This window comes from Dendropsophus ebraccatus, chromosome 1, assembly GCF_027789765.1.
Source record: "Dendropsophus ebraccatus isolate aDenEbr1 chromosome 1, aDenEbr1.pat, whole genome shotgun sequence".
NCBI lineage: Eukaryota > Metazoa > Chordata > Amphibia > Anura > Hylidae > Dendropsophus > Dendropsophus ebraccatus.
In genome coordinates, this window is record NC_091454.1 from 206,393,975 (window position 1) to 206,466,063 (window position 72,089).

The 72,089-nt window shown below is 44.0% G+C and overlaps 2 protein-coding genes across 5 annotated transcripts; both read left to right on the forward strand.

The window, feature by feature from the left end:
* The first annotated feature begins 898 nt into the window (after nucleotides 1-898).
* Nucleotides 899-17,069, forward strand: LOC138791473 (CD209 antigen-like protein A). 3 transcript variants are annotated; one of them, XM_069969205.1, is made up of 7 exons: nucleotides 899-1,074; nucleotides 4,118-4,198; nucleotides 6,297-6,338; nucleotides 8,222-8,254; nucleotides 13,057-13,208; nucleotides 13,945-14,057; nucleotides 16,491-17,069. In XM_069969205.1, exons 1-7 carry the CDS (start codon nucleotides 1,026-1,028, stop codon nucleotides 16,609-16,611), a joined length of 591 nt encoding a protein of 196 aa, XP_069825306.1. In that variant the 5' UTR covers nucleotides 899-1,025; the 3' UTR covers nucleotides 16,612-17,069. The 3 variants fall into 3 exon arrangements, with proteins under 3 accessions (XP_069825306.1, XP_069825317.1, XP_069825328.1); XM_069969216.1 differs by having other exon boundaries at nucleotides 13,969-14,057; XM_069969227.1 differs by lacking the exons at nucleotides 899-1,074; nucleotides 4,118-4,198 and adding an exon at nucleotides 6,136-6,189.
* Nucleotides 17,070-20,992: 3,923 nt separating this feature from the next.
* Nucleotides 20,993-38,664, forward strand: LOC138791826 (CD209 antigen-like protein C). 2 transcript variants are annotated; one of them, XM_069969252.1, is made up of 8 exons: nucleotides 20,993-21,218; nucleotides 22,986-23,084; nucleotides 24,190-24,276; nucleotides 25,229-25,270; nucleotides 27,542-27,693; nucleotides 28,894-29,006; nucleotides 36,766-36,872; nucleotides 38,212-38,294. In XM_069969252.1, exons 1-7 carry the CDS (start codon nucleotides 21,170-21,172, stop codon nucleotides 36,842-36,844), a joined length of 621 nt encoding a protein of 206 aa, XP_069825353.1. In that variant the 5' UTR covers nucleotides 20,993-21,169; the 3' UTR covers nucleotides 36,845-36,872; nucleotides 38,212-38,294. The 2 variants fall into 2 exon arrangements, with proteins under 2 accessions (XP_069825353.1, XP_069825343.1); XM_069969242.1 differs by lacking the exon at nucleotides 36,766-36,872 and having other exon boundaries at nucleotides 38,212-38,664.
* The last annotated feature ends 33,425 nt before the right edge of the window (nucleotides 38,665-72,089 follow it).

Here is a 72,089-nt window from a genome sequence, read left to right on the forward strand (position 1 = left end):
TGACTTCAGTCTCAGAGCTCACACATATGCATAGTACCCACATTTACGTGCTAGAAAGAACAGTGCACCCCGCTCTGGGACACTGTATTATTTTAGTGCCAGTAGCTCCCAAAGTGGGGATTTTTATTTGGGTGCGTAAATATATATATATACAGTGGTGCCTTGGATTACGAGCATAATTCGTTCTGGGACCTTGCTTGTAATCCAAATCCACTCTTAAACCAAAGCAAATTTCCCCATAACAAATCATAGAAATGCAGACAATTGGTTCCACACCCCAAAAATAATGATTTATTATTCTGAATAACATGTAATACAAATGAAACAAACATTCAGAAACAGCAGAATATGTGATATTATAAGCTACTGTACAGTAATGGAGAGGATGTGAAACACAAGGGCCGACAGAGACTGCAGGGAGGAATGAGCAGGGCAGATGTGGGCACATACATGCAGCGCTCTCTGTCCGGGGAGAGAGGGGTTACAGCTATGAAGAGATTACCTCCACAGTCCTGTCCCCTGATGCAAGCCCCAGCCTGAAGTGGATCTGCTATGATTTGGAAGGTGAGGGAGACACCCTGGGTCAGAGTACAGTGCTTTAGACCCCGCTATGCAGACCATGCCCCTCCCCCACTCCCGCTCCCACCCAGTACTGGGAGCTCTTAAACCAAAGCAATGCTCTTAAACCAAGTCACAATTTTGAAAAATTGTGAGCTCTTAAACCAAAACGCTCTTAAACCAAGTTACTCTTAAACCAAGGTACCACTGTATATAGTGATTGTGAATCCCCTGATTGCGGTTTTTGTTCTGTTTTTAAGATTTTTTAAGAAGTTACTTAAATAACATCTGCCGCCTCGTAGGCACTCACTTCTCTTTTCTCTGAGGTCTTCCATGTTTCTAGGAACTATAAACCTATATATGTATATTCATATGCCAGGGTGCCAAGAGACACCCATTCCTGACCAGAAGGTTAAGTACTCTAACTAAAGGATACAGCACAGGACTCCACATCTTACAACCTGACAATGAGAAATAGAGATAAGAGGAATATGCAAGATGATACAGGAAGGAAAGGTAAGTTATGGCAAGATCCTAGTCGCACCGTTCCATAAGATGGGTCCTCACCTTAGTACGAGGGTTCACATAAGAAAATATAGAACGCCCTCTGACTTATTTCTTAACCCCGTAAATCAGCCTGTATTCACTATTGTGTAATCTTAGATCCTTGTATATTTATAGAAAAATGTTGAGTTGCTTTGTAAATATATTGCATTATCCTGAGCTACAGAGCTGTATTCATAATTCTGCTAGTGGAGAACAATTGAATTATTAACCCGGATGTATTAATCTGAAACAATTGGTTGAATTTTTGTCCCAGACAGATAGCAACCAATCACATCTCATGATGAGAAACGAAAGCTGATTGGTTGCCACTTGTCTTAATGTTTTTTGGAGTTTTTTTTTTCTTCCTATATCAGATTACTATAGAGTGTCTGGTGGAAACAATACAGTTTGTACAATGTAGATGGCAGGTGTTATACAGCTTCAGAGAAATTAAGGAATGATGAGAGACTTAAAGGAGTACTCCACTGAGAATCTTTTTCTTTCAAATCAACTGGTTTCAAAAAGTTATATAGTTCTGTAAATTAAAAATCTCCAGTTTTAAATCTATTTAAAAAAAATTCCTGTCTTCCAGTACTTATCAGCTGCTGTTTGTCCTGCATGTCATGGTGTATTCTTTTCAGTCTGACACAGTGCTCTCTGCTGACATCTCTGTCCCAAACAGGAACTGTTTAGATCAATAGCTAATCCCTATAGAAAATCTCTACTGCTCTGGGCAGTTCCTAAAAATGGACAGAGGTGGCAGCAGAGAGCATTGTGTCAGACTGGAAAGAATACTTCCTGCAGGACATACAGCAGCTAATAAGTATGGGAAGATTTGAGATTTTCTATATAACTTTCTGAAGCCAGTTGATTTAAAAAAAATATATATATATATTTCGCTGGAGCACCACTTTGAACTTCAATACAGAGTATACCACAGGATCAGTACAGGATAGTTTATGTGTGTGTGTGTGTGTGTGTGTGTATATATATATATATATATATATATATATATATATATATATATATATATGTATGTCAAAAGAATATATTACTTTAGATCGGTGAGTAATGTATGTACATAGTGACTGTAAAGCATTTAAACAACTTTCACTCCACCCCCTGGCAAAGAGAGGCAACCACTACAGAGCTTCAAAAGGGGTTATTCAGGATTTAGAAAAATATAGCTGCTTTCTTCCAAAAACAGCACCACCAATGTCTTCAGGTTGTATGTGGCAATGCAACTTTGCTTCATTAAATTCAATGTAGCTGAGCTGCAATACCAGATACCAACTGAGGACAAGTGTGGAGCTGTTTCTGGAAGAAAGCGGATACGTTTATGTTCTCCTGGGTAACACATAAAGTTCTTTCGAAGACCCAGATACTTTAATAATAATCTTTACTTTTTGGTAACAGGAATAGATTCAGCCACTTTTTAGCATGATCTTCTTTCACCAACTTGCTGGCGTTATTATGTCAAATAGTCAAAAGGTAACATGTAGCCGACACTAGATGGACTTCAGGACTTTGCTGCATAAGTCCATCAGATGTACTTATTGCTCTCTCGGTATTGGAGCAGGTAGCAGCAGGTAGGGGAAACGAGTTACAGTACGCACAGCATAGTGAGTGAACAGGGGATCAGAAACCTTGGGGGGCAGCTCACTCATTCTGAAGAAAGAAAGGAGACCACAAAAAAGGAAGTTTAAGGGTGCCTTCACACTTACCGTATTATAGCAGATTTGACACTGTTCCAAATGGTGACATTCTCGTAGTGGAATAAAAAATTGCTGCGAGTATATAAGTCATAGAAAATGACAGGACAAAGTATAACAGCGGATTTGCTGCAAAACTTGTAGCATTAAATCCTCTGTGATGCGGTACATGTGAAGGCACTCTTAAAGGGAAAATCTCTTGGGTCATAAAACATCAATATTCTGTTGAAACGTAAACAAACAAAAAAAAATTACTCTCCCCCCCCCCCATGCCAATCTTCTGCTGGAATTTAAAGGGGTTTTCCAGTTAGGTAGAATATATGTTGGATTATTCCCCCTTCTGGAGACTATCAAATTAATTCCATACATGTCTTTACCTTTTCTGTCTTCTTCCCTCAGTTTTGAGCATGCTGCTTTCTGCTGAAGACACAGAAAACTGTGAAAGAGCTGTCCAATCCATCTCTGCTGTCAACCCCCTCCTCCCCCTTGCTTCCCAGACAGCTGATGTTAACAAGTCACTATCTGCAACTCTGTAATGCTGAGAGGATTAATCAGTGGGGAACAGTTACAATAGACTATGCTTGCCGTATCTACCACGCCTTATTTATCATTATTTACGCCTGCTCGCATCAGGTGTAGATTTGGTATGCCGGGCTAAGGTTTGGGCACCCAGCCGGACTCACTAAGAGGTGTGTGCCTCTTAGTGAATCTGGCCGGGGGGGAAGGGGGTGGGGCCTAATTTAAGACCAGCGTACGAGTACACCGGTCTTGATAAATCCCGCCCATTGAGTTCATCAGCAACTTGACCTCAGATTAACCCTTCCAGCATTCCAAAGAAGCTACAAAGTTGAAGATAGGGACTTGTTTACATCAGCTGTCTGGGAAAATGGGTGAAGAGGGGGAGATGGAGAAAAAAAGCTCAAATACAGTTTTCTGTGACCTCAGCAGAAAGCATCAGGCTCTCAGAACTAGGATAAGGAGACTGAAAAGGAAATGGCATGAAATGTATTGTTAGTCTCCAGGAGGGGGGGGTGATTCAACACATATTTTAATTAACCGGATAACCCTTTTAAACTCAGGATCTGTTAGAGAGGTTTTTCCCTCTAGTAGAAGAGTAGAAGCTTCAAAACTGTTATGCCTAGAATAATACATTGATCATGTTATTTATAATGACTTGTAAAGGCTGTATAAAGAATATTAGGCTGTAAGAAAAGTTACACTATTGTATAATGCTTGTATCATGTGATATTATTCTCGGTTCTCAGTTATTATTGTGCTGATCTTCTTCTCGTGTATTTCAGATCGGGTGATTATAGCAGCTCTCATCCTTCTTATATTAGTTCTCATTTTGGCTGGTGTCAAAATTTTCCTCCTAAAATGCTGTGAGTGTTGGTTACTATTTGCTGTTTTAGGGGCTGTATAAACAACGACCACTCCGTGAGGAGTTGTATGTTAACACACTGTTTTTGCTAAACTAACGTCAATTTTATTGAAAGTAACGGCCATTGTTTTCAATCTTTTATGATTCCCATTGAAGTAAATGCAAAGAACGGTCATCAGTTTACACAACGTATAGAATAACGTGTGACATTAATGTTTATAATATCAACATAATTTCCCACATAGTATTTAGTTATGGACATCATTTTTTAATCATCAATTCTATTTAAGTTTTTAATGGCCAACTTGGAATCTGAACCTAAATATTGAACCTACGGCTGTTACAGTGATACCAGCCACCAAAGTATGGTAAATGGCCAGTGTTTTAGAGACAAAACAATGTATGGAAAAACCGCTGTGTGAACATAGCCATAGGGCCTGTTCACACTGAAAAAAAGCGGCGGAATTCCATGGTGGGAATTCCCACCTCCCTCAATGTCACACAGTGTCTCTATGGGATGGCTTGCACACCTCCACTTCCGTAACTCTGTCATGTAATGTCTTTGAGTGGAGAGCGGCGGGAGCGGAGGCGCGCGAGCCATCCCATAGAGAAACTGAGGTGCGCGATAATACAGATCGGGAGAAAAAGGAGCGTTGCACCTCACACCTATGGCTGACACTAATGCCACTTGGCTACATTTAAAAAACAACGGCAGGATGTTGGTATATAATTTGATCAAACCATATTGCCCCATGTACCACGTGCAGGTCCCCTGATTCACATGGGTCCCTGCACTAAGTCACCACCGTGTCGATCAGCGACCAACCACCCCGCAAAGCGTGCACAAACAGGGAAGGGAGGCCATAGAATGGCCCTGCAACCCCACTGTCACAGGACCAATACCTAAGGACCCCCCCCCCCCCATAACCCAGCAGGCGCCGCTGGCGGAGAAGGCTGCCGCCAAACAACACAAGTGTGAACTGAGGCGCGCGAGCTTCCGCTGATTTTACCCTTAAAGAATAAACACTCTAGTTAATAAAGTCCTGTGATTACAGCAGCCTTGGCAAAGTGAGACGGTCTGTGGGAGTGTAGGAGGGAAAGTAAAACAGCAAGCTTGTTGATCCAAGAAACTAAAGGAAATACTATGTGTGAACATAGCCTACCTGTAGCATGTCAGACAATGACAACAACTTTCTGTTAGTCAATAAATTATAATAGTATCGTGTTGGCTTGTTTGTTGTCAACCAGGAGTAATAAGCATTGAGATAATCAACCACAAAAACTAATCCACCCAGCATGTAGGGCAAGATTTATCAAACCATGTGCACAGGAACAGTGGAACAGTCGCCCATAGCAACCAATCAGATTCCAGCTTTAATTTTTCAGAGGTCTTTTTAAACATGAAAGAAGCAATCTGATTGGCTGTAATCTCATTGCTATGGGCAACTGCTTCACTATTTCTTTACACCAGGTTGTATTATTAACGGTTAATAAGGGGGTTGTAACGGGGGGTCGGGAGCCTGTCACCCCGGCATGGGGGGGTGACAGGCTCCCGACCCCCCGTTACAACCCCCTATACTCACCTCATCCCGCCTGGTCCCGTTTCCTGATCCGGTCGGGTCACGGAGATATGAGCGCCCGAAGCCCGGCGCGCGCGCTCACAGGAGAGTCCGATGCCCATAGAGAATGACGGAGCATCGGACTCCCCATTCATTCTCTATGAGCGTCGGACTCTCCTGTCAGCGCGCGCGCCGGGCTTCGGGCTCTCATATCTCCGTGACCTGACAGCATCAGGAAGCGGGACCCGGCGGAATCAGATGAGTATAGGGGGCTGTAACAGGGGGTCGGGAGCCTGTCACCCCGGCACGGGGGGTGACAGGTCTCCTTTTAAGACTTTAGGTGGATTGTTTTTGTTTTTTTGTCTTTGATTTATCTGTTGGTGAATGAAGAAGGCAAAGAAGAATTAACATGTAAAAACTATGGGTCTGAGAGGTCGGATGGACAGAGTCCTATCTACATTACGGCCAACGATAAACTGTACATTGAATGGCAAAATAGTCGGAAATTGTCTTCTCACAGCTCTGCTATTTACTCCACAGATTTGGAAACGAGTGAAGGGATGTCACATCTAAAGAATCATAGTAAGTGTCCTCCACATCATACACTGTGGGGGAGATTTATCAAACATGGTGTAAAGTGAAACTGGCTCAGTTGCCCCTAGCAACCAATCAGATTCCACCTTTCATTTTCCAAAGAGTGTGTGAGGAATGAAAGGTGGAATCTGATTGGTTGCTAGGGGCAACTGAGCCAGTTTACACCATGTTTGATAAATCTCGCCCTATGTTCCTTGGTGTATTCCTCAGTAGCACCTGTATATAGTACTGGCAGGAAGGTTACAATTTTCTCCTGTCAGTTCTATCTAATTCAGGGAAATAACTTCCAGTGATGTCATGCATTGGCCGTATTTTGGGGCGTCACTAGAGATGGCCGGGCCCCATAGCAAACTTTTGTAGCACCTCAAAGGCCCTCTCGGCCACCGTGTGCTGCAGTGCTTTGTGTGGGAGAGCACCTCCGGTAGCTACGGTCCTAATCTGTGCAGGATATACCGGTATATGACGTATGGGAGTGCCGAGGTTTTCTACCTCTGTGTGCATAGTGATATTCCACTTTTGTCTGTTTTGTCTGTTTTACACCTTTATGGTACTCGTGTTATTGAAATATATTTCTATTAAAGACTATGCCTATTTTATGTATCTTCTGACATCTTCACCTCAGCCAATTGGTGATATTCTGACCTGTAAATACAGCTTATGCGGCTTTGACAGCCACTCCCTGTATACAGAACATCATACCAGTGACGATCCATGTGCAGGGCGTATATCAAGGACTAAGCATAGCAATTATCTGCATGCTCATCTAATGTTCCAGCTGAGGGAAGATGCATTTGTAGTGTGGCTGGGCCATATGGTGCCAAGAACTTATTACAGTATGATAAAGCTCAAAGGTTTCATAGGGCAATTCTATACTTCTTAGACTGGCATCACTGATGAGGGAGCTGCACAGATGGTAAGGCCTTGTAGGCTGGTCCTGGGCATAAATAATGTGTGTGTTATATTTCCTGCTGGTATATAATTATGTATGTGTTATATTTATATATTCAGTACACAGTATATTGCAGTATATACGCTGCTAGTATATATGTATGTATGTATGTGTTCTATTTACATATGCAGTATATACATTGCTGGTATATATTTATGTATGTGTTCTATTTACATATGCAGTATATACATTGCTGGTAAATATTTATGTATGTGTTCTATTTATATATCTAGTATATACATTGCTGGTATATATTTATGTATGTGTTCTATTTACATATGCAGTATATACACTGCGTGTGTGTGTCTGTGTGTGTGTATATATATATATATATATATATATATATATATATATATTGATGTGTGCAGTGATCTCACTTCTGTTATATATTTATACCTCACACAGCAACGAATCACAGCTCAGCTTTCATTTTACTAGAGTGGAAAACTGCGTTTTTGTTGCTATGGGCAGTTTACTATTCCAGTTTCTATTTTACACACATTAATAAATCAAGGCCAATGGCTTTGTACCAGGACCACAGGGGCAACAAATTGCAGACTTTCTTTTCTACATAATTTGAGAATAATTTGACTAATTCGTGTTCTGGGCCATGGTTAGGTGCTTTGGTAATGATTCCCAATTAAGTTAGCAGAACACTTATCAGATCATATAAATGGTATAAACTCCCAGAAAGAAAAAACAAATCACCAGAGGAAATTTAAAGCTTATTCACCTTTGAGAAAAAACAACCTCATATGATTTCTTTTTGAATAATGGCTAGAACCATAATGTAATTGTGCTAAGCTTTCCATGAAGTAGAAACGCACCAGTGTTATACACTTTACAGTGCTATATACAGTAGTTTATCCATATACTCTACCTTTCTTAGTGAAGTAATATGAATATCTGAATTTATTTTCAGCGAATGACCAATGGATTGACCAAGTGGATTTAGGTGAGTCTTTCAGACGATTCTCATCAAGTCTCAGAAATCCCTTTTGCATAATTTTCTAAAATACTAGTTAAGGGGGTTCACTGGTTTGGCCAATCCCTACTTCTTAGACGGGTCTAATGACAATAAGCTGGTTACAAAGACCGTCCCTGCTGGGATCTCCAATAATTATCTGTAACCTGTGGGGAAATCTGGTAAAAAAGTATTCTATTTCCCACCAGCGCTACCTTAGGGGAAATTAAGCATTGCATGGTGTCCCCTCAATCAATCAATTATTTGTATAATGCAGGACAAGAGAGGTCCTCCAAAGCAAGAGATGCTCTTTGTAATTCCTAGCCAAGAGTTAAGGATCCTGAACAAAACACCCTCTCGCTCTATTAACTTAAATGCTCTAATAGAAATTTTTCTTTTTCAAATTTATATATTATTTTAACCCATGTAAAGTCTAGTTCCTGTAAATTTATGTGTGAATGCTCTATACCCAACTACCGCCATGTTTTATCCCTCATATGTATATATGAAACTAAGATATTGGGATTAGAGATGATTGAACAGCGCCGATGTTCAGGTTTCGTACGAACTCGAACCATCGGCATTTGACTCCCGCTGCCTTCCCGTCCCGTGGGGAAGGTGGAGACAGCCCGAGTCCCATCTGGAAAACAGAATACAACCTATGACCCAGGCTGTATACCTGTTTTCCAGGCAGAATTCAGGTTGTCTCCACCCTCCCCACGGAACGGGAAGGCGGCGGGAGTCAAATGCCGATGGTTCGAGTTCGTACGAACATCGGCGCTGTTCGATCATCTCTAATTGGGATACTTTTGGCAGGGTTCTCCCACTAGATGTCTGGGGAAATAATAAGAGTCTGTTCACATTTGTTTCCATCTTCCATACTGACCTCAAAACATGAAAATATATATATGTCAGTCTCTTCAATGGATTTTGTCTAACGCATTTGTGGTTACCTTCCTTGGTGAACACTTTGAGTGATGGATAGGAAAAGGTTGCCTATAGCATAGCTTCCAGCTAGGATATCAAATAGTTTTCTGGATCTCAACTTCCTGTCCTCCTATTAGTGTGGCAAAAGAGGAAACATACTACTGGGTTAAAGCGGTAACCTAGCACTTAAAAAACTTTTTGTATGTTGCTGCCTTTATATAAAACATAATAAACATCTTATTCTTACCTGTGTCTCTGGGTACTGTACTGATCGCAGCAGTCACTACTGCAGGCAAACCCATCTCGGTAGCAATAGCCCTCTCAGCTGATCACTGGCCGGGCCGGGGAGCTGTCCTGTATCAGTCAGTGATTGACTGAGCTGGCTGTCACTTCCGGGAATAGTTAGTCTGTGAAAGTGGCGGTGGCTGCGGTCAGTGGGGGAAACACTTGGTGGAGCGAGGGTAGTGTAGGGGCCGTGTATGGGACCTTGTCTAAATAGTGTGGTACTCTGCTGGGATTGTAGTGTGGATACTTGAAAGAAAAACGTATTGTACTTACGAATATATAGGGTCCTAAAATATCCTGGGCATGGGCCCTCTGAGTGCCATCATAAGCGGATAGTAATATTGCCTCCTGCTGTGCTCCCATATAGTAATAATGCCCCTTGCGGTTCCCCCTTATAGTAATAATCAGAGCCGTTTTAATACATTGGTGGGCCCAGTGCACAGCCCTCAAGAGTGGGCCCCCCCCTTCCCTTTCGGCACATTGTATAATGTACTGAATTTGCCCCCACACTGTATCAAGAGCCCCAATACATACAGTAGTTACCTTATAACACTATTTCCACCATACAGTGATTACATATTACATAAAAACTGCACTGAACAAAACAGAAAGATATCACCAATGATACCATTACATAATACTGCCACATCATGACCCCTAACACTACAACCCTATAACAGAGTGCAGTTACATCCAGTGACTCACCGGGGGCGTCTTCTCCGATCAGAGTCTGTCACCTTTTCTTTTTCTCTCCATCCAGCCTGGGCCACCTTGAAGTCTTCTCCTGGCTGTGAATCTTCTCTCCAGAATCTGCCAGACAAATATTTTAGGCTCCAACACATACAGTAGTTAGGTCCCTTGTACCCCTATACAGTAGTTACACCCCTCTGTACCCCTACATAGTTACACCCCTCTGTGCCTCCATAGTTTTAAGGTGTCCCTGTAGTATATAGCCCCTCATGTGCTCCTCCAGTTATATACAGCCCTCCTGTGCGCTCCCCCATTAGTATATAGCCCCCCTGTGCACTCTCCCCAGTAGTATATAGCCCCCCCCGTGCTCTCCCACAATAGTATATAGCCCCCCTGTGCTCTCCCACAATAGTATATAGCCCCCCTGTGTTCTCCCCCAATAGTATATAGCCCCCCTGTGCTCTCCAATAGTATATAGACCCCTATGCTCTCCCACAATAGTATATAGCCCCCCTGTGCTCTCCCCCAATAGTATATAGCCCCCCTGTGCTCCCCCAATAGTATATAGCCCCCTTTGCTCTCCCCAATAGTATATAGCCCCCCTGTGCTCTCCATAATATATAGCCCCCCTGTGCTCTCCCCCATAGTAAATAGACCCCTGTGCTCTCCCACAATAGTATATAGCCCCCTGTGCTCTCCCACAATAGTATATAGACCCCTGTGCTCTCCCCCAATAGTATATAGCCCCCATGTGCTCTCCAATAGTATATAGACCCCTATGCTCTCCCACAATAGTATATAGCCCCCCTGTGCTCTCCCCCAATAGTATATAGCCCCCCTGTGCTCCCCCAATAGTATATAGCCCCCTGTGCTCTCCCCAATAGTATATAGCCCCCCTGTGCTCTCCATAATATATAGCCCCCCTGTGCTCTCCCCCATAGTATATAGACCCCTGTGCTCCTAAATAGTATATAGCTCCCTGTGCTCCCCAATAGTATATAGCTCCCCTGTGCTCCCCAATAGTATATAGCTCCCCTGTGCTCCCCAATAGTATATAGCTCCCCTGTGCTCCCCCATAGTATATAGCCCCCTGTGCTCCCCCATAGTATATAGCCCCCTGTGCTCCCCAGTAGTATATAGCTCCCCTGTGCTCCCCAGTAGTATATAGCTCCCCTGTGCTCCCCAGTAGTATATAGCTCCCCTGTGCTCCCCCATAGTATATAGCTTCCCTGTGCTCCCCAAAGTATATAGACCCCTGTGCTCCCCAGTAGTATATAGTCCCCTGTGCTCCCCCATAGTATATAGCTCTCCTGTGCTCCCCCATAGTATATAGCTCCCCTGTGCTCCCCATAGTATATAGCTCCCCTGTGCTCCCCATAGTATATAGACCCCTGTGCTCCCCATAGTATATAGACCCCTGTGCTCCCCAGTAGTATATAGTCCCCTGTGCTCCCCCATAGTATATAGCTCCCCTGTGCTCCCCCATAGTATATAGCCCCCTGTGCTCCCCCATAGTATATAACTCCCCTGTGCTCCCCCATAGTATATAGCTCCCCTGTGCTCCCCCATAGTATATAGCTCCCCTGTGCTCCCCCATAGTATATAGCCCCCTGTGCTCCCCCATAGTATATAGCCCCCTGTGCTCCCCCATAGTATATAGCCCCCTAAGCTCCCCCATTGTATATAGCTCCCTGTGCTCCCCAGTAGTATATAGCCCCCTGTGCTCCCCAGTAGTATATAGCCCCCTGTGCTCCCCCATAGTATATAGCCCCCTGTGCTCCCCCATAGTATATAGCCCCCTGTGCTCCCCCATAGTATATAGCTCCCCTGTGCTCCCCAGTACTATATAGCCCCCTGTGCTCCCCAGTAGTATATAGCCCCCTGTGCTCCCCCATAGTATATAGCCCCTTGTGCTCCCCCATAGTATATAGCTCCCCTGTGCTCCCCAGTAGTATATAGCCCCCTGTGCTCCCCCATAGTATATAGCCCCCCAACCCATAGTATATAGCCCCCTGTGCTCCCCCATAGTATATAGCCCCCTGTGCTCCCCCATAGTATATAGCTCCCCTGTGCTCCCCAATAGTATATGCGCTCCCCCTCCCATATAACATTGAAAAAAAAAAAAACACTTTTACTCACCTAGGTCCACGCGCTCCTCTTCTCTTCCCTCTTGAGGCCGCACTTCCTGCAGTCACAAGAGGCTGCACTCCCCTTACCCTCGCGCCGACGCTCCAGAGTGCGGCCTCTTGTGACCGCAGGAAGTGCGGCCACAAGAGTGACTGACAGGGAGGGAGCCAATGGCTCTCTCTCTGTCAGTGTCGCTGCTGCTGCAGCGCGCGAGGGCAGCGGCGGACATGGCGCTCCCCCCTGACAGGCTGGTGGCCTGAGCCCTGTGCGACCGCATTGGTCGCACATAGCAACGGCCGGCCTGCTCGGGGGGCCCCTTTAACCAGTGGGCCCGGTGCACGTGCACCATGTGCCCTCTGGTTAAAGCGGCCCTGGTAATAATAGCTCCTGCTGTCCCTTCCGTGTAGTAATAATGCCCCCGGTGTGCCTCCCATGTAGTAATAATGACCCCTCTGCTGTGCCTCCTGCCTGCAATTAACCCGACTGCCATCCCCACACACACTACCCTAACTGACCCTCCACACACACACTACCCCCACCAGCGGCGATCTGAGAGCCAGATGCGGCCATCAAAAGAGCCACATCTGGCTTTCAAAACCGGGGCAGCAGGCATTTTATCCAGGGCATGATACAGTATATATATATATTTTATATATTTTGCATATATCTTCGCCTTCTGCCCCACCATTTTGGACACCGCCAGGTAGGGTAGTCCTAGGTCTCTTTTTTACTAAGCAACTGCAGTATTCTCAATTCTCTTCTAGAATCTAACTGTATGCCGTGTCCTGCTGGCTGGAAAATGAGTAGATGTTCCTGTTACTATGTCTCTGAGGAAGAAATAACCTGGGAGGAGGCTCGAGATGAATGCTACAAAAACAACTCTGTTCTCGTAATGATAAAGGATAAAGCTGAATGGGTAAGGGCTGTATACAGAAAACAACCAACACCGAGTAACAAGTACTTGTGAAGTGTAAAGAAAATGATCCCCCTAAACAAAGTCCAGTGAGACCAAACTGGACAACAGAAGTCTCTTCATTATCAAATAGAGTCACATTTGTGAGTGGGCTGTGCGAAAATTATGGCACAACTGCAAACCAACAAAGCAGGAGTGTTGCTAGGGTCCTATAACATCCGGGACATGAGCCCTCCGAGTTGCATCGGCACGGAGAGCAGGCGGGCAGAGCGGGCGGGTGGGTGGGACACACTCAGGGCCAGCCTCAGGGTAGATGTCAACCAAATAAACCCCCACATGAGATGCAGCTTCAGTCTGTCTCCTTATAAACAGAAAAGCATCATATAGGACACACTAGAGAGTCTACTGATCTCAGAAGGTTATACAATGACTTCAATTCAAAAATCTTAAGTCTTCCAGGACTAATCACCTGCTGTATCTTATGCAGAAAGTGGTATATTATTTCCAGTCTATGTTTGAATAGAAGTAATTTACAAATATAAATATATAACTTTCTGACACCAATTAATTTAAAAACTCAGACTCACACTATCTATGTACCTTGCATGCCTGTTCCATACTGACTTGATGGTTATCTATCTATCTATCTATCTATCTATCTATCTCCTATCTATCTATCTATCTATCTATCTATCTATCTATCTATCTATCTATCTATCATTGCGGCTAATGTTTCTAGGATACCTTGAATAAATTTTTTAAGAATAGAAGAAGATATTGGATTGGACTCCTACGAGACCCAGAAGCAACTAATGTCTGGAAGTGGCTGGATGGGACACAAGCCACCTTTACGTAAGTGCTGGGTAATAGGCTTTTGTAAGACAGTCTAATAGAATAATTTAATAGAGTTCAATAGATTAAAAATTATACTTACTCTTCTTGATGCACTGGTGGGCAGTAAGTAGGGTCAGCATAGTTTCTTTTTTCTATATAAATGTCGGTATCAGCACATGTACCTTCCCTTTAAAGCGACTCTGTATCCACCAACCTACCTCACCAACCACTAGTACCATCCATTTGATGAGAGTAAATCCCTACCGGTTGTGCCTTGAGAATACGTCCGGTGCCTTAGTTAGAGCAAAAAAATGATCTTTTAATCTGCAGCACTGGGTCATACTGGCGTGGAAAAGAGTGTATGTGCCCCAGGTCTGTGACGCCTCTCCTTCATTCCTCCCCTCCCTCCTCATCATTAGGAACACCCCCAGGGAAGATTTTTATCCATCGCTCCTCTAAACAGTGCACCTGTGTCACTATGTCAAGTGATTGATAGAAATCCTACCTGGGGGCGTTCCTAACAATGAGGAGGGTGGAGAAGAAAAAAGGAGAGGCATCACAGACCTGGGGCACAGACACTCTAGGCCACGCCAGTATGGCACAGTGCTGCAAGTTGAAAAGTAATTTTTTTTGCTCTAACCAAGGCATCGGGCACATTTTAAAGGACACGACCAGTAAGGATTTACTCTCATCAAACAGATGGCGCTAATAGTTTGGTGGGGTGGGTTGGTGGATACAGAGTCGTTTTAAGTCAAGTCGAGGCTGAGGTGGGACACCTCTGTGGCCCCTGATGGGTTGAGCGGAATGGTACTTGTGTTCAAACATACACAAAAAATGTCAGCACAGCGGGGGTCGACATCAAGACAGCGACAACAGAAGGGGAGGAGGAAGGGTACAAATGTATATTTAAAAACAGATCGAAAGAAAAATTACCTGGAATATTCTCCATAACTGGATATGACAGCACACATGTCTGAAAAGATGCAGTGTAGGTGTTATTGGTCTAATAGCTGACATAACAATGTATAGACCTATCAGTGTAGTCGGGACTGGATCAGCCTATAATAATGTATAGACCTATCAGTGTAGTCAGGACTGTATCAGTCTATAATAACAATGTATAGACCTATCAGTGTAGACAGGACTGGATCAGTCTGTAATAACAATGTATAGACCTATCAGTGTAGTCAGGGCTGGATCAGTCTATAATAATAATGTATAGACCTATCAGTGTAGTCAGGACTGGATCAGTCTGTAATAACAATGTATAGACCTACTGTATCAGTGTAGTCAGGACTGGATCAGTCTATAATAACAGTGTATAGATCTATCAGTGTAGTCAGGACTGGATCAGTCTGTAATAACAATGTATAGACCTATCAGTGTAGTCAGGACTGGATCAGTCTGTAATAACAATGTATAGACCTATCAGTGTAGTCAGGACTGGATCAGTCTGTAATAACAATGTATAGACCTATCAGTGTAGTCAGGACTGGATCAGTCTATAATAACAATGTATAGACCTATCAGTGTAGTCAGGACTGGATCAGTCTATAATAACAATGTATAGACCTACTGTATCAGTGTAGTCAGGACTGGATCAGTCTATAATAACAGTGTATAGATCTATCAGTGTAGTCAGGACTGGATCAGTCTATAATAACAGTGTATAGATCTATCAGTGTAGTCAGGACTGGATCAGTCTGTAATAACAATGTATAGACCTATCAGTGTAGTCAGGACTGGATCAGTCTGTAATAACAATGTATAGACCTATCAGTGTAGTCAGGACTGGATCAGTCTATAATAACAATGTATAGACCTATCAGTGTAGTCAGGACTGGATCAGTCTATAATAACAATGTATAGACCTATCAGTGTAGTCAGGACTGGATCAGTCTGTAATAACAATGTATAGACCTACTGTATCAGTGTAGTCAGGACTGGATCAGTCTATAATAACAGTGTATAGACCTATCAGTGTAGTAAGGACTGGATCAGCCTATAATAATGTATAGACCTATCAGTGTAGTCAGGACTGGATCAGTCTGTAATAACAATGTATAGATCTATCAGTGTAGTCAGGGCTGGATCAGTCTATAATAATAATGTATAGATCTATCAGTGTAGTTAGATATATATCAGTCTATAATAACCATGTATAGACCTATCAGTGTAGTCAGGACTGGATCAGTCTATAATAACAATGTATAGACCTATCAGTGTAGTCAGGACTGGATCAGTCTGTAATAACAATGTATAGACCTACTGTATCAGTGTAGTCAGGACTGGATCAGTCTGTAATGACGATAAACCACTTGTCATTCAGTAAGATCTATAGACGAGGACAGACGTGTCTGCTGATTGTATCGTTGGTTCTTACCATCCATTGCTTTATATTACACTTCCCTTTTTTCACATTTCCTTTTGTTTGTTTTCATTCATTCACAGTAACTGGGGGGTTAATCAGCCCGACAATTACCTCAATCGTGAGAACTGCGGAGAAACCAAATCCGGACCCTGGAATGACCGACACTGTCCTGAAAAGTTGTTTTATATTTGTAAAAAATAAGAACCTGCTATACTATATACAATATATATTTCTTTTTACATTTGATAGAGCGGCCTTTGAGCCAATCTGGGCACCAGTGCATATATTGATAACCTACAACCTGGCATCCCACTGACCAACTATTTGGCAGCACTGCCGCAGACAGAATTTCACAGTAAATTAAGCCAGAAGCAGAGAGCTCCGATTACTGTGTAGTGGTTGTGCTGTGTTACTGCAGCTTTAAGGGGCAGTTCACCCCCCAAAATATTTATTTCATATCAACTGGTGCCAGAGATTTGTAATTTACTTCTATTAAAAGATCTCAAGTCTTCCAGTACTTACCAGCTGCTGTATGTCCTGCAGGAAGTGGTGCATTCTCTCCAGTCTGACACAGTGCTCTCTGCTGCCATCTCTGTCCGGAACGGTCCAGTACAGTAACAAATCCCCAAAGAAAACCTCTCTTACTATACAATGACTAAATAATATAATTAGAGCCTGTTCACAATGAGGAATAGGCAAGGAATTTCAGGTGGAATTTGTGTCTAATTTCTCTTGAAATTCCGCCCAAATAATTTGAACAGAGCAATGTCCCATTGTGTTCCGTGGATCTTTCCTCGGATCACATTCCGCCAAGGATCTGCTTTCCATCCAAAGGATTGACATGTTAGTTCTTTGAGCAGATTCCGCTAGAGGAATCCTATAGAAGTCAATGGGGCTTGAATTCTCATCAAATTCTTTTCCTATTCTGACAAGAATAGGCGAGGAATTTCAAGCAGAAAACTTTCCTCTTCAATTCCTCACTGAATACTCGCCCATTCCTCAGTGTGAACAAGCCCTTAAAGGGGTTATCCAGCGCTACAAAAACATGGCCACTTCTCCCCCTACTGTTGTCTCCAGTTCAGGTGTGGTTTGCAATTCAGCTCCATTTACTTCAATGGTACTAAGTTTCAAAACCCCACCCAATCTGGAGACAACAGTAGGGGGAAAGTGGCCATGTTTTTGTAGTGCTGGATAACCCCTTTAAGCTGGATATTTGTTGTTTCATGATCCACTTCAGGAGTGTGCTAAGACCAGAATGGCAGAACTCCTTGGATGGTCTAGGTCCTGGGCCAATAACATTTGATTATTATTGTGTTTTTATTGCCATTGTTACAGATCCATACAGATTGTATTTTATATTTAAAAGTGATTTAAATAAAAAAAAAAAAACATGTTTCTGTTTTTTCATACCTTGATCTATTAACTTGTTGAGGGTCTTATGGTTCGTTTACACATGCAGATTTATCTGACCAATTTTGGAAGCCAAAGTCAGGAATGGACTTCAAAAGGCAGGGAATCTCAGTCTTTCCTTTATGACCTGCACCCTGTTTATAGTCTGTTCCTGGCTTTGGCTTCAAAAATCTGTCAGATAAATCTCTCTGTGTAAACACACCATTAGGCAGCTTTAGGCTATGTTCACACTACGTATCTTTCCGGCCGTAGTGCGAACCGCGAATATACGCCCGTAGTTTTGAGGTTGATGCGTTCGCTTGAAAGTATACGATATACGGCCGCACAGTGCACACTACTTATGAGCTTACGGCCGGATCGTATACGGCGCTGTGAAAAATGAACAAGACTATTGTTTGAGGACGGAAATGTTCTAACTCACGGCCGTGGATTTCCATGCAGTCCCGTACGGAGTGCTTATTTCAGCCAAATTGAACGTGATTTTAGATTCAAAAGGTTCTGTGTGGTTTATGGGGCTGGGCGAAGATTTCCAAGTAAATGACCTGTCTCAGATCGCTTCGAAACAAGCTAGGGAAGCATAACTCTACTACAGGCGCATGTTCGCGGTTCGCCCGCATGTTCGCAATCCGGCCGCATGTCTATTTTTCCCACGGCCGTACTTTCAGCCGCACATGTACGGCTGCGTACGAACTACGGCCAGACTCATACGTAGTGTGAACACAGCCTTAATTATATACTCGGGAAAATACGTATTTAATACACTGACGATTTTGCAAGTTTGATCACCTACAAAGAGAGGTCTGTACTTTCTATTGTATGTTCACTTTGACTGTAAGAGACAGCGGGGGACATTTATCAATGCCTTATTTTTGGGGAATAATTGCTTTTTTCACCCATTTTTGGTCTAAGTTCTATTTATGAACCATTATTCGACAGGTGAATATTTTTAGATGCAACTTTTTTTTAATCTGCCTGTTTTAAGTATTCACCCAAAAGTTCACATAATCTGGGATTAGCGCCCAGTTTATCATTTACGACTTTTTAAAACGTTGCATAAACAGTTTACGTCTGGTCGGAACCAGGTGAATAAAACTGCGCAATTTTTTCATAGTTGCGCCTTTTTATTTAGATGCATTTACTATGGCAGTACTACGTTTTAATGAATCAGTCACAAGAAATTAGAACAAACTACACACCGATCCCCATTAGAATAGTTGCACTTATAAGACTCCTTAGTAAATGTCCTTCATAATCTTTAAAAGAAAATCCAAAGGATATAAGCACATCATATAGATTGTATTACTCCTTCGGGAACGATCTAAAATCATTTACCAGAATACAAAGAACGATAGTCATTAGTTACGATAGCAATTATGATCAGTCATACACTCTAGTATACAGACAATCGTAATTACGAACGAATGATGTGTACATACAGCGAAAGATTTGCAAACAATTAGTGAATGATTAAAGTGTCACTGTCTTCAATTTTTTTATTTTTTTTTGCAGAAATCAATAATACAGGCGATTTTTAATTGGGTTTATTAGCCGAAAATGCATTTTTATCATGAGAAAGCAGTTTGAAGCTCTCCCCCTGTCTTCATTGTTCTCTATGGAGAGGGGAGGGGTGGAGGGAGATGAGGCACTAAAACAGGACAAAAAAGAGTTAATTTACAGCTACATCACTGGGCTATCTCCTCTGAAGTCAGCACTAACCTCTCTGACCTCTATATACCGGCTTTCATACAGCTCCTACAGTGTAATCCTGTGTTCTCTGCTCTCTGCTGCCAACTAATCTCCCTCCTTCCTCCTCCCCCTCCCCTCTCCATAGAACAGACAGGGGCACGTCTGATGCAGCAAGACATGATTTCCTGATAATGAGCAGTGGATGAGAGAGATGAGGGGGGGGGGGACCTGGGGAAAGTCTTTTTGAATGCAGATAATGGCATATTTGCCTTATAAACCCAATTACAAAGTTTCATACAATTGCCTGGACTATTGATTTCTGCAAAAAAAAAAAAAGACAGTGACACTTTGTCAATGATTTTATGGTCAGCTCAAAAGATGTGATCAGTGACACAGGAACGGCTTTTCATTAGTGGTTTGATGGTTGCCGCCATACACACAGAAGCATTATCGCTTAGATTTGAACAATATAATGGTTTTTCACACTATAATGTAATAGGGTCCTTACTGTAGAAGGAATTTCCCTATCAACAGGGGAAGACCAGTAGACTGCAGAAAAGAGACCTAGCGGTTGCCACTTTACCGCTTATTATGGGTTAAGGAGCGACTTACAAAAATGTTAGGACTATCGTATGGAGGGAAGTTGTTTGAAACGTCGATGACCATTTAATTTCAGAATAATAATTTTTGCTAATGCTAGATAAAAGATAAATACTGTACCTGTATACTGTACCTATAAGCACAATGGATCACTGATTGATCAGGAGTTCTATCCTTTACTACAGTGGTGGGGAATCTAAAAAGTACAATTCCCATCCTGCCTGGACAGCCAAAGCTTAAAGAGATTGTCCAGGAAAAATTGACTTGTCCCCTATCCACAGGATAGGGGAAAAGTAAGAGATCTCTATACGCCTTCCCCTCCGGCTTCTTTGTTATGAATATAGCAAAAGGAGCGGCATGACCCGCAGCTCAGTTCATTCCTATGGAGCTGCCAGAAACAGCCGAGTAAGCCGAAAGAGTGTTGCACTTGTCTTTCTCCGGCATCACCATAGGAATGAATAGAGACGCGGGTCACATGCTGTAACTGTGGCTGTATTCATAACAAAGAAGTCGGGGGCCTGATATGGAAAACGGCGGCGGGGGTACGGAGGTCGGACCCCCCACGATCTCTTATTCTTCCTCTATCTGGACAAGCTCTTGATGGGAATAGTAGTGTTGCAATGGTTGGAGGGCTGCAGGTTCCTGACCACTTCTTTAGTGCTGAGTGGTGAGGATGTGTACTGTATAGTCTGTGCAGTATATATGTATCTGATTTATTTTTAGACTTGCTGTCATAGTGCTATACATGTCTGTAGGAATGATGGTAGTCATGAGGATAGATATAGCGGTACATCCTGTACTGTGGCGATTGTGAAACCACTGTGTGTTACCGTACTGGTGACCACTGCTTGGAGATTTTGTAATTTTTTCGGGAGTTTCATTACATCTCAGTAACATCTGCCACCCGGTAGGCGCTCACTTTTATTTTCTATGAGGTCTCCCATGTTTCTAAGAACAGATATCTTCATGTGCCAGGGGGCCTAGAGACACCCAATCCCGACCAGGACGTATAATACCATTATTACAGGATACAGCAGAAAACCGCACATCTGGCAGCCTGACAATGAGGAATAAAGAGAAGAGGAATATGCATGGTCACACAGACAGGAAAGGTAAATTATACCAAGTCATACAAATAGTCTAGTAGTGTTCACTTCATTGTAAATTTGGATCTTTGTGGTGTCACTTTGTGCATTATCCTGAGCTACGGAGCTGTATTCATAATTCTGCTAGTGGGGAACAATTGAATTATTAATCCAGATGTATTAATCTGAGACAATTATTGGTCTGATTTTTTTTTTTGTCCCAGACGGATATCAACCAATCACAGCTCATGGTGAGAAATGAAAGCTGATCTGTGATTGGTTGCCATCTGTCTTAATGTTTCCTTTCCCTTTCCCTTTCCCTTTCCTTTTCCTATTCCTATTCCTATTCCTATAGAGTGTCTGGTGGAAACAGCACAGTGTGTACAATGTACAGAGCATCAGGAATCACATTGAGACATGAGGAAATGCCATCATTATTGTGAGCGCAGCTCTGGAGTATAGAGAGTACCCTATGATCAGTACAGGATAGTTTATGTATATATACAGTGACATGGATCACAGCAGCAGAATAAAGAGTGCAGCTCTGGAGTATAATATAGAGTGTACCCCAGGATCAGAACAGGAAAGTTTATGTAGGTAAATAGTGATTAGTATCACAGTGGTAGAATAATGAGTGCAGCTCTGGATTTTATTTCAATGAAACTGAGCTGCAATACCACAGCTAAGAATGCAGCTATGTTTTTCTTATCTTGAATACATATGCTCTAACATAAACCACGGATAGATCGGTGCCGGCACGGGGAAGCCGGTGCCGCGGCCCATTTTTTGAACCGCAACCTGGTTCCCATGTACGGGGCCACTCTATACACGGGTACCGGGCTGGGGCTGAAGCACTGGAGGCGAGCCGGCCTGCCCCCTGTGGGAGGAATCCCCCACCCCTCTATAACGCGCCTCCATTGATTCTAACAGAGCCGCGTCATAGAGGGGTGGCTTCAGCCCCGGCCCGGTACCCGTGGATAGAACAGCGCCGTACACAGGAATCGGGCCATGGTTAAAAAAATGGACAGCGGCACCGGCTTCCCCGGTGCAGATCTATCCGTAGTCATGTTAAGGCAAATGTCCCTGATGGTCGCTTTAAAGTTCTAATACTTTGAAAACTAACTTTACTTATAACCTTGATAACAGTAAGCTAATATTTTCTTTCCTGCACTGTAGCACTGACTTGAATACAGTTCCAATAAACCAAATGGCAGACCAGTCGGTCACATACTGCTAAACATGACACTTGTCTCTTACCTATGTGTCTGTAGTGTCTTAAGTTATTGATAATTACCAGGGATGAGCAAAGTGAAGCATCTCTAGAGTGACAACTAGCTCAGCCAATCAGTGACTGAGCTGGGACAATGCCGCAACCAGTGATTGGCTGAGTAGGCTGTCACTCTTGTCTGGAGAGTGACAGCCTGCTCAGCGAATCACAGGCCGCGGCATTGTCGGCAGATATGTGCGCCGCCGTGAGCGGGTACTAGCGACGGAATCCGCTGGAACTTATCTGTGCGGATTCCATAGTGTCAACATTTGGGCGGACAGCAGAATCTGACCTAGCATAGAATGGAGCCTTTGGGACGGGCAGAGAGTGAAGTGGGAGCGAGTGGTGGAATCTGCAGGATGTTATCTGCGCAAATTCTGTAGTGTGAATGCACCCTAGGTCTGCATGGGAGTTGAATTCCCAAAACACCAAGAAAGCATTATTATAGTCTGCTAAACGTCTAACAAACCTCCATTAACTTCCTCAGGAAAATATAATTTCTAGCTAATAATGTTTCTAATTTTCAGATTTCTCTGCCGATGACGACACGTATGTGAATATTGAGGAGCTAGAAAATGGAGCCAAATTGTTCAGATCTGTGGGAACCAAGAAAGCAACAAATAAGAGTAAGAGCCTGTTTAATGTTATGTAGGAATCTTGTGTAAGCTTGTGGGTCTAGGAAACAAAGGAAATTGCAAAACTCATTTCAAAATCTATTTCAGAACTTCCAGTCCCTGTTCTCCCCGACACGTCAGGGTGGTCATATGGACGTCAGGCCTCATAGCAGCTACTCAGATCTTTACATTTCTTGCTGGTGATAGGAGATAGATGGCTTCCCATATATATATATATATATATATATATATATATATATATATATATATACAGTATATATATATTTTTTTTTTTTTTTTTTTTTTAATGCTGTCACCCCCCTCCCCCAATTAGAGAGCTTACTATACCATATATCTATATTCCCAGTGGTGTAGCTACCATAGAGTTAGGGTAGGCAGCTGCTATGGGGCCCATGCAGGAGGGGAACCAGGGGACGCACAGGGAAGATAAGAGCTGTCCTGTGTCCGTCTGCTTAACCCTTTATGTACTGCAGTGTGTAAGTGACCCAGTGTTCACTTACCTACTGCAACATAAAAAAGGGTTAATAAGCAGAGGACAAGATCTCTGCTTCACTGCTCTGATAACCCCTGACCTCTGTTCTCCGGCTGCTGCAATCAAGTAGGAAAATGTGCTCCATGCAGATGTTGGGGGTTCTCAGTGCACAATCAGGGAAGCAGTGATCTCCTTGTCTTTCTCTTTTTACCTTTTTTTTTGTGTTGCAGCATGTAAAAGAACATTGGGTAACTTACACACAGCAGTACATAAGGGGTTAAGTAGAAGGTAGTTTGCTTCTGCACCTATGTATTTAACAATAAGGGCTCCTAATGGGCCATTATCGTTAAATACAGTGGACTGACAGAGCAAGCAGGCATTGACTCTCTACTCTGCCTGTCTGCCTGTCACTTTTGTAGCTGCAGGCAGGACTCTGATTTGGAGATTTTTTTCTGCCACATCACTAAGCCTATACATTTACATTCACGTACTGTAGACATCTGCTGGAAGTTTGTTCTTTTTACTACTATTTCAGTAAAATAATATTTTCTGCCAATGCTTTTGATGTCGTCCGTGTTAACCTATCCGTTATTATTGTGCCGATATTCTTCTTGTTTATTTCAGAAAATCGGGTAATTCTAGCAGCTCTCATCCTTCTTACTATATTATTCCTCATTTTGGCTGCCATGTCAGGTCTCCTGTTACGATACTGTAAGTGTTGGTGACTATATATTGTTTTATAAGAGAATTATAAGCTAATATCTATTTTTCAGTATTATGTGGAATAAAGTATGGGTCCAGTAATCCCCGGAAGTATATACTAATTATTACATAAAGCGAATGCTCTATGCTGTTTATTAGCTGCATTCACATGTAGGCTGAACGTGGTTGCACATCAAGTTCAAATGGGGTAAAGTTGGAAACTGAAATACTGCAGCCCTTTACTTCCTCCCTGCTGATGTAAACTGCAGAAGCTGTAGGAGGAAGGTGTGGATAAAGAATCTTCAATATATTCCCCAATTTAGGAAATTTCAAGCTGTATCTTCATATGAATAGTGAACATTCTAGTTATTAAAGTCCTGTGATTACAGCAGCCGTGGCAAAATAAATAAATAAATAAATAAATAAATAAATAAATCTGTAGGTGCATAGTAATAGGGAAGAGGGAAAGTGGGATGACTAGTGTAATGTCAGCATACAAGTTGGTTGGATCTTCCACTGTATATGTAGCATGTCATACACTCTTTTAGTGAGTAAGATATATTATATGGTGTTGGATGGTTTCGCCAACCAGGCATGATAAGTAGTGGAGTATAACTACGAATAATTGACTACAATGCTTTCTAACTTGTGGATGAAGTCGATATACTTATATAAGGCATGTGCACAGGCGTTGTTATAATAAACAGCACCGCTCCCGTTTCTGGTATCTCGGCCCATTCATATGAATACTAAACATTGACCATGGAGAAAGACTCATACAGCCAGCATAGAACCTGAACCATAGAAACTCTACCCATTGAGATGTCCACCAAACACATCATTTTATCCAAAGGAGGTGACAAAAACTATGGTCCTGGGGGGCTGGAAGGACAGAGTCCTATCTTTAATATGGCCAATGATAAACTGTACATTGAATACTGATCTGCCATTTACTCTATAGATTTGACAGCACGTGAAGCAATATCACAGCTGAAGAATCAAGGTAAGTGTCCTTCCACCTCACAGACTGTATTTGTTAGTGGATTCCTTAGTCGCGCATGTGTAAAATGCTGTCAGGGAGATCATGGTTTTCCACACATTTTCTCCTAGCTCGCCAAAAATGGTGTAGTTGTGGTGTGCCCCCAATGTGGTGTTAATTTGGAGGAACGGCCGGTCACTTGCCAGGTGTTGTAGTGTGACACCACTTCTATGGTGGATGGCCGAGATACAGCCAGACCTTAGGTTTTTGTCACGTGACGCCAGTGCCTGGTGGGCACACAGGTGTAATGGCACGCCGGCTTTTAGTTGATAAGGCCAGTTGTACCCTTTTCTCCTGTGGTCAGTGTCCTGCTGGGTTGCTACTGGGTGCCTTGGGGTTATGTAGTCACGGATGATGTAGTCATGGATAGCCAGAGTGGTATTGTGACCCTCCCAGATAGTAGGACCCACCAGCCACAGAAAGGGGAAGTGACCCAAGGTTGAAGTGTGTGTGCTTTGTCATGGTGGCGAATAATCACAGACTCTTGAAATAAAGTTAAGTTGGTTTACTACTTGTAAATGCACAGCAAATAATACAGAAAGTCTCTGAGATACACTTAACAAAGTTCTGATGAACACTTGATAAGAGATTGACCAAATCTGTAGAATAAGTGCAGTGTAGGATATAGTAGTGTTGGTTGAGTTGTGCTGAGTAATACAAGAGGTAGAGTAGCAGAGAGGAAAATTCTGTGAGAGTCTCAACCCATGTAGTAATGTGTTCTGCCGGGATGTTTGAGGATGAGGTAGAATACTTGTAAGAAGAATGAGAATAAGAATAAGAAGAACACCTGTGCCAGTGTATTGTCCTTTGACTTCAGTTTTCACACCACCTTATGCCCACTAGACTTGGACAAACCTTCCTAATGGGTGACACAGGCCCCAGACCTTTTTACCTGGGATGAGCGGAATGCTGAGGGTTTCCTGCTGGCACCTATGCTGCGAGAGAGAGTTCATAGGCTACTGCAACTTTGCTCTGTCCGGATCAGTTCCTGGCTCTGTGGTGCTAGTATGGATACTGTCCTGCACTGTGACTTCTCCTTGTCCTTAGCGTGGGTTGAGGTTATCTTTGCCTTCCTTAAAAAGGGTTTAACAGTGCATAGTGCTTTGGAATACTACTGGTAACAAAGTTGGTGACAGTGATATGTCCTGCGTCCTACCCATTCAGGGTACTGACTAAGACTGATCTGAACTTTAGATACAGGGACCTGGCAGAGGGCCAGGGCCCAGGTAGGACCACTGTGGAGAGCTATCTGGCTTGCGTCCTTCCTCCACAATGTCCAGAACGAATAGCCTCTGCTCCTCCCCACCCATGGGACTAACTTCCTCTACAGCGTGTATGGTGCGCTGCGATTGGGTGAAAGAGTGCAATAGAAGAGGAAAGGAGGGAGATGATAGGAAAGAAGAAAACAGAAATCCTACTGGTCTACAGATTCTGCTGACACATAAACACAATAACCCTTTGCAATCCTTCACCTGTGCAGCTTCCATATATACATACACAATACAGCGACATTGAGTGGCTAACTCTTAATACTACTTTTACCACAATAAGAATACAAAAAGTACAGGCTTTTGCGAAGGGTTTATATAACTGTAACACCCCTAGTGGAATACCATACAGTGACTTAAAGGGGAACTATCACCAGGTTAGACGAATTTAACCTGATATGTCCTTTTTGCACATGAGATGCTGAGGAGGAAGGTATGTCTGTTACCTTCCTACTCTGCGCTGTTCTGGTGCAATTAGTTGTGTTCCCCACAGTCCAGTGAGACCATTAGGAGCACTGCCCGACACCATAGTTCTGATCCGCCCCCACTAGGCCCACTCATTTCTAATGATAATGAATGGAGAGGGCCGGATTGGCACTATGGAGACGGGCACTGTTTCTAATGCACCCCCCTCCCTAATAACTTGCTTGCCCAGCAAGCCTTTAGATGTTGGCAGTGCATCGCTGGCTTACTTCTTTAAAAAGACTTCCTGAGAGCAGCGAGTCTTCACAAGTAATCAGGTGTGCATAGCAAGGCGCAAGAGGAGGCCATGCCTTTTTCCTGCCTTACCATGCCCTACCCAAACAGTTATCTGGCATCTGGATAACAGCTGGTGTACATCATGGAGAAGGTAAGGACCTGTGCTGTCTCCATGGCGTATGCCACCGGCTCAAGCTTGATAAATCTGTGAGCAAATCTGATAAGTTGACATGTGAACTTAAACCGCAATATTCCCAACTATTCCTAGAGAATAACTGCACACCGTGCCCTGACGGCTGGAAAAGGGTCGGCTCCTCCTGTTACTATGTCTCTGAGGAAGAAATAACCTGGGAGGAGGCTCGAGATGAATGCTACAAAAATAACTCAGTTCTTGTAATAATAAAAGACAAGACTGAACTGGTAAGAGCTGTATACAGGAATCCACAATTATCTTAAGGTATCCTTCCCAATACAAAGTAATAATAGATTTTAAAGCGTATCTGCAAATATTCTCCAATATATGGAAATGAAAACCGCTGCACTTAGTGCCATCTTGGTAACGGTAGTGCTGGCGCTGCTCACTGTCTTGGGCTTGGTTCTCGGCTTCATTCCTTGCTCGTCTCAGGTCTGCTGGGATTTAGAGGGCCAGTGTCAATCCACCTCTTTCTATTTACAGTTGTTCCACTTGTCCCCTCTTGCCTGAGCATTTTTGCATTCTTGTATTGCTACTCCACTGCCATTACATGTATCTTGTCCTGTGCCTGTCCCTTGGATTACTTTTGCTTGCCTAACCCTTACTGTAGCATTTGCCTCTTCCATTGCCTGTCTGACTTGCCCTGATCCTATGCATGATTGAATGATTGACCACTGCTGTCTTGCATGGGTAGACTCACAGGAGAATAAGTGTAACAGCCACGGTGGCGTCCCATACTCCGAACCTCAGTTGCCACTTCCCCAGCACTTCCCAGTCACTATGGCCCCAGCGGTCGCCAGAGCCCAGGTGCAGGGGCCCGGCACGTCCGCTACTTTGGGCCCGCAGGGCACCCTACATGTCCGTGCTCCTGCCCAGCCTCCTCTGTGCCGGTGCGTGAATGTCCGCCTCCTAGAGTGAGTTGATTTGAAGAGACAATATGTCCCTAATGGGTTATTGCACTTAAACAGTTCCCTATAAATTTGTGCACCTCCCTGACCCCATGCATGCCCATAGTGTGTGGTCCCAGCTGCCCGTGATTCCTGCTTGCGGTTCCTGCCGCCTGTGGTTCTAGCCGTGTGTCCTGCTGGGTACCTTCTGACTGTAGAGCTGTGGATTGCCTGCGTAACAAGTCCATCCTGCCTTGCGGTGGGCACCGGTGAAGACCAGCAGCCCCTTAGATTCCGCTCCCTGGTGCTGCTTACGTCATCGCTAGCAGTAGTACAGCGGATCCACGACTCCAATCGTTACAATAAAGAAAATGACACCGGGTGGGAGGGAAAAGATCTAAGCCAGAAGAGATCCAATAGGTGATAATGTAGTCATGTAGTTCACAGGAAGTTAGTTTCACAGGAGAGACTAACATCCTCTCTATACATAAGATCATGTAACTGGTACCTGTACTTACTTCATTTTTTATAATTTTCTAGGATACTTTGAATAAGTTAATAAAGAATGACACAAGATACTGGATTGGACTCACACGATACCCAGAAGCATCTATAATCTGGAAGTGGCTAGATGGGACACAACTCACCTTTAAGTAAGTGCTAAGTAGGAGGCTTCATATGTCTCAAGGGAAAAGTGGACATTAACATTATTGAGAATAGTGTTAAAATACCTGTGTGTGAACCAAAGGCCCATGCAACACATAAAAAGTAGGATCCACCTAAGAGCTGGGAGAGACTCTTTTCGCAACAAGTACAATGGTACATGGAGGCACCTGTAAAGAGGCTGGGTGTTATTGTTCTGCAGTTCTGCTATGGTTTTGGTCTGGGTGTTATTGTTCTGCAGTTCTGCTATGGTTTTGGTCTTGGTTTTTTCACAGGCACGAGGGGTCAGTACTGACGTGTTCATTTTCTATAGTGAGCTGTAATAGATCTGCTGAGGTTTACATAAAGTCTGGAGATGTAGTAGTGTACAGGATAAGGGCCCTTGCACACTACGAAAATTACGCGAATAACTTGCCGCGAATTCCATCGCTCGCCCCCACGTTTAACCACTTGAAGAAGTTACACCAGTCCCATAGGCTCTATTCTATGGTCAGGCGGATTCCGTTGTTCGCTCAAAGACATGTCAATTCTTTGGGCAGATGGTTGAATCTGCGAGAACGTAGTATGGAGTCTATGAGGCGGGCCAGAGTCAAACGGGAGACGGGGGGGGGGGGGGGCGGGGGCATCGCCGGAATTTGCGGCAAGTTATCCGTGTGATTTCTGTAGTGTGCAAGAGCCCTTAAGGAGAACCAATCATGGGCGAATTTTTTTTTTTCCCTTTAATTAGATTAAAATTGTTATTTTATTAATATTTGTAATTTGAATTAATTACTTTTAGGGCCGCGTTTTCGCAATATACTTATTTTCTTTTCCTGGCTCTTTTCAAAAGAGCCAGCGTGCGACAGGAAGCTCCCGGCATGCCGAGCGGCGGGAAGGGCGCCCATGAGACTTTGCCACCGCTCTGTAAATACACAGTGATCCCGTGCTATACAGCGCGAGATCGCTGTGTATGAATGTCCTAACTGGGTCTATTAGTCTATTCCTAAAGATACAGACTGCCTGTGCAGTCTGTATCTTATGCTTTTACCTAATCCTGTATAGCGGAGCAGTAAGGCCGGGGGCGGTCATCTTGATGACGTCAGTGGTGCGTTCCAGCGCTGGAATGCAAGGGACGTAATCAAGATGGCGCCCGGCTTTACTGCACCGCTACAGAGGAGTGGGTAAAGTATAAGATACAGACTGCACAGGCAGTCTGTATCTTCAGAAATAAACTTCATGAAGATACAAACTGCCTTTGCAGTCTGTATCTTATACTTTACCTACTCCTCTGTAGCGGTGCAGTAAAGCCGGGCGCCATCTTGATTACGTCCCTTGCGTTCCAGCGCAGGAACGCACCACTGTGACGTCATCAAGATGGCCGCCCCCGGCCTTACTGCTCCGATATACAGGATTAGGTAAAAGCATAAGATACAGACTGCACAGGCAGTCTGTATCTTCAGGAATAGACTTAGGGACAGAGAATCTTTTGTTATAGGGACAGTTAATTTCAGGTGATTGGTTCTCTTTAAGGATGAAACCTTAACAGCAATAATTTCTTCTTTACTTTAAACTTCTAGCAATGCAACATAGCAGGTTTTCCCACAATGCAGTGCAAATTAGAAATATAGAAGATTGTTGTTGGCAAAAAGAGAGTCCCCCCTGGTCTATCTTGCCTGCCCATTTAGTATTTCCTTTCTTATTATCTTCAGCAGGCCCGCATCTGCCATGAGGCGAAGTGAAGTCTTCGCCTCAGGCGGCAGCTCTTAGGACCCTGCAGGGGACGGCACTGGCCGCCCCTGCACAGTGAGCTTTCATGCATATATTATATGCATGGCCGCTCACTGACTACAGGAGCAGAGAGATCAGCCATAGACTGATGTCTCTGCTCCTGTAGTATTCCGGGGCGTGCTACGCTAATAGCGTACCGCCCACGGAATATACGTGCAGAAGCAGGGACTCCAGTGTGATGTCGGCAGGCTCGGACTGGACCACCGGGGGGCCCGCCCCCCTTTGAAGGGCCCTGTGCTGGAGGTGGGCCTCCTGTTAAGCCTCTCCCTATAATCGGGAGATCAAGGGGCCCTCAGCTGCCTTTCATGGTCCTCTAGTGATAGAAGAACGGCAGCAGGGCCCCTTCTTTCTCTCCACTAGTGTAAACTCATGGGCCCCCCCTCCCCCTGCACTGAAGTGGTATGGTCCAGTCCTAATCCACCCCCGGATTGGCTCTCTTCCTGCCTGTCACTAGAGGCTCCCTCTGTCCCCACAGGAAACAAACCCTCACATGTGGCAGCAGGAAGAGGCAGAAAGCTGCACAGGGAAGCAGCAGCAGGGCCCCCTTCATCCCCCCTCCCCCTGCAGTCATGTCTCCCCCTCCTGCTGCTCTGTGCTGTCAGTGCCGGGGAGAAGGGGGAGAGGCTGCAGGCTGCACAGAAGAAGGTGGAGATGGAGACTAATGGAGGCCCTGGAGCTTCCTGCATATAGTCAGTGTGAGTTTCTGTATATTTGTGTATCCTTGTCATCTGTGTAGTGTGGCTATCTGTGTAGGTGTAGTGTGGCTATCTGTGTGTGTGTCTGTGTAGTGTGGCTATCTGTGTGTGTGTCTGTGTAGTGTGGCTATCTGTGTAGTGTGGCTATCTGTGTGTGTAGTGTGGCCGTGTGTGTGTCTGTAGTGTGGATATCTGTGTGTGTAGTGTGGCTATCTGCGTGTGTCTGTGTAGTGTGACTATCTGCGTGTGTGTGTGTGTGTGTGTCTGTGTAGTGTGGCTATCTGTGTGTGTGTGTGTCTGTGTAGTGTGGCTATCTGTGTGTGTATGTAGTGTGGCTATCTGTGCGTGTGTGTGTGTAGTGTGGCTATCTGCATGTGTCTGTGTAGTGTGACTATCTGCATGTGTGTGTAGTGTGGCTATCTGCGTGTGTGTGTGTGTGTAGTGTGGCTATCTGCGTGTGTGTGTAGTGTGGTTATCTGTGTGTGTCTGTGTAGTGTGGCTATCTGTGTTTGTGTGCGTCTGTATAGTGTGGCTATCTGTGTGTGTCTGTGTAGTGTGTGTGTCTGTGTAGTGTGGCTTTGTCTGTAGTGTGGCTATCTGCGTGTGTCTGTGTAGTGTGGCTATCTGTGTGTGTGTGTGTCTGTGTAGTGTGTGTGTCTGTGTAGTGTGGTTATCTGTGTGTGTCTGTGTAGTGTGGTTATCTGTGTGTGTCTGTGTAGTGTGGCTATCTGTGTTTGTGTGCGTCTGTATAGTGTGGCTATCTGTGTGTGTCTGTGTAATGTGTGTGTCTGTGTAGTGTGGCTTTGTCTGTAGTGTGGCTATCTGCGTGTGTCTGTGCAGTGTGGCTATCTGTGTGTGTGTGTGTCTGTGTAGTGTGTGTGTCTGTGTAGTGTGGCTATCTGTGTGTCTGTGTAGTGTGGCTGTAGTGTGGCTATCTGCGTGCGTCTGTGTAGTGTGGCTATCTGTGTGTGTCTGTGTAGTGTGTGTGTCTGTGTAGTGTGGCTATCTGTGTGTGTCTGTGTAGTGTGGCTACCTGTGTATGTAGTGTGGCTACCTGTGTATGTAGTGTGGCTACCTGTGTATGTAGTGTGGCTATCTGCGTGTGTAGTGTGGCTACCTGTGTGTGTGTAGTGTGTGTGTGTGTGTGTGTGTAGTGTGGCTATCTGTGTGTCTGTGTAGTGTGGCTACCTGTGTATGTAGTGTGGCTATCTGTGTGTGTAGTGTGGCTACCTGTGTATGTAGTGTGGCTATCTGTGTGTGTGTGTGTAGTGTGGCTACCTGTGTATGTAGTGTGGCTACCTGTGTGTGTAGTGTGGCTATGTGTGTGTGTGTGTGTGTGTGTGTAGTGTGGCTACCTGTGTGTGTAGTGTGGCTACCTGTGTGTGTGTGTGTGTAGTGTGGCTACCTGTGTGTGTAGTGTGGCTATCTGTGTGTGTGTGTAGTGTGGCTATCTGTGTATGTAGTGTGGCTACCTGTGTGTGTAGTGTGTGTGTGTGTGTGTGTGTGTGTAGTGTGGCTATCTGTGTGTGTGTGTGTGTGTGTGTGTGTGTGTAGTGTGGCTATCTGCGTGTGTCGATATTGGACAAATACGGCTGATAATTGTTTCGTGCAATAGGGCCTTAAGAGCCGGGTAGTGCCCTTGAAGTATGTGTCAGTGTGTGTTTGTTTGATTAGATGTATGTATGTAAGGTGTGTGTGTATGTCAGTGTGTATCTGTGTATGATTAGATGTATGTATGTAAGGTGTGTGTATCTCAGTATGTGTACATGTGTACAATGTCAGATTATTCCTTAATCCGAATGTACTATCAGATTTATGTAAAAAAAATTACACTGTACTAACATGAAAGGTTTGGCATCGGTTATGTACAGTATATGTGTGTAGGGTGGGCCCCTAGAATCAATTTCCCTGGTGGGCCCAGGGACCCCAGTCCGACACTGGATGCCGGACTCCCTGCTTCTGCACTATAGGAGCGCCCCCTGCTGTCAGCTGTGTCTGTGTCCTTATTAGGAGGCTCAGAGCAGGGAACTATCAGTTCTCTGCTCTCTGCCATTCACTTCTAGATCGCAGGCTGTCTTAGTGCTGCGATCTAGAAGTGATCTGGAGCAGCCAGTGATGTCTTCCTGGTCAGGCTGCTCCATGAGATCTGTGATCAGCCTGACCAGGAAGCGACCAGGAAGCGACCAGGAGGCCACAGGGACAGCGCGGGAAGGATTGGTAAGGTGAGGAGATGCTGGCCTGTTTTTTGTTTTACTTTGCTGAGATGGGGGGACACAGGAGATGGGGGCACTAAGGAGATGGGGGGACTCAGGAGATGGGGGGACTCAGGAGATGGGGGGACACAGGAGATGGGGGGACTCAGGAGATGGATGATACAGGGGGTGATTGTGGGGAGATGGGGGGACACAGGAGATGGATGATACAGGGGGTGATTGTGGGGAGATGGGGGGACACAGGAGATGGAGGGACACAGGAGATGGATGATACAGGGGGTGATTGTGGGGGGACACAGGAGATGGATGATACAGGGGGTGATTGTGGGGGGACACAGGAGATGGATGATACAGGGGGTAATTGTGGGGAGATGGGGGACACAGGAGATGGATGATACAGGGGGTGATTGTGGGGATATGGGGGACACAGGAGATGGATGATACAGGGGGTGATTGTGGGGAGATGGGGGGACACAGGGGGTGATTGTGGGGACTTGGGGGACACAGGAGATGGATGATACAGGGGGTGATTGTGGGGAGACACAGGAGATGGATGATACCGGGGGTGATTGTGGGGAGATGGGGGGGACACAGGAGATGGATGATACAGGGGGTGATTGTGGGGAGATGGGGGGGACACAGGAGATGGATGATACAGGGGGTGATTGTGGGGAGATGGGGGGACACAGGAGATGGATGATACAGGGGGTGATTGTGGGGAGATGGGGGGGACACAGGAGATGGATGATACAGGGGGTGATTGTGGGGAGATGGGGGGACACAGGGGGTGATTGTGGGGAGATGGGGGGGGGGGACAGGAGATGGATGATACAGGGGGTGATTGTGGGGAGACACAGGAGATGGATGATACAGGGGGTGATTGTGGGGAGATGGGGGGGACACAGGAGATAGATGATACAGGGGGTGATTGTGGGGAGATGGGGGGACACAGGAGATGGATGATACAGGGGGTGATTGTGGGGAGATGGGGGGACACAGGAGATGGATGATACAGGGGGTGATTGTGGGGAGATGGGGGGACACAGGGGGTGATTGTGGGGACTTGGGGGGACACAGAAGATGGATGATACAGGGGGTGATTGTGGGGAGACACAGGAGATGGATGATACAGGGGGTGATTGTGGGGAGATGGGGGGGACACAGGAGATGGATGATACAGGGGGTGATTGTGGGGAGATGGGGGGGACACAGGAGATGGATGATACAGGGGGTAATTGTGGGGAGATGGGGGGGGACAGGAGATGGATGATACAGGGGGTGATTGTGGGGAGATGGGGGGACACAGGAGATGGATGATACAGGGGGTGATTGTGGGGAGATGGGGGGACACAGGAGATGGATGATACAGGGGGTGATTGTGGGGAGATGGGGGGGACACAGGAGATGGATGATACAGGGGGTGATTGTGGGGAGATGGGGGGACACAGGGGGTGATTGTGGGGACTTGGGGGGACACAGGAGATGGATGATACAGGGGGTGATTGTGGGGAGACACAGGAGATGGATGATACAGGGGGTGATTGTGGGGAGATGAGGGGGACACAGGAGATGGAGGGACACAGGAGATGGATGATACAGGGGGGGATTGTTGGGGGGACACAGAAAATGGATGATACAGGGGGTGATTGTTGGGGGGACACAGGAAATGGATGATACAGGGGGTAATTGTGGGGAGATGGGGGACACAGGAGATGGATGATACAGGGGGTGATTGTTGGGGGGGACACAGGAAATGGATGATACAGGGGGTGATTGTTGGGGGGACACAGGAAATGGATGATACAGGGGGTAATTGTGGGGAGATGGGGGACACAGGAAATGGATGATACAGGGGGTGATTGTTGGGGGGACACAGGAAATGGATGATACAGGGGGTAATTGTGGGGAGATGGGGGACACAGGAGATGGATGATACAGGGGGTGATTGTGGGGAGATGGGGGGACACAGGAGATGCATGATACAGGGGGTGATTGTGGGGAGATGGGGGGGACACAGGTGATGGAGGGACACAGGAGATGGATGATACAGGGGATGATTGTGGGGAGATGGGGGGACACAGGAGATGGATGATACAGGGGGTGATTGTGGGGAGACACAGGAGGAATATGAGGAGATGGATGATACAGGGAGTGATTGTGGGGAGATGGGGGGACACAGGAGATGGATGATACAGGGGGTGATTGTGGGGAGATGGGGGGACACAGGAGATGGATAATACAGGGGGTGATTGTGGGGAGATGGGGGGACACAGGGGGTGATTGTGGGGACTTGGGGGACACAGGAGATGGATGATACAGGGGGTGATTGTGGGGAGACACAGGAGATGGATGATACAGGGGGTGATTGTGGGGAGATGGGGGGGACACAGGAGATGGATGATACAGGGGGTGATTGTGGGGAGATGGGGGGGACACAGGAGATGGATGATACAGGGGGTGATTGTGGGGAGATGGGGGGGACACAGGAGATGGATGATACAGGGGGTGATTGTGGGGAGACACAGGAGATGTATGATACAGGGGGTGATTGTGGGGATATGGGGGACACAGGAGATGGATGATACAGGGGGTGATTGTGGGGAGATGGGGGGACACAGGAGATGGGGGGACACAGGAGATGGATGATACAGGGGGTGATTGTGGGGAGACACAGGAGGAATATGAGGAGATGGATGATACAGAGGGTGATTATGGGGGACACAGGAGGAATATGAGGAGATGGATGATACAGGGGGTGATTATGGGGAGCACAGGAGGAATATGAGGAGATGGGAGGATTATGGGGGGCACAGGAGGAATATGAGGAGATGGGAGGATTATGGGGGGCCCAGGAGGAATATGAGGAGATGGTGAGACACAGGTGGGGGGGATTATGATGAGATTGGAGAATTATGAGGAGATGGGGGACACGGGGGATTATGACTACAGGAGGAGATGGGGGGATTATAACTGCCGGGGGGATTATGACTACATGAGGAGAATGGGGATTATAATAGTGTGGAGATGCAGAAGGGATCTTCTAAACTGTGGAGCCTAAAATGTCTGTCCAATAGATGCTGCGGGGACAAGTCATGGCTAACAGAAGTCTTCATGATGGAGTCGGATCCGAATGGAGAAGAAAAGAGAAAGTGAACAACTCTGATGAGAGAAGACGTCACCTGTGAGTCACTGGATGTAACTGTACCCTGATCACTATACTTAGTCACTGTGTGGGGGTAATGCTGGACTCTATACAGTGTTTTTTATTCAGCAGTAGCAGTACTGGTGGTATTGATCAGTCAGTGGTGGAATTTTTCCCTTGTAGTGGCAATATTGGTAATAGTATTTAGTCACTATGGAGTGCTGATATGCAGTCATTATGTGGTGGAATTATTTGGTGTTTATATGATGTTGATCTCAGTTGAGGGGGGGGGGGGCGCTATTTCAGTTCTCGCCTCAGGCAGCAGAAGAGCTAGAATCGGCCCTGATCTTCAGATAGATATATATTTTATGCTCCACAGCCACAACCATTTTAAGTTGCTGGCATCTCAGTAAAGACACTAAAAATCCACGTAGTGGGACACTGCACATACATATATAAACCACATAGTCCACACACATAGCGGGACACTGCACATATATAAACCAAAGTTGTCCTCATAGGGAAGAACAAATAATGGTTTGGCCAAATAATGGATAATGGTTTGGCCCACAATGCCCTGATTCATTGATTCTTAGGTTAAAGGGGTACTCCAGCAGGGGGGGGGGCATTTTTTTCCTGGGACAGGGGATGAGGTGGCTGAGGGAAAAGACGTCCACTCACCTCCCCGATTCCAGCGGCGGGTCCCACATGGCGGTGCTCCGTTCCCCGGTGCCCGGCCGCTTCCTGGTGTCTGTCGCGGGCCCGAGATGATACATCACTTGAAACGGATCCCGCTTCCATCACTGACTGGCTGAGCGGACCTGGTCTGTCACATCTCGGGGCCGCGTCAGACACCAGGAAGCGGCCGGGCACCGGGGACCGGAGTGCCGCGATACAGGACCCACCGCTGGAACCGGGGAGGTGAGTGGACATCGTTTCCCTTAGCCACCTCATCCCCGGTCCCAGGAAAAAAATGCCCCCCACCGGAGTACCCCTTTATTCCTCACATCCTTGTGGTAAAGGGATCCCCACACAGGTTATAATCACCCACTAAGATAAGTGATGTACGTGTAAAAACAGGTTCCTCTATTGTATGTATTTCATTGAAAGCCTTTACCTAGATTATAAGGGTATGTTCACAGTGAGTAATATAGACAGAATCCCGTGGCGGAGCTCTACTGCGCCTGCCTCAGGGTCTCTATGGGATGGCTCATGTGCTTCCGCTCCCGCCGCTCTCCTCTCATAGAATTGACATGTTATTTCTTTGAGCGGAGAGCGACAGAAGCTCTCCGCTCAACGCCTGATTTATCATACATTGGCTTATATCACATTTCCTTTTTTTCTGGAAAATTAATTGTTCTCATTAATTCATTTACAGCAACTGGGGAGAGGGTGAGCCCAATAACCTGAATGGTGAGAACTGTGGAGAAATCAGATTCGGACCCTGGAATGATACGCCCTGTACTGAAACACTGTTTTATGTATGTAAAAGATAAGAACATGCAGACAGCCATTCTACACCAAGCAATGGCGGAACATGGAGCTTCTGGGCCCTACCAGGGTCCCCACCTGCCAAGTACTATATAAAATACAGGTCATATATATATTTGACAGAGTGGCCTTTAAGCTAACCTAGGCACCAGTGCTTGAGTGTAACTGTCACCTTTACGCTATTGGAGTCGTGCCATATATTTATAACCTAACACCTGTATTGTATGATAAAAAATGTGGTTAAAAACACTTCATGCATTGTTCTTAAAGGGGTATTCCAGGCGGAAGGTGTTTTTTTTTTTGTATCGTCGGAAAAGGGTGAATGAAGACAATGGCGTCCACTTACCTCCTCTGCTCCAGCACTGGGGCTGCGCTCCCCCGGTTTCTGGCCAATTGAGGGAACTTGAGATGTGATGTTGGCACGTCTCGGTGTCCCATCTCTGCTGCTAAATGTCTGAGCGGGCTGGCCATTGTCACGTCAGAGACCAGGGGACCAAAGCAGTAAGATGTGGGCCCCAGCGCTGGAGCTGGGGAAGTAAGTGGATGTCATTGTCTTTATCTACCCCTACCCGCTTACTGAAAAAAACGCCTCCTGCCGAAGTACCCCTTTAACCCCTTTCCATGCATTGGTCTAATAATTTTTCAAGAGTTTTAGACAGCGTCGATTTTACAGTCACTAACATTCTGTAGTACACAAGTAACGCTGGAGTGGGGAAGGCCTTGGCCTTAGCAGCACACGTCTGTACAGTACACTTCGCAGGAGGAGGAGTAATACTATTGAACAACTCCCTTTCTGCCCCACCAGTCCCATCACTTTGTTGGTCTCAGAGGGTAGGCACTGTGCAGTGTCCCAGCACGAATGGGTTTTCACTTTATATCTATGCTATTTGGTATGGTGCTGGAAAGGTTTAGTGGCCACTGCAAAGGCTTGTTTTATGTTGCCCCCCAGTGCTCAAGTCTGGTATTATGTCTCATCTTACCCTCATTCTGCTATGTATATTGCTTTATTCATATGTTGATCACATGGTGTGGTGATGCAAAAGGCTTAGTGTCACGTGACTTTCCCCGGCTGCCATAGTAACTCCAATAGCCGTCGAGCTTTTGGATGGGGTTTTTAGGTCACTTCCTTTCTAGTTAGTGTTGCCTCTCTGCTCCCAGGAGGGAGGGTCGTGTTTGCAGTCTGTCCCCTCTGGTCATGAGGGAAGGTCGTACTCGCTGTACTTCTCTGGCAGATATCTCTATAGTCATTTCGGTCCATTCCAGACCTGGCGTATTCCTCAAGGTTCCTGCTTCTCTAAAGATCTGGGTTCAACTCCTAAAGTCTTCATATTCTTCTCAACGCTAATTGCAAGTATTCTCATCATTGCTACCCAACATCACTATCTCAAGGGAACTACTACTCCTATCCTCCATAAAAGATCCTTCCTAGCTAAAGAGACATTTATAACCATTACGGCCTATTGCAACACCACCCATTACCTCAGTTATCACCCGTTCTGCCTATATCAAGTTGACTATTCCTGGTTGCATCCAGAGACTGTTGCTGTTTTCATTTCAATAAACTTACAACTCCCGTTGTTTCTGAATCCTGGCATTGGTCTAGTCATTGGTGCCTTGACTAGGGGCAACGAAGAATCTGGGGTCCCCCTGGTCAGGTTCCCGTGGATTAGCTACCTCCCCTCGTGCCACTCGTGAACTTTCCTATACTGCCATGCAGTCAGCCCTTCCTGTCTCCAAGCCAATAGGTGTGAGTGACACGCTTGCAATTATTGTGAGTCTCACAATAATGTCATAGGTCCTATGTCACGGGCACTATATATGGGCAGAACCAGGTAAAGAAGACATTTGCAGTGACAATATGAGAAGAAGACAGGGCTTGTAAGAGATTGTGTAATGGAGTGAACTGGCAGTAAGCGTGTTTTTAGTGAGGAGGAGAATAGAAAATGAATTGTTAGACCAGGATTACCAGGGCAGTCACTGTTAGACTCACAATGATTGCAAACACATGCAGCCTTTCCATTCAATTTCTTAATCAATCAATATTATTTTTTAGTGGTATTTTGGTGGCCATCTCGTTGATTGATTTTTTTGGCCTCTACGTCAGACATGCATTTACACATCTTCTATGGTAATTTGTCCTATTGTGGTGATTTAAGCCATGTTGTTCATTGCTCCAGGCATTGGGAATTTTTCTTTATTTTATTAATCTTACCAAAACTGTTCATAGTCAGTATCAAGCACATTTTATGCAAACTGTAGTGATACACCATGCAAAGTCCAAGTGGCAATTAATAAAATTGTGTCTCTAGCTATGGAACATAGCAGAGTCTCGGCATAAAATGCCACCTGCTCCATCTAGTTTGCCCTTTCCTATTATCTTAGGATAGATATATGTTAAGCAAAGTTAGGTTTACATTCACCTACTGTATATTTAACAACCACATCTGCTGGAAGTTTGTTCCAAGTATCTGCTACCCTATCAGTAAAGTAATATTTTCAGATGTTGCTTCTAATCTTTTCCCCAATAAATTCAGATTGTGTCCCCTTATTCATGTGTCATTTTTTTTAATGATTTATAAAGGTTTCGATCATGTTCTCCCTTTCCCTTCTTTCCTCCAGTAAATACAGATTAAGACTCTTAAAGAGGTTGTCTGTCCGGGACCGGTTTTTGGGAATGCCTGGGACGGGGGTGGGTAAAAAAAATAACACACACCTCCCTGTCTCCCGCGCTGCCACCCACATACATTCCACTGCTCTGGTCCCTGGTGTGAAGCCTCTTTTGGGTTATAGGACCTTACAGTGCAGGCCTGCTCAGACATTCAGTGGCTGTACCAGTGTCCTGCCCCTGCCACTAAATGGCTCAGCTGCCTGGCTGGTGGAATGCATGTAGGCATCAGCGCAGGAGCCAGAAAGGTAAGTTTTGTATTTTTTTTTCCACACAAAAAAGGGGTCCTAGCCAGACAATCCAAGTCTTTTTTAACAAGGCCAGAACGCCAGGCATGATCATATTTGTTAGCACTGTAACCCACCCAGTTCTTTTTCAGCCAAGTTTTGCACTGGACAATCCCTTAAAATGAGTTGTCCGAAAAGCAGAAGAACTGTTGTGCTGAATCCCCATCCAATCAATAGATATGGCGGGAAAAAGCACACGGATGTGCACTTCACTTCCCGCCTCATCGACCTTTATGACAGCTTGCATGAGACCTACTCCATTATTAGTGTATGTAGCTGCTCTACTGCAATCAGTCTGCACCGAACCAGGCAGTGAAGCACATCCAATTTTGTGGGGGGGGTAAGGGGGGTACTTTCAACTTTTCTCATGTCTGTGCGCCATGTCAAAAGTTTATCCAAATGGCAGTAAAGCTTTAGGCAATTTTCCTTCTCCAAATTAATGAGGCAATGTCTCACCCCCTACACCTGTGTTATGTCACAGGTAGTGATGAGCGAGCACTAAAATGCTCGGGTGCTCGTTACACGAGACGAATATTTCCCGATACTCGGGTGCTCGTTTCGAGTAACAAACCCCATTGAAGTCAATGGGAAACTCAAGCATATTTGCAGGGGACCCGAGCTTGGCCCAGGGAAGGTTGTGTGGAAACCTGTCAACCTCAGAAAATGATGGAAACACCACGGAAATGGACAGGAAACAGCAGGGGCAGCATGTATGGATGCCTCTGAGGCTGCCTAATCGCACTATTACGCCAAGTTATGCGCAACAGCATGGCAGTGAGAACACCGGAAACCATTAAAACAGAGGTAGCATATGAACCACCCCAAAATTTAACCTGACACAGCATAGCAGTGAAAACACAGGGAACCATTAAAACAGAGGTAGCATATGAACCACCCAAAAATTTAGCCTGACACAGCATAGCTATGAGGACACAGGGAACCATTAAAACAGAGGTAGAATATAAACCACCCAAAAATTTAGCCTGACACAGCATAGCTATGAGGACACAGGGAACCATTAAAACAGAGGTAGCATATAAACCACCCAAAAACTTAGCCTGACACCACGGAAATGGACAGGAAACAGCAGGGGTAGCATGCATGGATGCCTCTGGGGCTGCCTAATCGCACCATTACGCCAAACTCTGGCCAACAGCCTGGTGGTCTACCTCAAGACAATAGTGCTGACCCAGACCAAGATGGAAAAGGCACATGCGACCAAGGTTAAAGGCCTGAAAGTTAGAGATGAGCGAATACGATTCGATCGAGATGGTATTTGATCGAATATTGCGGTATTCGAAAGATTAAAATTCAATCGAGTAGTGTGGCAAATACACGGGAAACATTCGAAAGCCCTCCCATCGCAGTTGGCACTTTTTTTTAATCCAATCACCATGCTGGGAGGCCGTGAGGGACCCTGGGAGTACGCACGCAGTGCCAAAACGGTGTCTACCCTCATTGGATGGCTGAACCACATGACCTCAAATATTAAATACTTGGCTCCCGCCTCTCGATCGCAGATGCGCTTTCAACCTAGCCAGGGAAAGATCTTGCAGCAGGGAGAGATAGGTTTTAGTAGTGTTTTGGTTAGGAAGGCTTACTACTGAATCCAAAAGTCCTTTTCAGGGCTAAGATCCAGCGAAAAAGTCATCTCTGAATCCAAAGCACTTCTCAGTGCTAAGAAATAGATGATAACAACAGCAGTAGCAGCAGCAGCAGCTGTATTCATTCCAGTACCCTGTGTGTACAAGTGACTTATAGTGTCCCTGGTTTAGCCCACTAAGGGCACGTTATACATACTGTTCCAGTAGCCCACTAAGGGCACATGATACATATTGTTCCAGTAGCCCAGAAAAAGGCACATCATACATATTGTTCCAGTAGCCCACTAAGGGCAGCTGATATATACTGTTCCAGTAGCCCAGAAAAAGGCACGTCATACATACCGTTCCAGTAACTGTTCCAGTTTGTATAGCATGACGCGTGATACACATGAATAACATGACGCTTTACGGATGCACATTGGAATCATGTATGCAATGCTGCGCAAGAAATACGAACGAAATGTGTGAACATTGCCATAAACGTTCATAAAGCGTTCTCAAATATTTTTCCTTCTCAACTGTGGAGAGTGGCATTATACTGCAATTTTGGGGTGTTGGGTGCACCCAGGGATGCTCCCCCTAATGTCCCAGTGTCATTGCGGAGGTGTTTGCATAGTCTAGAGAGGTTTCATGGGGGACTTGGTGACCTCCAAGTGGTCGAATTTGGATTTCCAAGTGCCGCAAAATTTTTTCCCATAGACTATAATGGGTTTGAATATTCGTTCGAATAGTCGAATCCCGGGGGCCTATTTGATTCGAATTCTAAAAAGTCAAATATTTCACTACTCGCTCATACTCTACTGAAAGTCACTTTGAAGGTCAAAGGCCTTGGAGAGTGTTCCCCTGCCAGTGCCTGACATGCTGACTTCTCCCCTCCTCCCCCCCTTAATAACTTGTCTTTTTAATTTGCTAGACTGACAAGGGCTGGGGCATGACACCCCCTGACTACTTTAGCAGTTGGAGTAATTTTCCCAGTATCATGTCACTCACCACTTCTCCCCACCGCTTCTGTTCTGGCAACCAAATTTTTTTTTTATTATTATTTATTCTTGAAATTTGAATTATAATTTGATTTTGAGTTTGAATTAAAATTTGAATTTGAATTAGTTAAAATTTTGAGTTTGACTATAACATGGTATGAAATGGACAATACAATCATCCAATAAAAATAGTCGGATTATGGCTAGATTTAGCCTCACACCCTCATGCAGTTGTGCATGAGAGGCAAAATCATTGGAGGTAGGGACCAAGAAATAACAATACAGTCTTCTTAAGAGGCCCCGGAATTTGAATGAATACACTATTAATCCTTTAAAGGGTATCTAAGAGAGGGCAAATGCGTTAGTAGTGGGTGGACTTTTTCCACCATTTTTACTGTCTGTTCCTTTTAGCTGTGGCATGTATTTTGGAGATACAATAGATGACCAGACAGCCCTGCAAAATAGTTGAATTTGAATTCGACTATTATTTGCATTGAAGTCGGTTTGATTTGAAAATTGAAATTGAAGATTAAAAAAAGGCCATAAAGTGGCCTTTACCAAGCTGCTGACTACTGCCTTTGAAACAAAATGAAAGGACGGCAGAGGACACCCGCAAGTGCACATCCAACAATTATATGGTTTGAAATGGACAACACAAGTATCCTAAATTAGGATCCACCATTTTCACTGTCTGTTCCTTTTAGCTGTGGCTTGTATCTTGGAGATATATACAATAGATGACCTGAAACCCTGGCAAAATAGCACTTGACTTGAAGTTGATTTGATTTGATTTGAAATTTGAAATTGAAGATTAAAAAAAAAAAAAACCATAAAGTGGCCTTTACTGAGCTGCTGACTTCTGCCTTTGAAACAGCTACAAAATGAAAGGACGGCACAGGACACCCGCAAGTTGACCTCCACCATTTATATGATTCGAAATGGACAACAAAAGGATTCTAAATTAGGATCCAGCATTTTCACTGTCTGTTCCTGTTAGCTGTGGCGTGTATCTTGGAGATACATACAATAGATGACCTGACAGCCCTGCAAAATAGCACTTGACTTGAAGTTAATTTGATTTGAAATTTGAAATCGAAAATTAAAAAAAAAAAAAGCCCATAAAGTGGCCTTTACCGGCATTTAGATGAGGCAGGCATGGAACCTCCCAAAAATTTTGCCTGACAGCATGGCGGTGAGAACTCAATAAACAAGGTAGATGAGGCAGCAATAGAACCTCCCATAAATTATGCCTGACACAGTATTGCGGTGAGAACTCATTGAACAAGGAAGATAAGGCAGACGTTCAACCTCCCAAAAAATAGGCCTGACACAGCATGGCGGTGAGAACTCAGTGAACAAGGTAGATAAGGCAGGCGTTCAACCTCCCAAAAATTAGGCCTGACACAGCATGGCAGTAAGAATTTTTTTTTTAAACTCGAGGGTCACGGGAAAGACAGCCTAACATGAAGTCAGCCATGTGCATCAGGGTCCCAACACGCAAGAATTCCCTCTCCTCAATAGGCTGGCTCTCAATTTCCTCCTCCTCCACCAATTCCTCCTCTTCAGGCCATACACGCTCAACAGCTACAGATTGAGCATTACCCTGGGTGTTGGATAAGTTACTGGACACATTATCCGTTATCCACGTCATCACCTGTTCACACTGCTGCGGTTTCAATAGCGGTGTACCCTGAGACCCCGTAAGTTGCGAGAAAATCTAGCGAGTGAATGTCTGCTGTGTGCCACTGCTCCCTCCTCAACGGGTGCTGTGTCACCCTGCCCAGAACCACGGCCTCTGCCCACTGCATCGCTTGGAACCCCATGCCCTCGTCCTTGACCCTTACTCCTGGGGTTCACCATATGGACACTGCACAGTTAAGACTGAGATAGCTGCACTACAAATCACAGCAAGCCAAGAAAATATATTACTCAGACTACTTTTGAAGGTTGTCGTATAGAGTCTGTGTGTAAGTAGTGCTATATGGTGTATGCCATCTCTTACACAGGACAATTAGCAGTGAGGTTGGATATGGCTGCACTGAAAAATAAAGCAATCCTGCAGACTGACTGCAGATGACAAAAGATACTGGTCACACTAGTTTTTGGAGGTTGTCGTATAGTCTCTGTGTAAGTGGTGGTATATGGTGTAGGTCACCTCTTACACAGGACAATGAGCAGTGAGGTTCTATGCAGCTGTACTACAAATCACAGCAATACAATGTACAACAGCAGCAGCACCAGCCACAAAAAAAATAATAGTACTAAGGACTTCTTTGGGGTCTGTATGCAACACCTTCTGTCCCCTTTCTGTCAGTAGTCGATCACCACAGTGTGCAGCTAAGATCGTGATAGCTACACTGCACTGCATGCTCGCTCATCACTATTCTTGTCATCTCAATAAGAGCTATATATGTGTATTTTACCATCCATTGGTTTATATTTATATTTAATTTTTTTCTGGAAAAGTAATTGTTTATTACAGCAACTGTGATAACAATGAGCGTGACAATAACAAGAATAATGAACACTATGGAGAAACCCGATCTGGACCCTGGAATGATGTACACTGTACTGCCGAGTTGTATTATATTTGTGAAAAGCTAAGAACATGATTAGAGATGAGCGAACCGGGTTCGGGTTCGAGTCCATCTGAACCCGAACGATCTGCATTTGATAAGCGGGGGCTGCTGAACTTGGATAAAGCTCTAAGGTTGTCTGGAAAACATGGATACAGCCAATGACTATATCCATGTTTTCCACATAGCCTTAGGGCTTTATCCAACTTCAGCAGCCACTGCTAATCAAATGCTGAACGTTCGGGTTCGGATGGACTCAAGCATGCTCGAGGTTCGCTCATCTCTAAACATGATGAGATCTATTCTACAGTATATCAAGCAGTAGTGTAACATGGAGCTCCTTGGTCCTAATGCGAAATCTGTACCAGGGGCTCCACCTGCCATGTGCTATAGATAATATTGGTTATACTTATGTGACAGAGTGTCCTGTGGGCAAACTAGGGCAAAAATGTACTAGGTAAAAATATTGGGGTGTAACTACAAATTTTTCATTACTTATATAATTTCACCCTTTGTCACCCTGATACTATGATTATATAACCTATATAACCTGGGAGTAAGCATCTCAAGCTTATTTCATGTCATCGTAGCTGGATATAGACTATTGTAGTTAAAGGGGTATTCCAATCACACATATTGATGTGCACTGTTGGTGGGGAAGGGAGCGGTAAAATATACTTACCGCTCCGGTCTTTCATGCAGAGTCCACTTGGCCAAGAAGTGGCTGCAGTCCTGCCTCAGCCGCTTCTATAGTGAAGACAGAGAGAAGACCACTCTGAAAAGTATACTTTCCCTGCTACCCTCCCTCCCCCATGTGGTTTCAAGTGTACCTGTAACAATCGGACCTTCCAGATCAGCGGACAGATCTTATTCTAATCTGGAAGGTCGAGTCTCCCATGGATACTGAGACGCAGTCAGACGATAATGCATTACATGAGAACAGTACTGGCGTTGTTTTTTTGTTTTTTTTTGGAACCATTATTTGGATACCCTCCATAGCCCATAAAACATCACCCTAGGAAGTATGAAGTAAATAATCATTTTTGCAATAAAATAAATTGTCGGGAAATAAATTGATAGGTGAAATTAAAAACAGACACAATTACAATCCCACAGAAAGCTACCTAGTCCGCTCCATACACCATAATGGCTCCATGACATACCAATCATGTTAGTTTAGCTACATGGTAACCATTGGAGTTAACATATTACATACCCTGAGCATAGACAAACAATATGTATAACTTTTGCAAACTAAGTATTGAGACAGATTGATTGGCAGGAATACACTTCTTACCAACTAATGACTGTTATATGGAATTATCAGACAGAATTTGACTGGGGCAATCACATTTTAATTATTATTGAGTTTCTATTGCTACCATAATACTTGTTTCCTGGCTTTTATACTTAAAAATAAATTTAACAAAAATTGGCAAAAAAAATAAAAATCCCTCTTTGCACCTTGTGAACTATCCTAGTGAAGGATCTTAGGTAGCTACTGTATGGCACTTTGATGTTGGTCTTGCAGTAGGAAGACTTTAGCCACAGTAACTCAGGATATAGAGAACTTGTGGCAAAGATTGACATTCCCCTTCTAATATGGCATTTGACCAAGGTCTGGTGTTTTTGCCCCTTGCGTTCCACCACCTTTAGGTTAGTATCTCCTATCATTTTTATTGCTGGCCATGCTGTTCCCTTAGAGAGGAGTCCTGCAGGATTTTCTACCAGTATCACATTGAATAGAACCAACCAGCACAGAGCCTCCTCTCTCCAAGGTCCCCATAATAGCCGCATGGTCTGTCTCTATAGAATGTATGGCTACGGGTCACTGCCCATTTATTTCATTTAAAGTAATAGTACCAGTAGATTATTATATTATAATAAGGTCACTATAGATGTCTGTCTTTCTGTAGAGATGTGAGGTAACTGGTGTATAATGTAACGCTCGGCTTATGACATTGTACTGGTAGATGCAATGGTGATAAGTTTCTTACATCACTGATATCGTTGCTTTTATCTCTTCCTCTCACCGTATCTTTATACCGGCAGCGCTTTGCCCAGAGCTGTAACTCTTTTTTATATTTAGGTCGGTTTAGTCATTTTTGCAGTATTAGCTCAGTGTTTTTTTATATCAATGAATCAGATGATGTAATATGGAACCAAAATAAAAATTGTTGTGTAACGGAATATAAATGTAGTAACCGTGTAGTATTAGTGACACAATAACTTTATTCTGTGAGAGACTAGGATTATGACACCACATTTAAACGTTTTTGGTGATTTATAGGACGATTTATTTAGGGTCAGATTAACCCCTCCGACGTTTTCTGCACTGGACTTAAAAATGTCCCCGTAGCTCCAGCACTACAGAGATTTATGTAGAGACGAACTGCCTCTGCATAAATCCCGTGTGCGCCGGTGCAGAAAACCTACGCCAGCTGAGAGCTGGAGTAGGTTTTCTGCATATCTTTAGGAGTAAACAATGCTGAATTGCGCGGACTCTAAGTCCGCGCCCCCGTTCCGCCCCCTCCACAGTACCCTGTGGGTAGCGGTGGCTGCTGAAGTTGGATAAAGCCCTAAGGCTATGTCGAAAACATGGATATAGTCATTGGCTGTATCCCATGTTTTCCAGACAACCTTAGAGCTTTATCTAAGTTCAGCAGCCCCAGCTAATCAAATGCTGAACAATCGGGTTCGGATGGACTTGAACCCGAACCCAGTTCACTCATCTCTAATCATTAACAAAAAGCTGGGATTAAAAAAAAATAATTAAGGAGACATTAAAATCAAAGCATTCATGATCCACAAAAGTCTATTAATTAGTCCACAGGAGACTAAATACCAGTTAATAATACAGCAATAACTCACGTCTTCAATTAAATCCATGTGGGTTGGTGGTTTGTAGCTGAAAAATCCACCAAGCCTCATGATCGTGTAGCCTGCGTCTCCTATCCCCACCTCTAGAGGGCACACTAACACGTTCCACGACAAATATCTTCAGATGTTCCACTGATCTATTATGTTGTTCTATAAAATGTTTCATGGCTCCCGAAGGAGTCCTAGTACTGGAGTGTCTTATATCATGCAATTGTTCCATAAATCTGATTTTCACTTTTCTTGTAGTGCGACCTACGTAAAAAGTCTGACAAGCTGTACATTCAATAAAATAAATAGCATATTGTAGGTTTTGCAATTAAGGAAGTCATATTTGATGTCATATTTTTTATTACTGTTGTTATCCTAAAAGTGTCATTGTCGTAATTTTTGTTGTTTTTGCAGAAATCAAGTACAGGTGATTTTAAGAAACGTTGTGATTGAGTTTATTGGGCAAATATACTGTTATCTGCATTCAAAAAGAAGTCCCAAGTCCCCCCCCTCCTCTTTTCCATTCACTGCCCATTATCAGGAAATCTTGACTCTTTTACATCAGTTGGACCCTGTGTAACCTATGGAGAGGGGAGGAAGGAGAATAGTCGCCAGCAGAGAGCAGAGAACAAAGGATTACACAGCGGAGTTGCATGAAAGCCGGTATTCAGAGGTCAGAGAGGTCAGTGCTGACTTAAGAGGAGATAGCCGGTGATGTAGCTGTAAATTAACTCTTTGTTATCCTGTTTTGGTGCCTCATCTCCCTTCACCCCTCCCCTCTCCATAGACAATCATGAAGACAGGGGGGGGAGCTTCAAACTGCTTTTTTATGATAAAAATGCATTTTTCGGCTAATAAACCAAATTACAAAGTTTCTTAAAATCGTCTGTACTATTGATTTCTGCAAAAAAATAAATAAATAAACAACAGTGACACTTTAAACTTTTTCTTAGGTGCAGCAAACTGACACACGGTACAGTTCAAAGTTCCACATCTAAAAAAATCCCTTACAGGAGAGCCATGTGCTACAGCAAACCATAGTTTTAGGTATAGAGGGCGCTATTCTATCCCTAAAGGTCTGTGCTGTTTAATCTTACAGCCACCCATTTCCCTAAGTATAGGATCACTTTCCAGAATACAGATGTTACGTGTAATTATGTTCTTAATTTTATTAAATTGTGGACTGTATTTAGTTACCATGATAGGGACATTTTTTTATTTTGTTTTTTCTTTTTTGTTTTAGCCTTACTTAACAACTCTGTTTTTTTTTTTCTTGCAATTTTATTGATAGCTCTTGTTATTGACCAGTCCAGATGGCCCTTAGCACGGAGCCTATCACGGCTGACATGGAACTGTAATTGGAATGTTGCTTCATGTTTCATGTGGTGCATCTCACCCAAAGGGATGGATCGCACCGTGTAAACTTCTAGCATGCAATGTAGTATTGCCAGCATTGGGTTTCCTATGGGTGTGTGTCATAGCTGATGTATCTGGGCTGCCCGTAAGTACTAAGTCTAGAAATACTATTTCATCTTGCTGTATCTGATATGTAAATTTAAGCCCCCAGAGGTTGGCATTAACATGCTCAACAAACAGTGGTATGGCAGATACCGGTCCATTTCAAATGAACAATAAATCATCAAAGTATCTGCCATACCACTGTATGTGATCCCCAAAATTATTTTCCACACTATAGATGTACTTGTCTTCCCATAGAGACATAGCAAGGTTAGCTATGGACGGGGAGTGTTTCCCCCCCATGGACGCCCGAGATCTGCAAAATGAAATAGTATTTCTAGACTTGGCACTTACGGGCAGCACAGATAGATCAGTTATGACACGCACCCATAGGAAACCCAATGTTGGCAATACTACATTGCATGCTACAAGTTGCCATTCCGTGGACACGGTGCGATACATCCCTTTAGGTGAGATGCAGCACAGGAAATGAAACCGTAGCGATAAAGCAACATTCCAACAATAGTAACAGCGGACCGGCACCAACTAACCACAGATGATAACCTACGTTGACTGGTAATACAGTGGATGTTATACGGGTTGCTCTTCCAGAGAGATGCAGTCTATGCAAAAACAGAAAATTCCAAACGAAGAAGAGTATAAGGAGGCACTCACTGGTAAAACTTATTTATTCGATTTCCATAAAACCATGCAGAGTGTGTTGCAATCAGCGGGGACGCCACTCAGTAGCTGACAGCGTAACAGCCTTTCTCGCGTGCATGCGCGCTTCCTCAGACACCCAGGCATAAATTTAGTGGATGGCTATAGGTGAGCATTTTTCCTCCTCATCTTCTAAGAGCTATAACTCTTTTATTTTTCCAGCTACTGGGCCATGTGAGGGCTTGTTTTTTTCAGGAACAGGTGGACTTTGTAAAGGTACATTTTAATATACCATACTATGTATAATGGACCCCCCCAAAATATGGGGTGAAATTGGGAAAAGATACATTTCTGCAAATTGTGGAGAGGGTTCCCTGTTTACATAATGCACTTAACGGTAAACCTGACATGATATCTTTATTCTATAGGTCAGTCTGAATACAGCGATATGCAGTTTATTTAGCTTTTCTAATGTTTTACTATTTTTATTAACAGTAATTTTGTTTGCAAATAGGTGTGATCACAATGTCCCTATTTTGACTGTCTTAGCGCTTTTATTTTATTACCTATGGGGTTTCATTAAATGTAATAAAAAATAGTCAATCCTGGCTTTTTTTTTTAGTAATTTTTGTTTACACCGTTCACTCTGCAGGAATAATATTGTTTTATTTTAATAGATCAGACAATTCCACACGCTACGGTATATTATTTGTTTGTTTATTTATTTTTATATTTTATTTATAAAATGGGAAAGTTGGGTGATTTAAACTTTTATTGGGGGGGGGCTATGGTGTGTTTTTAAAAACTTTTTACATTTTTATTTTACAAATTTTAAGTCCACCTAGATCAGTAACACTGATCCTTGCTATGCCATAGCATAGCACTGATCAGTGTTATTTGCGATTAATGCATAGAACCTGCCTGTGGATTGCCAAGTTGACTGCTGGGAGGAAGGTAGTTACAACAATCAGGACCCCCGCAGTCAAACTGCCGAGGTCCCGATTGGACAGTGACAGGAGTGCAGCCACTGATTGTGGCACTGCAGGGGTTAATGACGGACGGCCACGCAATCACGGTGGCCCGTCATTAACAGTGAGCACCTGGCTGCTGAAAGCTGCCAATTCCCACGTGCTATGAAGTGAGCTCAGCTCCTGAGTTTACTTTATAGTGCCAGCGGACCCACTGGCATACTGGTACGTCATAGGTCCTTAAAGGAGACCTGTCACCGTGCCGGGGTGACAGGCTCCCGACCCCCAGCTAGATCCCCTTATACTGACCTCATCCCGCCGAGTCCCGGAGCCGGTCCCGGGACGGAGATATCCCAGTCAGAAGCTATAGCGCGCTGTGGGGAGAGGTCGGGCGTCCATAAAGAATGAATGGAGCCGGACTCATCTCTGCAGCGCGCACACGGCTCCATTCATTCTCTATGGACGCCGGACCTCTCCCCACAGCGCGTGCCGGCTTCTGACAAGGATTTCTCTGTCCCGGGACCGGCTCCGGGAGCGGGTCTTGGCAGGATGAGTTTGGTATAAGGGGATCTAGCTGGTGGTCGGGAGCCTGACACCCCGACACGGGGGGTGACAGGTCCTCTATAAGTGACAGGCTCACATGATATACCTTTACGTTCCATGACATACCGGGTCCTTAAGGGGTTAAAAACTATTTTTTTTTTCCTCTGGAGTACCCCTTTAAGAAGTATATCCTTGACAATATAACATTTATTTTTTTTTTTAAATAAAAAGAATCTTCCAGTTAGGCTGGTTTCAAACTACGTTTTTGGAATCCGTTTTTTATCCGTTTTTTGCAAAAACGCATGAAAAACATTGCAAAAACATAGCGTGAACCCCACTTTACACATGTTAATGGCCTATCTCCAGAAATATAATATGTGTAACCCTTAAAACCCTTTGACGCCAATGGTTGTCATGCAGCTAAACTTACATAAAATGGGTTGGATATGTTTATTTCCTGATTATTTTTATAGCTGTGGTACCAGAGTGAAGTGATAGGGGTACAGAGGTAGCAGTTACACCCAGGTACTGGTGTCCTGCTACATAATTGTGCCCGATGGGGGGTATTATCATAAATTACTAGGGGCACATAGTGTGGCAGTGTTCTATTTAGGAGGTGCGGGGTGTGGCGCTATTATATTTAGGAGGTGCAGGTTGTAGCTGTATTATATTTAGGAGGTGCAGGGTGTAGCTGTGTTATATTTAGGAGGTGCAGGGTGTAGCTGTGTTATATTGTTCAAATATTTTATTGAGTTTCACATAATATAACATTGGTACTGAAGAAAAGTATCAGTAGCAGTATAAATTCACAAATATACATAACTAATAAAACAAGGCTGACAACAATAATTAATTCTTACTCCACTTATACATAGAGTGTAGATAGTAGATATATGGTGCTATTTATTACAAGAATATAGTGTACAAATACAAAGTAAAGCCTACAAGAATGGATCTAGGGTGCCTGCAGCCGACATCTTATAATACCAGGTGGTTGAGGTAAAGTGAGACATGATAGGACGTCTTTCTGCCTGCGAGAAGCCATGGATAAGGAATAGTTTCCATTTCTTAAAGAAGGAAGCTGTAAAGGCCTCCTTATTGCGTACAGTGTCCAGCATCTCCCAGTGTAAGGTTTCCTTTAGAATAGAGGTCAATTCCGAAATAGTCGGTAGGCTAGGCTGTAGCCAATGGTTTAATAAACATTGAAGGGCTAGTAATAGGGTGAGATGTACCGCGGGGGGGATAGGATGGTGCGACATGGGATCAGCCATAGGTCCAGTGTCACCATGGAATATATAAGTTATCGGATCTAAAGGAACCGTAAGCGACCACACGTCATGTATAAAGGATTTTACTAGGAGCCAATAGGATTGTACTGAGTTACAAAGCCATAGCTGTGTTATATTAAGGAGGTGTGGGGTGTGGCTGTGTTAAATTTAGGAGGTGCGCAGTATAGCAGTATTATATTTAGGAGGTGCGCAGTATAGCAGTGTTATATTTAGGAGGTGCAGGGTGTAGCTGTGTTATATTTAGGAGGTGCAGGGTGTGGCGGTGTTATATTTAGGAGGTACAGGGTGTAGCTGTGTTATAATAAGGAGGTGTGAGGTGTGGCTGTGTTAAATTTAGGAGGTGCGCAGTATAGCAGTGTTATATTTAGGAGGTGCAGGGTGTAGCTGTGTAATATTTAGGAGGTGTGGCGGTGTTATACCTGTGTTATATTTAGGTGGTGCAGGGTGTAGCTGTGTTATATTTAGGAGGTGTGGCGGTGTTATAACTGTGTTAAATTTAGGAGGTGCGCAGTATAGCAGTGTTATATTTAGGAGGTGTGGCGGTGTTATACCTGTGTTATATTTAGGAGGTGCAGGGTGTAGCTGTGTTATATTTAGGAGGTACAGGGTGTGGCGGTGTTATATTTAGAAGGTACAGGGTGTAGCTGTGTTATATTCCGAGCGTGCAATGTCTGGGAGCTCCATGTTATACCACTGCTTGGTATAGATTGGATCTCAGCACGTTCTAAATTTTTTACAAATATAATACATCTTCTCAGTACAAGGCAAATCATTCCAGGGTCCGGATCGGGTTTCTCCACAGTGCTCACGATTATAATGATTGTCGGGCTGATCCTCCTCCCAGTTCCTAAAAATGAATGACAACAAAGAAATACTTTTGATGGAAAAATAAAGTGTAATATAAAGCAATGGATGGTAAATACCAAAGATACAATCAGGAGACACGTCTGTCCTCATCTATAGATCTTAATAGAGATGACAAGAAGCTTCTTTCCCAGGTTTCACCATCATTACAGACTGGTTTATATCTGACCACACTGATAGGCCTATACATTGTTATGACACCTATTAGACCCATAACATATACACTACATCTATTCAGACACAAATCTAAGAAAAAAAATATCCCCCCCCCCCAAATAAAAAAAAAAAAAAAAAACATAAAACTTAATAGCAGAAATATATAACTTTATTGAAATAATTCATCACAAATATATAAAATCATGTATTCAATGTGAGGAGAAGAGGAAAACACAAGTACAGTGGAAAAGAGGTAACAAACTTCACTGGATAAGCAGATAAGTATATTGTATAGAGCTTTACACTATGTACACCAAAAGCATTATGTTTGGGCTAAAAAAAAAGACAATATAATGGTAAACTAGCAGCCATACATAAATCCGCTTAGGCTTCACTTACATATATGTGGCGGCGTTTCCTTCCGGCACAGTAGAAAAGCGCTGGAGGGAAACGCTTCTCTGAACTGATCCCATTGTTTTCAATACTACAATACTACTGCCGGACAGACCACTGCTTGCAATGTTCTGACATGCAGGCAGCTAGGTTATCCGGTACCACATCCATAAAAGTCTATGGAGCGCTGGAGGCAAGCCGTGTACAGACGCATGCATTATGCATCCACCGGCTATTGCCTCCAGCTCTCCAAGGAGAAATGTCCCTCTCCCTGCCCCCCTCATTAACCCTTGTGACCCTGGTCCTGTAGCAGAGTGGCCCCTGGCAGGAGGGGCACTCCCCAAGCTCCTTTATACACCTGTGTCTATAGACCTGTGTGGTGTGCGGCCAGGTATGATGGAAGTACTGTTTTTTGTTAGCTCAGCCGGAGGTGTTAGTTGTCGTGATGTCAGTGCTAGTTCAGCACACAGATGTGATGTTGGTACCTGCTTTGTGTTGGGGCTGGCTGTGTTCCCAAAATGGTCGGTAACCTGCTGGGTTGTTGCGGATCCCTTGGGCTCTTGTCGTGGCAGTGCTGAATGACAACTGACCCACCAAGACTATTGTATATTTAATCCAATAAATCCTGGCACTGCACTCTCTCACTGGTACAGGTGATAGATTAGGAGGACGAAGGACATAGTAGCGGTATATAATGGTAAGTTACCGGTGTCAGTAGTGGTGCTCTGTCTCTTTTCCAAGGAGTGATATGCAGGATATGCTGAAGAATGATACGAGGCGGCAATCACCAAGGTCAGCTGTCAGCTGTTTATTGCAAAATCACCGGTAACAAAATACAATGGATACACACAGCAAACGAGCAGGGGCATTCTACAAATCTACAGCCTGTTTCACGCTATACGCGCATCATCTGGCCTCATGATGCGTGTACAGCGTGAAACAGGTTGTAGCCTAGTGAAACGCACCTGCTCGTTTTCTGTGTGTATCCATTGCATTTTGTTACCGGTGATTTTGCAAAAAACAGCTGACAGCTGACCTTGGTGAGTGCCGCCTTGTATCATTCTTCAGCATATCCTGACCCACCCAGACTGTTGGTACCGCCACCCACAGAAGGGGGAAAATAACCCAAGGTGTGCGAAAGTGTGTGTACATGTTCTGGTGCGAATAGAGATGACAGAGTCCCGTACTTTAGTAGAAAAAATTAACAGCTTTACTGCAGGGCTTTTCGGTATAACAGTACACTTTGCACAAGTAATAAATCTTAATACAGACTTTATTGCTCGACAGTTAGTGCTTGAAGGAGGTGCTTGAGAGAAGCAAGAGAGGTAGTTGTAGCCGTGCTTGTAGAGTTGAGAGGAGTTTGCCAGAGGAGCCCTAACCCAGTGTAGCTGTGTACTCTTTCGGAACTCTGAGATATCTTCAGTAGTGAAGCGTTACTAATTCTCACGTTTAGACTAAGTCTGACCGCCTTCTTCCCCCTAGTATCGTAGAACCTGTCCCAGTAGGGTAGTACGAGCCCCAGCTGTGGTTATCTGGGAGTAGCTAGGTGTCCAAGTCTTCCAGGTTACCTACACTGCACAATAGGATACTTAGGCCCTCTTATGTTGGCTGCTTTGTCCTATTGGTATCAGTTCTAATACGCCTCAGGAATCTGTTTTGCACTTTTTAGACGTGTTCCTGGCGTGGGTCATGGTTTTCCTTGGTGACTACTCTCCCTGTTGTGTGCTTAGCACTGCATAGTGAATGTAGGGGTAATTGGGAAAAGAGTGTTGGTCTCTGTCTGCATCTGATCACACTGACTGACTAGACTCAACTGAACTGTGTACTTCCCCCCAACCGGAGCTAACTAACTCCTCCTACAGGGGTGACTGTGGCGGAAGTGACCTGCAGCCTCTATAATTCATGATAGAGGCTGCAGATCACTTCCGGCAAAGTCAGCGTCTCTGTACCCTGCTGTCTGTGCCGGAGGATGACAGGAGTGCGCGCTCTGCCGGGAGAGGAGCTGCTGGGACCGGTGAACAGGTGAGTGACTGGTTTGTTGTTTTACTGGTGGGGCACTATATAAGTGGAATTGAATACTATGTGGGGCACTATATGGGGGCATTGGAGACTATGTAGGGCACTAAATGGGGGATTGGAGACTATGTGGGCACTATATGGGGGCATTGGAGACTATGTAGGGCACTATATGGGGGCATTGGATACTATGTAGGCACTATATGGGGGCATTGGAGACTATATAGGGCACTATATGGGGGATTGGAGACTATTTGGGCACTATATGGGGGCATTGGAGACTATGTAGGGCACTATATGGGGGCATTGGATACTATGTGGGCACTATATGGGGGCATTGGCTACTATGTGGGCACTATATGGGGCATTGGCTACTATGTGGGCACTATATGGGGGCATTGGCTACTATGTGGGCACTATAGGGTGGATTGGCTACTATGTGGCGCACTGCTATCTCCAAACTCTGACAATGAGCAAAATATTTTTTTTTCTATTTTCTTCCCCTAAAATCAGGGGTGCGTCTTATCAAAAGGTGCGTCCTATAAAGCGAAAAATACGGTATGTAACCTAAGCTTTAGGCTATGTTCACACACAGTATTTTTGCCCCCATATTGCAATCAAAGCCAGGAGTGGATTCAAAACACAGAAAGGTCATGTTCACACACTGTTGAAATTTAGTGGATGGCCGCCATTTAATGCCATATAATGGGTGTCATTTTAAAACATCGGCCTGTGTTATGAAATAACGGCCATTATTTGTCATAAAATGAAGGCCATCCACTAAATTTCAAAAGTGTGTGAACATAGCCTGTGTTTTCAATCCAGTCCTGGTTTTGGTTACAATAGGAGAACAAAAATACTGAGCAAAAAATACTGTGCGTGAATCCAGCCTTAGGCCATGTTCACACAACGTAAGTTTTCTATTAATCACAGCCGTTGTTGCCGATTAATAGGAAACTTACTTTGTGCTGCCGTCTATGGAATCATGGCCGGAATGTATTTTAATGGAAGTCAATGGAAAAACGGATGAGAACAGATGCACACAATTGCATTTTTTTTTTAATCAGTTGTTCATCTTTTTTTGCAAAAAAACGGATACAAAAACGAATTGCAAAAACGTAGTATAGACCCAGCCTTAGTCCTATGAGGCATCCTGCTCAGCACTTACTTGAAGGTAATGGGTGTCCCATCCAGCCACTTCCAGCTATCAATTGCATTCGGGTCTCGTCTCAGTCCCATCCAATATCTCCTATAATCCTTGTATAGTTGAATCAAAGTATCCTAGGAATTAGTGACAATAATACAAGATTGTCAGCAGAAAAAGACTACTGGGTCCATATAGTCCATTATTTCCTTTCTTATTATCTTAGGATAGATATATGTTAATTCCAGGAAGGTTTATATTCACTAACGGGTCTCTCTGCCTGTCCATCATCCCCGCAGAGCCTGCAGAAATCCATGACTAGTCACAGGTGGCTGCCTGCACAGATGACTAGCTCTCTCCCCCCTCCCGACCTCAGACGCCAGAATAAAACTCCTTTTTCCCCAATGTAAATCTACAGCTGCAGCCACGGCTGGTATGCTCCAGGAACTGCACAGTACATCTTTAGTGTGCAGCTGGGAACCATATCAGCACAATCGTGTCAATTGGTTCTCTTTCCTGATATGTTTTATACCCCACACCCTCCACCATTTTTGTAGCCGTCTCCTATGTCACTAACCTTACCTACCAAACCGTCTCCTATGTCACTAACCTTACCTACCAAACCTTCTCCTATGTCACTAACCTTACCTACCAAACCTTCTCCTATGTCACTATCCTTACCTACCAATCCTTCTCCTATGTCACTCACCTTACCTACCAAACTTCCTCCTATGTCACTAACCTTACCTACCAAACCTTCTCCTATATCACTAACCCTACCTACCAAACCTTCTCCTATATCACTATCCTTACCTACCAAACCTTCTCCTATGTCACTATCCTTACCTACCACCTTCTCCTATGTCACTATCCTTACCTACCAAACCTTCTCCTATATCACTATCCTTACCTACCAATCCTTCTCCTATGTCACTATCCTTACCTACCAAACGTTCTCCTATGTCACTTATCTTACCTAGCAAACCTTCTCCTATATCACTAACCCTACCTACCAAACCTTCTCCTATATCACTATCCTTACCTACCAAAGTTTCTCCTATGTCACTATCCTTACCTACCAATCCTTCTCCTATGTCACTATCCTTACCTACCAAAGTTTCTCCTATGTCACTATCCTTACCTACCAAACCTTCTCCTATATCACTATCCTTACCTACCAATCCTTCTCCTATGTCACTATCCTTACCTACCAAACGTTCTCCTATGTCACTTATCTTACCTACCAAACCTTCTTCTTAGTCACTATCCTTACCTACCAAACCTTCTCCTATGTCACTATCCTTACCTACCAATCCTTCTCCTATATCACTATCCTTACCTACCAAACCTTCTTCTGTGTCACTATCCTTACCTACCAATCCTTCTCCTATGTCAGTAACCTTACCTACCAAACCTTCTCCTATGTCACTATCCTTACCTACCAAACCTTCTGTTATGTCACAAAACATATTAAAAAGAATAGGACCCAGAACAGACCCTTGTGGCACACCACATGTAACCAGTCTCTGCTCAGAATATACACCAATACCAACAACCCTCTGATCCTTCAGCTAACCACAAATCTACCGAACTATCCAGGGATTAAGTCTAATTTTCACTAACTTCTCTATCAGCTCTTTATGGAGAATTGTACTGAAGTCTTTGCTGAAGTCCAGATATCAACAGCATCACCTTCATCCAGCACTTTTGTGACATAATTAAAGAAATCATGGAGATTAGTCTGATGTAATTTGTGATGCTGATTTGGACCCATGTTCATCCATATCCATAGTTTGTGGAATAACGGGTCGCGCTCTTGGGATACTTGGGTGGGATTAATTCATAGTATAGATATACTGTATAAGCCACCCATAATAGTTTTCCAGAAGTAATAGGAAATCACAAGGCTGTTGCAGATGCTTTCAGTGTATTTATTGTGCAGAAAACAGTTCGACAGACCATTAATTGTTTTTAACCCGACGTTTCGGTGCCACAACGCCGCGATCCAATTTCGCCAGCCACGTACAGCACTGCTTACACCAAGCTCTTACAGCTATATATCCTCACCAGTTAAGGATCCATCAGGATTACATTGTGCATTCACCATACAGACTCCTTGACAAATGTGCATGTGGCACCGAAACGTTGGGTTTAAAACAATTAATGGTCTGTCAAACTGTTTTCTGCACAATAAATACACTGAAAGCATCTGCAACAACCAGCTGGTTCACTGCGATTTTGCGATGCCTACCCTGCTGTCCCAGTTCCATTCCAGTGGTGTTGGCATCATTTCCTGAGGTGGACTTGGTGAACCTCCAAGTGGTCGAATAGATGTTTTTCAATAATCGAATACATTTAATTTATTTAACTTTGACCCCTGTCTGAGAGCCATGGAATGACTTTTCTAATGTACTGACTTCCTGAGGAACTACACAATTACATCATTCTTATCACATCCCTCCTGGCAGCTCTCGGACCCCTGTTTTTCCTCCCTGGTGCCACCTACCTTGTTACTTTGTAAATCTACACATGCCGGTTATAGAATGTTTGACCTTCCTAAAAGTTTATTAATCAGCTGCAGAATTATACAAATGACTCTGCGCCCCGTCTCTTCTGTGTATAGATTATCTAGTGTGTCCTGTGAGATGCAGCCTGACATCTGCCCTCCTGTGTGTAAGGAGACAGACTGAAGCTGCATCTCATATGATACTTTATAGTTCAATGTCACTGATTTATCACTTACTGCATTAAGATAGGACAAACATACAGTAGGAGTAAGTGCAGCGATGAAATCCCCCCCTTCCCCCCTTTTAATCTACAGCATATATTCCTGGAGTAATATGTGGAATGGAATGAATTGCATTGAATTTCCATATATTGGAGAATATCTGCAAATATAGTGAAAATCTGTAACTTTGTATTAGGAAGGATAGATATAGGGTGATTTTTCCATATACAGCTCTTACCGATTCAGTCTTGTCCTTTATCATTACAAGAAAAGATTGCATGTGGGCGCATTTACATTTGGCCTCATCCCAGGTTGCATGTTCCTCAGAGACAAAGTAACAGGAACATCCGACCGTACTCCAGCCAGCAGGACACGGAGTGCAGATGGTTCCTATGTGAACAGAATCAGTATACTGATTGGGTGATTTAGTTGTCATACGGCGGAAAAATCTCTCTCACAGTGTCTAAGTCTGTGTCAGGGCATCATAAGTTATGCTGGGTTCACACTATGTTTTTGCAATCCGTTTTTTTTTTTTTTTTAAACAGATGCATTTGTGTGCATCTGTTTTGATCAGTTTTCCCATTGAGATCATTGTAAAAAAAAAAAGAAAAAAGGATCCGTTTTTTTTTTTTTTAACGGATACAAAAAGGAGGTAGACCACCAGGGGCAAGGTTGGATGAAAGGTCTGAGCATTACCTTGAGAAAATGTGTGGAAAGGAGGAAAATTAAGGATAATGCTGCCATATTGTGTCTACCTAATGTTTCCATACAGAGAATTCATACTGCTTTTAAGGGTACACTCACATGTACCGGATCCGCAGCGAATTTCACGCTGCGAGCTAGCAGCGAAATCCGCTGCAGATCCAGCAGTGTGAAGGTGAATGGGTCCCATACACGCATGTTATGAATATGACGGGGCTGGAGTTCGGTTTCTCCACCCTGATTCCTGAGTGACTGTCTCTGTCCAAATAAAATAAAGCTGAGTGCCAGCGGTGAAGAAATAACACCTAGCAAAAAGATGGTACCATCCCCTCTCTCAGCTGAGATAGGAGTGCACTGATGTGCTTTATTGTAGGTACAGAGGGTCTCATACAGACACACAATATGGGTGGGCTCAAATAGACAAGCGTAGAATTGTAATCTTCTCATTGACTATTCTCCTGAAATAAGACACGGTTCCTTGCATATACATGACTTAAAGGGGTCCACTTACCTCCCCGGTTCCCACGCTACGTCTCAGGGCCGCTCATCCACTCAGTGAAGGAGGCGGGATCTGTTTGAAGTCCGCTCGGATCCCGCCTCCTTCACTGAGTGGCTGAGGGGACCTGAGACGTAGCGTCTCAAGCGGCGTCAGAAACCAGGAAGCGGTCGGGAATCGGGCACCAGAACGCCGTGATGCGGGACCCGCCGCTGGATCCGGGGAGGTAAGTGGACGTCTTTTATTTCAGCCACCTCCTCCCCGGTCCCCCCAAAAAAGTGCCCCTTTAAGGTATTGCTGAGTTCCTTCTGTCTACCTTATCCCCACTACACCCACCTTGCCTTAACCCTTCACCACCCCCTTTCCCCAGAAACTGAGAACACTCCAGTAGCGTTGAAAAAATTGGCCATAAAGTGCTTCAATTAACAATTTATTAAATAACCATAAATAACAGTAACAATAATCTGTAATATATAACATGTCTAGGGAGGTCTGGCAGAGCACCATCTATCAGCGCCAGTAACTAGCTATCCCCCCAGCCGTACCTCGCCGACTCGGGAGCTGACAAATTTGTCACCTGGCACCACACCACCTTCTCTCCCCAATTACCACTAACGAAGCGGGGGAGTACCATTCCTCTTACGGGTCCCCCTCCGAGTAACTCCACATTGAAGTGCCCTGCAAGACCTCCCTACCGCAGGCTGTCATGACAAGAGAGAACAAAAACCCCACACCTGAACACCAAGTAACCTACAATAAGGGCGGGCGGGTTGAATCTGGTCAGGCAGGAATGAAGCTCCACCTCTTCTCCACCTCTTTTTATATTTCAGCGTCCGTTGGTAAGTGACTCACCTAGCAACTCCCGCACTTTCCTGCATCTCCTCTCCCCCTCCCAACTGACCTACACTTAACCCCTTACTGCCCCACATCCTCTTTACCTAAACCCCTAAGACCTACACTCCCAGCTAACCTAGTCATGCTTGGCCTCTGCTAGGTCTGCAGCCCCCGCTCCGTGCCCGTCCTTCAGCGTGGTCTTCACATATAGCTTATATAAACACTCTGATATAGGGTAAAAGGCCCTTTTGGTCAGTTTGGTATATCCTGGATGCTGCCAGCATTGTCTGGATATTGTAACAGGATACCTTCCTAGATGCAGATTCCCTTGTAGGAAGGTTTGACTGAGGCCACGTTGATGATTACATAGTTTTCAGTATATACCATATACTTCACAAATACGCCATTGGACCTGCGACTCTATTCATTCTCTATGGAGCTCCATAGAAAATAAATGGAGCCACGAGTCTTGTGCCGTAGCTGCGAACGTATTCACAACAAAGGAGTCCGGGTCCAATCTGGAGATTGCTGGAGGGACCAAAGCTCGGACCCTTCCTCTCCCCTAATGGCAATCTCTTTCTAGTGGACAAGTTAGTTTTAAGAGTTTATCATGTTTTTGGAATTTTCTTTTTGTCTTTATGTCTTTTTGTCTTCATGCAATAGCAGCTGCTGCTTCCATAATACAATAGCTGAGGTAAGAGCAATGGAAGCGGCAATAACATGAAGGTAGAATATGACCACTAGAACTTCAGCAGTATACTACACATAAACATAAGAATGCTATACCCTGACACAGTCGGTAAGAGGAAACCATATTCTCCCTCATAGATCTGTATACATCTGGTACTAAGGAATACACTGAGGAATACAGTCTGTGATATGGAGGACACTTACCATGTTTCATTGGTTGTGACGCCTGTTTACTTATTGGCAAATCTGTGGAGTAAATAGCAGATGTGTAGTAAGAAGGAGCCTATGGTGGCAGGATATATATATCCAATATTATAATAACCAATAGTAACCAACACTCACAGGACAATAGAATAAGAAGGACCAGAGCTGATTGTATTATCCGAGTTTTTCTGATGATACCGGATGACTCTCCTGCTGGAAAACAAGAGGGATGTCAGCACAACAGTAAATGATGTTCTAGAATGATATAACATTATGCTGCGTTTACACCGAACGATTATCGTGCGAATTTGCGCGATAGCGATCAAATTTGATCGATAATCGTACGTGTAAACGCAGCAACGATCATTTTGATCTTTGGACATGTTCTAAAATCGTCGTTCGTAAATAATTTGCAGATCGTTCCGTGTAAACAGTCGTTCACCGATTTTACCTATGTGGGAGATGGGCTTAAGTGATTGCAAAACGAATTTTTTGTACGATATATCGTTGATCGTTCTAAAAAAAAAAAAAAAAACGTTACTTCAAAATCGTTAATCGTACGATCGGGCGAATTATCGCTCTGTGTAAACGTAGCATGACTTTCCCATCCAATCTGCCCTTAGAGGATTTCATTTTTATCATAGTATAGATACAGCATGAAGGACATTTACCAAGAGTCATACACTAGCTATATAAAGCCCCGTCTCCTTTTTCCTGCCCAGATTTACTAAGAGGCATTTTTAATTAATTTTTTTGTTTGTTTTTTTATTAGATTCCCACTACTTTTTATTTCCCCTTACAGGCCTGGCAGTCGAGCTTTTCTATAGCTGGTGTCCATTACTAGACCAGGGTTTACTGTAAGCCCATAAAATGCACGGCACTAACCCCAGTTATTACCGAAACTGCAGGGGTATAATCAGCGATAAACTCAAATAGCAGAACACATAATGCCAATATTGATCGGCTATTGGTAACTACAATGTGAGAACACAATCTTAGTAGCATCTGTTCTTAATATAATATGAATCATTATCATTTGCATTTGGTTTTGCCTGCAAGCTTTAACCCTTTGAGGACCAAGCCCAAAATGACCCAGTGGACCGCGCCAATTTTTGTTTTTTGCGTTTTCAGTTTTTTCTCTTCCCCTTCTAAGAGCTCTAGCACTTTTATTTTTCTATCTACAGGGCCATGTAAGGGCTTGTTTTTTCAGGGATGGGTGTACTTTGTAATGGCATCTTTCATTCTACCATAACATGTATGGCGTATCCCCCAAAATATTATTTATGAAAATCTAAATTGCTGAAATTAGAAAAAAGAATGCAATATTATAACTTTTGTGGGGTTCCTTTGTCTACGTAATGCACTATACAGTAAAAGAGACATGATACCATTATTCTATGGGTCAGTCCGAACACAACCGTATGCAGGTTTACACAGATTTTCTAATGTTTTTTGTTTTTTTTTATGAAATCTTTTTTTTTTTTGCAATTAATTATTATAGTTTTTCACCTACGGGGCTGTATGGGGTGTCATTTTTTGCGCCATGATCTCTAGTTTTTATTAATACCATATTTGTGTAGCGCGGACATTTTGATCACTTTTTATAAATTTTTTCATTCATAATGTAATTTTAAAAAATCTGCAATTCTGGCGCTTTTTTCCCTGTTTTCATTTACAATGTTCGCTGTACGGAATGACGATTGTTATATTTTAATAGAACAGACAGTTACACATGCTACAATATATAATATGTTTATTTATTTATTTTTATATGTTTTATTGATATAATGGGATAGGGGGGTGATTTTAATTTTAATTGGGTGAGGGGCTTTGGGGTAATTTTTTTTTTTAAACATTTTTACTTTTTTCTTTTTTACACATTTTAAGTACCCCTGGGGGACTTTTACATGCTATTAGATTGCATACACTGATCACTGCTATGCCATAGGCATGTAATAGGCGTTCTATTACACGGAGCAATAATTGGCTGAATCAGGCCGATTAGCCTGGTTATTGCGTTGTGTAATAGAGAAAATGGGGGAGATTTATCAAACATGGTGTAAAGTGAAACTGACTCAGTCGCCCCTAGCAACCAATCAGATTCCATTTTCATTCCTCACAGACTCTTTGGAAAATGAAAGGTGGAATCTGATTGGTTGCTAGGGGAAACTGAGCCATGTTTGAAAAATCTCCCCAATGATCATTGGCTGATCGCTTCTTTTGGTCCTGACCTAAAATCATCGGTCGCTAACTGCTGATCGCTACGTGTAATAGTGATGCGCGGCCAAGGGCTGATGACGGTGTAAAAGACAATAATAAACTGTATGCCTACCTCTCCATGCTCCCTGGTGTTCTTCTTTCCACTGCTCGCTTGCCAAAGCCGCCGTTGTAGCTTCAGAGCAGGTCTCTAAACTGACAGGACAGTCAGCCAATCACTGGGCACAGAGGTCCCAAAAAGTGATTGGCTAAGCGGCCTGTTTGTTTAGAGACCCGCTCTGAAGCTACAGCGGCGGTTCGGTGAAGCGAACAGTGGAAAGAAGAACACCAGGGAGCATAGAGAGGTACGTATACAGTTTAAGGGCATGGACTGCACGGACATTGCTAATGATGCATACATATATACTATACAGTGTACATATATATACAGGCACGCCCGTAAGTGCTTAGCCACTTACTGATCTCTCGAGATTGCCACTTACTAGCTGACTGTGACCACTTGCAGTGGAAAAGATATATTATAAGTCTGTTAACCCTGGGCAATCAAAACTTTTGATATTTCAAACGTTTTTCTAAATGACAGGTACAAGCTTAGATGATCTATTAGATTGATCTGTTCTATCAGGAATTTGATATGATTTACCTTGACTTCTTGTATCTTCTGGAGGATTCTTCATACCGTTATACTTCATTGTTACGGCGTCAGACGTGCAGTTCTGTGCTGTTATATAGCAATGTTATTTTGCGTCCTGGGCAGCATTAAGTGTCTCTAGGGACCGCTGCATGTAACATATAACTGTCTGTTTAAGTATCTATTTCCTAATAACATGTGAGACCACAAAGTAATAACAGATAAGGGCTCTACTGAAAAGTTAAGCAAACTTGCTAAAAGTATTTTTTACCAAATTTTTTAAATATGAAACTAAGTTGCAGAACTGATACATCTGTATTTTCTTAGTAATGGCCACAGATATAAAGGATGCAGAAGTAGTAGTCACATCCAGGCCCTATTGCCTGAGGTCACCCGTAGGCCCTTTAACCGGTACGATCTCAAGGGCTTTCAGAAATACTTGGGAAATCCCAAAAGAAACTCTTCCAGTCAAAAATTAGAAATCCCTATTTACTCAGTTATTCCAGTCAAGTTCATCTAATATTTGAAACAATTTGGTCAATACTAATAATGAGGTAAATAAAAAGGGGGTATGACTATGAGCCACTAGGGTTTACCTTATTATACAGTATGGGTCCTATCAATGGGTGCTGGTTAAACACTAATACTATTCTAAAGTTCATATCTGGGACTATAAAATCCTAAGCCATATCCATAGTTTTATGGCGGTCAATACATATGAGTCCATCTTAGGGTGCATTCACATTTCAAGTTTGCAACTTCAAGTTTGCGCCATCAAATCTGTTGCAGATCCTGTATGTGTGAACACAGAAACCTCTAGCCTCCATTTAAAACCTACTGTTATCCACACACCACTCTTATGCAGGGGCATAACTTGGATTCATGGGGCCCCATAGCAAAAAACTGTATGGGGCCCCCCAACATGCTCACCTGTCCCAGTGATATGGTGCTGTCCCCCCTTCAGCTGCTCTCAGATGCTGTGTCCTGGGGTTGGGGGTGAGGAGTAGATGCTTGGAGTTTATGAGCTGCTCTGAGTCCAGGGGTGGGGTGGGGGATGTTTGACCCTGGGGGCTGCTCTGAGTCAGGGTGACCTCCATTATACTGACTACTATACAAGATGCTAGGAAAGCTGGGTGACCTCCATATAACAACTACTAAACAAGATGCTGGGAAAGCTGGGTGACCGCCATTATACTGACTACTATACAAGAAGCTAGGAAAGCTGTGTGACCTCCATATACTGACTACTATACAAGATGTTAGGAAAGCTGGGTGACCGCCATTACACTGACTACAAGATGCTGAGAAAGCTGGGTGACCGCCATTACACTGACTACAAGATGCTGAGAAAGCTGGGTGACTGCCATTATACTGACTACAAGATGCTAAGAAAGCTTGGTGACCGCCATTGTACTGCCTACTGTACAAGATGCTGGGAAAGCTGGGTGACCGCCATTACACTGACTACTATACAAGATGCAAGGAAAGCTGAGTGACCCCATTATACAGGATGCTAGGGAAGTTAAATGACCTCCATTATACAGGATGCCAGGGAAGCTGGTGACCCCATTATACAGGATGCCTGGGAAGCTGCGTGACCTCCATTATACAGGATGCTAGGGAAGCTGGTGACCCCATTATACAGGATGCTGGGAAGCTGGGTGACTTCCATTATACAGGATGCCAGGGAAGCTGGTGACCCCATTATACGGGATGCTAGGGAAGCTGAGTGACCCCATTATACAGGATGCCTGGAAAGCTGGGTGACCCCCATTATACAGGATGCTGGGAAAGCTTAGTGACCCCCATTATACGGAATGCTAGGAAAGCTGAGTGACCACATTATACAGGATGCCAGGGAAGCTGGGTGACCCCATTATACAGAATGCCAGGGAAGCTGGTGACCCCATTTAACAGGATGCCTGAGAAGCTGGGTGACCCCATTATACAGGATGCCTGGGAAGTTGGATGACCTCCATTATACAGGATGCCTGAGAAGTTGGGTGACCTCCATTATACAGGATGCCTGAGAAGCTGGGTGACCTCCATTATACAGGCTGCTAGGAAATCTGGTGCCCTTTTTATACAGGATGCAGGGAAGCTGAGTGACCCCATTATAAAGGATGCCAGGGAAGCTGGTGACCCCATTATACAGGATGCCAGGGAAGCTGGTGACCTCTATTATACAAGATGCCTAAGAAGCTGGGTGACCCCATTATACAGGATGCTAGGGAAGCTGAGTGACCCCATTATACAGGATGCCAGGGTAGCTGTGTGACCTCTAGCTGGCACAGATAGTTACCATCCTTTCTGCCCAGTGAGTTAATATATCAACTGCAGTGCACTCAGGGGGCGGGGCTTGTTGTGATGGGGGCGGGGCTTACCAGACATACCGGCAACTAAGGAGAGGGGACAATGTGTCCGAAGGAAGTGCGGGGTCTTAAGGGGGGATTGTTACTGCTCCCTTCAGGCCGCTGGCGAACAGTGTGTGTAGAGAAGAGGAGGGAGGGAGGAGGAGGGGCTCAGACAGTACTGACAGTGCTCTAGCACCATGGAGACAGGCCACGCTTTACCGGGGGGCCCAGGCTCCCTGGGAGCCAGGGCCCCATAGCAACTGCCTTCCCTGCCTCCATGGTAGCTACGCCACTGCTCTTATGGTATGGCAGCATTATTCCCTGGCTAGGTTGAAAGCGCATCTGCGGTCGAGAGGCGGGAGCCAAGTATTTAAGATTCGAGGTCATGTGGTTCCGCCAACCAATGAGGGTAGACGCCATTTTTGCGCTGCGTGCGTACTCCCAGGGTCCCTCACGGCCTCCCTGCATGGAGATTGGATTTTAAAAAGCGCCAAGTGCGATGGGAGGTCTTTCGAATGTTTCCCGCGTATTCGTCACACTACTCGATTGAGTTCGAATCTTTCAAATACCGCAATATTCAGTCGAATCGTATTCGCACATCTCTAGTGTTTAATAAGTAAGTTCAGTAAGTCTAATATAAAAAAAGGAAAATATATGACTTTTCTTTTATCCCTGCAAAAAAAGATTAATAGAAACGAATTAATAAATTTTAAAAATCTGAAAATGGCAGCAATAAAAAGTAAAAGTTGTTCCACAAAAAAAAAAAGGGGTCATTTTACACAGAAAGATTATCTGACAGATTATCTGCCAAAGATTTGAAACCAAAGCCAGGAAAAGACTATAAACAGAGATCAGGTCATAAAGGAAAGCCTGAGATTTCTCCTCTTTTCAAATCCATTCCTGGCTTTGGCTTCAAATCTTTGGCAGATAATCTGTCAGATAATCTTCCTGTGTAAATGGACCCTTACAGCGAACGATTAGGGAATGAATGGTTAATGATAATTTTAGGTTCAGGTCTAAATCAACGATTAATAACATGCAAACAATTTTTTGATCGTTACCTGCAATTACACAAAATGATTATCATTGAAATTCGAACGATATAACAATTTTTCACACAATAATCGTCTCGTGTAATAGGGCCCTAAAAAATTAGCCTGGTCATTAAGGCCCCCCAAAAGGGCCGCCACTAAGGGCCCTATTACACGGGACAATTATCATGTGAAGAACCGTTATATCGTTTGAATTTACACGATAATCGTTCTGTGTAATTGCAGGCAACGATCGAAAAATCATTCGTATGTCGTTGATTGTTGATTTAAAATTATCATTAATCGTTCGCTGTAATTCCACTTTCGTTTGCTCAAGTTCCGCATTTGTTCATTAATCGTTCAGTGTAATGCTGTGTTTACACAAAGCGATAATTCGCCCAATAGATCGTTTGACGATTTTGAAGCAACAATTTGGGTTTTATAATGATCAGTGTTTAGACAAATAAATTGTTAGAAAAATCGTAAGAAAATTCGTAAGAAATATCGTTATTGCAATAGTTTTTAAGATCGCATAAGCCCATCTTTTACATAAGGTGAATTTTTAAAAGACTGTTTACACGAAACGATCTGCGAATTTTTAGCGAACAATGAACGACGATTTGAGAACATGTCATCGCTTGATCGTTTGCTGTGTATACACGGAACGATAATCGTTTAAATGCGCTCGTTATTGCGAAAATTTGAACGATAATCGCTCCGTGTAAACGCAGCATAATTGCACATTGCCCATTGTTTTGCTGGGATCAGAAGGAATAAACAATCATAGTTATGCTGCGTTTACACAAAACGATAATTAGCCCGATCGTACGATTAACGATGCCAGAGTAACGTTTTTTTTTTTTTTTAAACGGTCAGCGTTTAGATGGTACGATATATCGTACGGAAAATTCGTTTTGCAATCGTTTTGGGATCGCTTAAGCCTATCTCACACATTGGTTAAATCGGCGAACGACTGCTCACACGGAACGATCTGCAAATTTTTTGCGAACGACCAAAGACGATTTGAGAACATGTTCAAAGATCAAAATTAACGATTTCTCGCTCGTCGTTTGATCGTTTGCTGCGTTCACACATACGATTATCGTTCAAATTCGACCGTTATCGTGCAAATTTGCACGATAATCGTTACGTGTAAATGCACCATTACTATCGTACCCAAAGACCATCATTCTGTGTAATATGGTGAACGATTTCAGGTTAACGATAAACAATCTCGTTTGCAATTGTTTATCGTTAGTCGTTAATCGTTAAAAATCGCTACGTGTAATAGGACCCTAAGGGGTTAATCTGACATATTTATCAGGTCTGACCCTAAATAAATCTTGGTTTGCTAAGTTCTCGTTCCATATCAATCACCAAAAACGTTATAAATGTGGTGTCATCATA

Excerpts from the sequence above, each read along its gene's own strand:
- LOC138791473 (XM_069969205.1), top strand. The coding sequence starts at position 1,026 with ATGAGAAATAGAGATAAGAGGAATATGCAAGATGATACAGGAAGGAAA. Across the intron at positions 1,075-4,117 it reads AGATGATACAGGAAGGAAAG|ATCGGGTGATTATAGCAGCT; the intron begins GTAAGTTATGGC and ends CGTGTATTTCAG. Across the intron at positions 14,058-16,490 it reads GGGACACAAGCCACCTTTAC|TAACTGGGGGGTTAATCAGC; the intron begins GTAAGTGCTGGG and ends ATTCATTCACAG.
- LOC138791826 (XM_069969242.1), top strand. The coding sequence starts at position 21,170 with ATGAGGAATAAAGAGAAGAGGAATATGCATGGTCACACAGACAGGAAA. Across the intron at positions 23,085-24,189 it reads CAAGAAAGCAACAAATAAGA|AAAATCGGGTAATTCTAGCA; the intron begins GTAAGAGCCTGT and ends TGTTTATTTCAG. Across the intron at positions 24,277-25,228 it reads AGGTCTCCTGTTACGATACT|ATTTGACAGCACGTGAAGCA; the intron begins GTAAGTGTTGGT and ends TTTACTCTATAG.